The 72,089-nt window shown below is 44.5% G+C and overlaps 1 protein-coding gene and 1 pseudogene across 2 annotated transcripts; one reads left to right on the top strand and one right to left on the bottom strand.

Annotated features, from left to right (window-relative positions):
• Positions 1–5,800: 5,800 nt before the first annotated feature.
• Positions 5,801–28,601, top strand: LOC309552350 (migration and invasion enhancer 1-like; annotated as a pseudogene). The gene is made up of 4 exons (XR_014226108.1): positions 5,801–5,957; positions 15,844–15,941; positions 25,464–25,540; positions 28,343–28,601. The product of XR_014226108.1 is annotated as a migration and invasion enhancer 1-like (transcript).
• Positions 28,602–37,964: 9,363 nt separating this feature from the next.
• On the bottom strand, positions 37,965–68,059 carry LOC309552006 (UPF0235 protein C15orf40 homolog; the record flags this gene model as incomplete). The annotated part of the gene is made up of 4 exons (XM_082252750.1): positions 37,965–38,253; positions 51,283–51,410; positions 58,439–58,565; positions 67,970–68,059. The coding sequence occupies 4 exons, from the start codon at positions 68,057–68,059 to the stop codon at positions 38,158–38,160; spliced, it is 441 nt and encodes a 146-aa protein (XP_082108876.1). The 3' UTR covers positions 37,965–38,157.
• Positions 68,060–72,089: the final 4,030 nt, after the last annotated feature.

The following is a 72,089-nucleotide window of genomic DNA, read 5'->3' as shown; positions in this document are numbered from 1 at the left end:
GAGTCTGCAAAAGACTTGAGACTGAGGCGGAGGTTTACCTTCCAGCAGGACAACGACTCTAAACATACAGCCAGAGCTACAATGGAATGGTTTAGATCAAACCAAATTCATGTGTTAGAATGGCCTAGTCAAAGTCCAGACCTAAATCCATATGAAAATCTGTGGCAAGACTTGGAAATTGCTGTTCACAGATGCTTTCCATCCAATTTGACAGAGCTTGAGCTATTTTGCAAAGAAGAATGGGCAAGAATGTCCCTCTCTAGATGTGCAAAGCTGGTAGAGAGATTCCCAAAAAGACTTGCAGCTGTAATTGCAGCGAAAGGCGGTTCTACAAAGTATTGACTCAGGGGGGTGAATACAAATGCACGCCACACTTTTCATATATTTATTTGTAAAAAATTTTGAAAACCATTTATCATTTTCCTTCCACTTTACTCCTTCCCCGCAGCCTTTTGGGACACATACAGGTCCTAGAAGACTGCAGGACCATTCACAAAGGGTAGTGTGGCTTGCACACGCTCAGTAGAAAATCGACTGTGAAGCGGGAAGACTTTACTGCCAGTTTCCCTTACCTAAGGTGCCGACTCCTGCACCCAAAGCTGATTGAAGAATTGCCTTGGGTGCGTACATGGCTGGATCTCTGGACAGGTAAGTGTCCTTATATTAACCTTCCTAGCGGTATTCCCGAGTGTGACTCGGGGTAAGATTTTTGAGCCAAAAGCGGTAACCCCGAGTCACACTCGGGGTAGCGCTAGGAAGCTCGCTGGATCCTGGTGGAGGTTTCACTTACCTTTTCTCCGGGATCCAGCGATATATGAGAGCGGTGTCCAGCGGCGGATGTTCCTCTCGATCATCTGTCAGCCCCGGCTTCCGTCTCCGGCGACGTGACGTCCGCCGGGGGGTGGAACCGGCGGCAAATTCAAAAAGTATAAACACCAAACACACTGATACACTGTAATCCTATTGGATTACATTCCCAAAATATAATAAAGTGACTTTTATTTGCCCCCCAGTGCTTTCTCCATTGCACTTCCGGCATTATTCCCATACTTTGTATCTGGATCATTGCAGAGCGACCATGGCCTCAAATAAGCGCGCCGCAACATCAAAAGCGGTGTATGACCTGCTGGGCGATAGCGACAGCGGTCCCGAATCGCACGGAGAGTGGAGTGACAGCGATTCATGGGGAAGCTCATCATCCGACGCTGAAAGTGAGTTTAGTGACGATGATGTGCCGAGCGATGTGCGTACTTGGTGCATGATCGACTGCGGTACGGAGCACGTAGCGCCCCCAAGGTTCCCGTATACCGGAACGCCTGGTCTCAAAGTTGATGTTGAGGAGGATAACCCCTTGGCGTATCTTCAAATTTTTTTGACTGATGAGGTCATCGAAAAAATTGTTGTGGAGACCAACCGGTACCAGGAACAACAAGCCGCAGCACATCAGCGGTTTTCCAGGAGCAGGATGTGGGAACCCGTTCCCAGTGCGGATATCTGGAGATTCCTGGGCCTTATTATTCTGCAGGGAGTGGTGGGGAAACCCCTGCAGAAGTGGTATTGGACCACAAACAAATTATTGGCCACACCTTTTTTTGGAACCATTATGTCGGAGTACAAATTTTCCCTTATTATGCGATATTTGCACTTTGCCAACAATGAGGATTTTGATGAAACATCTCATCCGGCTCCGAAGCTGAAAAAGATCTGGGACATTTATCAATTAATTTTGAAAAACTTCCAGCGGTCCTATGTCCCAGAAAGAGACATTTGCATTGACGAAAGTCTTATGGCATATAAAGGGAGACTTAGCTGGATCCAATATATTGCGTCCAAGCGAGCACGCTTTGGAATCAAATCTTTTATGCTGTGTGAATCCAGCTCTGGCTATATTTGGAACTCAGTCCTATATACCGGAAGAGGAACCAAGTTTAACCCAAGGTTCAGCAGCTATGGGATGGCAACTGCTTCTGTTCTGACGTTTATTGAGCCTCTGCTGGATCAGGGGTATTGTGTCACTACAGACAATTTTTATACCTCCCCAGAACTGTTTGAGTTCCTCCTACAGCATAAGACGGATGCTTATGGGACCGTCAGAGCAAACCGGCGTGACATGCCCCCCAGCTTTGCCAACAAAAAACTCAAGCCCGGAGAGTTAGTTGCCTGGCAGAAAGGCAAAATGTTGGCACTTAGATGGCGCGACAAAAAAGATGTCTGCCTGATGAGCACCATCCATAACACCGCCACGGTCATGGTCCATACAAAAGGGGGAAAAGATGTGCTGAAACCGCAACTGGTCCTGGACTATAACAACACCATGGGAGGTGTGGACAGAGCTGACCAGGCCATGACTTTCTATCCAGCAATGCGGAAACAGCAGAAAAAATACTATAAAAACATTTTCAGACACCTCCTGGAGCAGTGTTTATGGAATGCCTTCATTCTGCTAAAAAAGAAAAGTGACCGGCCTGTGATACATGCGGACTTTGTGTGGAAAATTGCGGAGCTGATTTTTCTCAGGCACCAGACACCAACTGTAAGTCGATCCGGACGCCGTGCTGCTGGTGTCGTGAACCCCGAATGACTGACCGGTCGTCATTTTATGGACCTCATTCTGCCGACGGAGAAGAAGACTGCACCCACAAGAATGTGTGTGGTATGCTGTTCCAAGCACGACGACACCGGGCGGAAAATAAGAAAGGAAATGCGGTACTACTGTCCAGACTGTGATGTTGGACTTTGCGCTGTACCCTGTTTCAAAATTTTCCACACCCGGGACGTTTATTGAAGCAGTATGACAAGTAATATTGCATCCTTTTTGGGAAAAAAAAAATATATTGCATCCTTGTTTGACAAAAAAAAATGTCAGTGTTTTTTTGATTACATGATTTACTATAATTTATTGAATAAAAAGTGTTATTTTTTGAAAAAAAAAAAGTGTTGTTATAATATTATTTTATAGTTATTTATTATATTATAATTTAGGATTTTGTGTTTCAAACTTTATCATACTTGGGATGTTATAAAGAAGAACACACGGTAAAAAGAAATCATATATAAATAGTTGGTTTGGGCTGCTCATTCTCCAGAATTGCAAGCAAAATAATGGTACCGCTTTCAGCACCTAAAATCCGAAAGAATCATACCGCCAGGGAGGTTAAAAGTCAACAACTACAGTATTTGTAGCTGCTGACTTTTAATTTTTGGGGTAGACTGGAGCTCCTCTTTAATAACATAACAAATGAATATATATTAATTCGGATTCATTCATATTACTCGGATGAGTGCGGCACAATAGTCTCTGACTCAAAATCATCCAATTCTTTTTGCATTGACATTTTTCACTATTATAAAAAATATTGCAATAAATACAGTAAGGTATAAAAGTAAAATAAGATGATTCCTACCTATTGTGTTTGTGTTGAATGGAGGTGGATCCATCAGAATCTCGGAATCATAACATAATGAATGAATCCATAATGAATTTAGTTCCATTAGTTACTTTCGGATGCATGTGACTCCAGTCGATATCGTCCAAACACTTTAAAACAAATATAGTCAATCTTCCGAATAACAATAGAATAACAGAACTTCCGAAAATACGAATCATTTCTGAACCTTGAATGTATACTCTCCCACAATAACAAAACGTTCCAAAAATGAATCATTCTAACATAACGATTATGACAAAACAAAATGATTTACTTAACGAACGAAGCCGAAACAAAACATCGCTAGTAAATATCCATGTTTAATATGTGGAGGGCCACTGGGGCTGCAGAAAATCACTGCGGTAATCCACACTGCCTACAATGATAACTGCCCTGTCCTGGATGCTGCTCTGATGGCTTCCATTCTGCACACTGAACAGTCGCTCACTCAGCACTGTCACTGTTCTGGCGAAAACTTCAACTTGTCGAATTCTCCAATGACGTTACTTTCGGCGAGTGTACACCAGGAATAATTAGAGATTTCAAACCACTTGGTGTTGTCACACAACACCAGCAGCCTATACACTCTGGTAGATGCTATAATTAGTGCAGATTGTTAATTCGCCGTCTACAAGGCGGCGACAACATTGCCGTCTCCAAGGCGGCGACAACTAGCGGGTGGACTAACAATCTACACTAATTATTGCATCTACCGGAGCGTATAGGCTGCTGGTGTTGTGTGGAAACACCAAGTGGTCAAAATCTCCAATTATTCCTGGTGTACTCTTGTCTAAAGTAACTTCGTTGGAGAATTCGGCAAGTTGGAATTTTCGGCAGAACATACCATGTATTTTTTCAATGAATTCAAGGCATTCTCTGATTGGACGAGGTGGAGATTGTTACGTCATCCACCCCTCCTCTCCACCTTATCCAATCAGAGAATTTCTTTTATTTACTGAAAAGAGGTATTCTCTGAATGGCAGTGGTACAGAGTGAGCGTCCAGCTGGAATAGCACCCAGTAGAGCGCAGCTATCACTGTATGTAGTAAGTACTAGTACAATGATTTACAGCAGGAGTTCCCAAACTGTGGGTCGCGAGCTGCATTTGAGTGGGTCACCGGCGGATTTAGAAAAGTCAGAGGTGCCCAGGCATCGGCAGCGCACTGTGTTACGAGCAGGCAGGCGAGCACTTGAGCTCAACTGAGGCACCGACCCCGCCCCTTGCCATGCGTGCTGTTCTGTATGGGAGGCGGCGCCTCGGGATAGGAGTCGGATTGGAGCCCTTATCAGAGTGCAGTGCAGTGGATTGCATCGGAGCTGAGCGCCAGGACCAGTCACCAAGTAGGCCAGACACTGCTTGATGGCTTATTTTAGGCCTGGTTGGCGACCCACATTTGCACAGGCATAGAAGCCCATTGATTCGAATGGGCTGCTATGCCTGCGTTTTCTGCTTAAAAAAGGTGCATGCAGAGTTTAAAAAAATGCAGTGGCCGTGAAATCCATCCTGCTTTTGCACCATGCGACTTACCTGCAGTTCCTGCACACGCAAACTTTGTTTTTAAAAGGTTGGGCCCACGTATATAAAAACGCAGAAAGCTTGCCAGAACAGGAACTGCAGGTAAGTCGCATGGTGCAAAAGCAGGATGGATTTCAAGGCCACTGCATTTTTTTAAATGCCGCATGCACCTTTTTTCTGCGGAAAACGAGGGCATAGCAGCCCATTCAAATCAATGGGCTGCTATGCCTGTGCAAATGTGGGTCGCCAACCCGAATACATGTGAACCAGGCCTAAAGCAATAGTAAAGTAATTTACAAATAAAAACTGCGACGGGCGGTCGGGAACCAGTTAAGTAATGCCACACTAGTATAACACTGATGTGTAAAGGGGCACTATGACGTGAAAATGGCTACAGTGTAATGGGACGCTGCGATGTGTAAAGGAGCACTATGACATGAAAACGGCCGCAATTGGGTTCCGAAAAATAACTGTATTCACAAGTGGGTCTTGGCCCAAAAAAGTTTGGGAAGCTCTGATTTTACACATCCTAAGTGGCCCTCCAGATATCGAGAAATGGGAACTTACATCAGGTCAAGCTGGACCAAAAAAAAAGATAATAGCTTGCATTTCGCTTTTACTGCTTTAAGCGTAGATCATGAGCTGAACAGCCGCACAAGATGAGCTCATCATTTAGCAGAATCTGGACCAGCAGATTTCAGCTGGACTGGCTGGGGATGTGTCTGGAATCTGTGCATGTGGCAGGCCATCACCGAGATATCACTGGCTGCTCTATGGATACACTCCCAGTCTGCATTGGGCTCTATTGTGTTGCTGGTTTCATCTGACATCTGGTTTCATCTGTCACATGACCACAGAGAACACGCTCACAATGACTAGGCAGCTTTTCTGGTTCTTCCTGTATCTGTGATCTCTTTGCTGCTTTAAATAGAGGCACCCCAGTCCTAGAGAGCACAACAAAGCAGCAAGATGACGAGCCAGAGCCAAGCTGTGAGGATCCATGTAGAGTACTGGTAAGTCTATCATCGGGTATCTGATGATCAAATGGTCATCTTCCATTATTGCGGACCTATAATCGCAGGACTTGTATTCAATGGTATTACATGACGTGACGTGAGTTAAGCTGGATACACACAATACAACTTTTGTTTGATTTCCTTTAGATTTACCTCCTTCAACTATGTAGCGCATGGCTCTGTCTGATTGCATACACATTGAAAGTGTTTAGGTTTGACCTCATATTATATGGTTTTTGGTAAATCGAAAGAAAAAAAATCTATAGAAAATTGTATAGTGTCTATTCAGCTTAAGAGCACAGTGGGGAATATTTACTAAAACTGGAGAGTGCAAAATCTGGTGCAGCTCTGCATAGAAACCAATCAGCTTCCAGGTTTTTTGTCAAAGTTTAATTGAACAATCTGAAGTTAGAAGCTGATTGGCTACCATACAGAGCTGCACCAGATTGGCTACCATACAGAGCTGCACCAGATTGGCTACCATACACAGATGATTGGCTAACATACACAGATTATTGGCTACCATACACAGCTGCACCAAATTGGCTACCATACACAGATGATTGGCTACAATACACAGCTGCACCAGATTGGCTACCATACACAGATGATTTGCTACTAAACACAGATGATTTGCTACTAAACACAGATGATTAGCTACCATTCACAGCTGCACCAGATTGGCTACCATACACAGATGATTGGCTACCATGCAAAGCTGCACCAGATTGGCTACCATACACAGATGATTTGCTACCATACACAGATGATTGGCTACCATACGCAGATGATTGGCTACCATACACAGTTGCACCAGATTGGCTACCATACACAGATGATTTGCTACCATACACAGATGATTGGCTACCATACATAGATGATTGGCTACCATACACAGATGATTGGCTACCATACATAGATGATTGGCTACCATACACAGATGATTGGCTACCATACATAGATGATTGGCTACCATACACAGATGATTGGCTACCATACACAGATGATTGGCTACCATACACAGATGATTGGCTACCATACATAGATGATTGGCTACCATACACCAGATTCTGAGTGCTCCAGTCTTAGTAAATTTTTCCCAATGTTTTTTCTTAAAGGAAATCTTTCCTTTGAGTAGCATGAAATCCGCTATCGCTGAGTAAATGATAGTTGCCAGCCTGTTATCCTGATTTTCATGCTAGTAAATGTAGAATAACTGAAACAAATATCCCCAGTCTGCCTTTTCTTTTGCTAACATTACACGGCTTGATTTTCTCTCATGTAACCCAGAGTGAGAGAAACTCCCCCCCGTCCCCCGTCTATGTTATACAATGTAGATTGTGTTGAAGAGTTGGGGCACCCACAGCTGTCTGAATACATTGGTTCTGCCAAACAGTGATTGTATCTGATAACATTGTTCTGCCGTGATGCTTGCAGAGCCACCTAAAGTGGGGTACACACTAGTAGAAAATCTGCTGAAAATTCCCATCCGAGGTAAAATCGTACGATTTTCGGCTAGTGTGTACACAACTTTCAGCAGCCGATGCCGACATTTTCAACGAAAAAAAACGGAGGGACAAACACCAAAATTTTTATCATCCGTCCCCAGATGACCAATTTTAGTTTAATGTGTATGCAGTACGTCCGCGAAAAAACGGATAGGAAAGACCGCGCATGATCTAAAGTTGCTGACTACCCGGAAGTCTAGGAACAAATGTCCCAAAAAAAAATTGGAAAAATTGGAGAAATTTCCTGAACATTATGCACCGTCAACTAAAAATGGTAATGAACGCTGAGCAAGAGAGAGAAAAATCGGAGGATATTTCGTCCGATTTTCGTCGTGTGTACGGGCCTTAAGAGCCCTTTCACACTGAGACAATTCTAAACTGCCCATAAAACGCTGAGCGTATTTGCAGCACTTTTGCGGGACTTTTCAGACGCTTTTGAGGCATTTGCGGTGCGCTTTTAAAAGGATACGTGACTCAAAAATTTCTCCAAAAACCATTTTGAGGCGCTTTTGAAGCAAATTTCAGATGCTTTTTGGGCGCTTTTCAGGCTCTTCCCATTCATTTCAATGGAGAGGGGCTTTTTTGAGGCGCTTTTTTTTTTTAGTTTTCCAAACATGCTCCAAAGATGCTGCATGCCGGATTTTTTTCACCGCACTGCCAGCGCACCGCCCCAGTGCGAAAGCATTCATAGATTTTAGCATTTTTCATGAGCTTTTCAGGTGTTTTTTTATAACGCCAAAGCGCTTGAAAAACTCCTCAGTGTGAAAGGGCTTTAATGCCTTGTACACACAATCAGATAATTGGACGGCTTATTGTTCATATTTTGTTGCATGATACCAATATCGAATTCAACAATGTGTACTAAACGTATGATTTTTTTTTTTGTACGATTCTGGAAAAGCTTCCTTGTTTCCTAACTACGTTTTAGGTAGTGCAAAACAAAAACAATGGCAGCCAGGCTTTTTCCCGGGTTATTTTCATGTTTCTGATCATGTGTGGTCTTTGTCTATCGATTTTTACCAGACGCATACTGTACTGATTAAATGATTGTCATTCACTAGGCTATCGTACGACAAAAGTTTTCGTGTTTGTCCCTTCAGATTTTGTAGACGAAATGTCGTGATCGGCTGTTGAAAGCTGTGTACTAACGATCAGATTATCGTGCGATCAATTCAAAAGCAATTTTTTTCGTACGATTATCAGATCGTGTGTTCAAGGCATTCGGCTCAAACTTTGAATGATTTAGCAAAAATTCAAGGTGTCTATGGTCAGCCATTTGTTGAGCCAGGTAATGTTTGCAGGACCACGCTTGGCTCCAATTTGGAGCTGTCTTTGGCCACCCCTTTCTAGCCAGTGACTTAAGCTGGCAGTTAGATTTTTTCCTTCTGCATTTTGAACAAAAAAAAAAATTGTCAGACTCCCCTATCGTGCTGTACAATGCAGATGGAGGAATCTCCTGCTACGGCTATGGTATTCTGACAGCTGGCACCAGAAGCCCTGAACAGCAGCTGCGTCTAAATGAATACAGCTGCTGCTTGACCAACAATTTTCCACTCGGCACCTTCAATTTTTCAATTTGAAGATGTCAGGGGGAGAGTAGTAATATAAACAAATTTTGGTCAGTTCATTAGGCTCCATTCACACTGACGCGACTTGTCAGCCTGACAATTCGCGGCCCCTCGCGGTCCATTGACTGCTACAGGACCCGTTCTAATAGGAGAGACACAAGTAGCTCCGACTTAGAAAAAGGGTCCTGTACTACTTCGGGGCGACCTGGAGGCGACTTGCATACACTTCCATTATGTGAAGTCCATGCAAGTCGCGCCGAAGTCGCGGTGCACGGGACTTCACAGGTCGCCCCCGAAGTCGTGCAGAAGTCGTGCCGCTTCATTGTGAATGCGGTCTTAGGAACCACCCACAATTTCAATACTGTATTGCCAGCTTTAGAAAGTATTAAAACCAGAGGGTCAGCTAACTGCCAGGCAACTAGCATTTCCAGAAAGAGGTCAGTACTAGAAGGGTTTCCTTTGAAATGTCTAAATGCAAGGGGCTTAGTAAAATAAAATCATCTACTGGGGTACAAATATAGCACAGTTGTTTCTTGGGTTGTAGGCTTTTGAAATCACATTGCTGGAACAACATTCTCATACACATTGCACACCGCCCTTAGGCTCGGTTCACATTAGTGCGATGGCAGACATCGCATGTGATTCGGAGTGCACTGCTCTGAAAATCACATGCGATGTCTGTGCGATGTGAATTCAGCCATACAGATAGTATGGCTGTATTCGCATCTGATTCGGCACAAACACGCACAGGACCCTTTTTTGGTTATGCAGCAGAATCGGATCGCATGCTGGTTCACACCTATGCGATCCGATTCATGGCCGAATGTCAGATCACAACTGCGATATGTGAACTGATCTGGGGGTGTCGTTAACTTTGAATTGACACCCCCAGCGATTCGCATATGGCAGTGTGAACTGCCTGTCCTGGGAATGCGATGCGGGAACCCACAGTAGATTGGCAGGGTTCCTGCATTGCATAAGTCTGAACTGGGATTTACACATAGTTAATATGTTCTTGGGTAACCATTATGTAACACATACATACCCTGGCCATTGCGCACAATTTTAATATGTATTACATACTGTATGGCACAGAGCAATGCCAAATTAAAGTTGAATAGACTAAAAAAATGAACGCTACATAAATTATATTTTTACTATAGTCCTAATAAACCTTCTATAATCGCTGAGGATTACCCCTGACCTAAAGCATTTCTGTGACACTGTAGGCAGGTATAGGTCACTATGCAATTAAACATGTAAAGATAGCACTTTTTTACTGCACATTTTACAGTGACAAAAAGCATTACATCTACTGGGGTATTCTGACTGCTGACCAAAATCTTAGGCCAATTTAGTGTTACACACTGAGCACTTAGCACCCTAAAGCAGCAGAACCACATTTCAAAATTGTAGAAGAATTCAGCCTACCTTTCAAAAGAAATTCCAAGTCAAATGAGCTAGCAAACTCTGCAGCAGTGCTGAAGTCAGAAGGTTCAATTATTATTATTATTGTTATTATTATTATATAGTAGGGCTGCAACTAACGATTAATTTGACTGTCGACTAATCTATCGATTATTTTTATTTTATTTTTTTTTGCTTAATTGTTTTTTTTATTAGCTAATTAATCCTGTAATTAATACAGACCCCTCAGTAAGCCCCCCTCCCAGTACAGACCCCACAGAAAGCCCTCCCACCTAGTACAGACCACTTAGTAAGCCCCCCCCCCTCCCAGTGCAGACCCCTCAGTAAGCCCTCCCACCTAGTACAGCTGGCAGACCCCATGAACCCCAATAACAGATCCTATACACCCCCAGCTGGCAGACCCCATGAACCCCAATGACAGATCCCATGCACCCCAATGACAGATCCCATGTACCACCAGCTAGCAGACCCCATGAACCCCAATGACAGACCCCATGAACCCCAATGACAGATCCTATACACCCCCAGCTGGCAGACCCCATGAACCCCAATGACAGATCCCATGCACCCCAATGACAGACCCCATGTACCACCAGCTAGCAGACCCCAAGAACCCCAATGACAGGCCCCATGTACCACCAGCTAGCAGACCCCATGAACCCCAATGACAGATCCTATACACCCCCAGCTGGCAGACCCTATGAACCCCAATGCCAGATCCCATGCACCCCAATGACAGATCCCATGTACCACCAGCTAGCAGACCCCAAGAACCCCAATAACAGACCCCATGTACCCCAATGACAGATCCCATGTACCACCAGCTAGCAGACCCCATGAACCCCAATGACAGACCCCATGTACCCCAATGACAGATCCCATGTACCACCAGCTAGTAGACCCCATGAACCCCAATGACAGATCCCATGCACCCCAATGACAGATCCCATGCACCCCAATGACAGATCCCATGTACCACCAGCTAGCAGACCCCATGAACCCCAATGACAGACCCCATGTACCCCAATGACAGATCCCATGTACCACCAGCTAGAAGACCCCATGAACCCCAATGACAGACGCCATGTACCACCAGCTAGCAGACCCCAAGAACCCCAATGACAGACCCCATGTACCCCAATGACAGATCCCATGTACCACCAGCTAGAAGACCCCATGAACCCCAATGACAGACCCCATGTACCCCAATGACAGATCCCATGTACCACCAGCTAGCAGACCCCATGAACCCCAATGACAGACCCCATGAACCCCAATGACAGATCCTATACACCCCAAGCAGGCAGACTCCATGAATCCCCAACAACAGATCCCACACACCCCCCAGCTGGCAGACCCCCATGTACCCCCCACTGACAGGTCCAATAGACTCTAATGACAGGTCCCATGTCCCCCCAGTATTAGATCCCATGTCTCCCATGCACCCCAATTCCAATCCCAGCATATGACTCCAGACATTCACTTAGTAAATGCCCCTCCCAGGTCTATGACCACCGCGGTCTTCTCTCCCCCCGTCCCCAGCCCCTCGTACGGCGGCATCTCCTCCTCCCCGGGCCCGGTGTTCTGCTGCTGCGCACTGATTTCTCCCGGCCGGCAATACCTCAAGCGGCGCTGCTGCCGGCCAGGGGGCGTGTGACGTCACACGTTGACGCCTTTCACGCACGTCGACGATTTTTTGTAGTCGACGCGTCGTGGCAGCCCTATTATATAGGCTTTATATAGCGCCGACAGTTTACGCAGCGCTTTACAACTTGAGGGTAGAGGGTACAACTGCAATACACTTTAACCACTTTAGCCTCGGAGGATTTGGCTGCTCAATGACCAGGCCCTATTTTGCGTTAATTTAATGGACAATTGCGCGGTCGTGCTGCGCTGTACCCGAAATTGATGTCCTTTTTTTACCCACAAATAGAGCTTTCTTTTGGTGTTACTTGATCACCTGTGCGATTTTTATTTTTTGCGCTATAAACAAAAAAACAGTGACAATTTTGAAAAAATTACAATATTTTTCACATTCTGCTATATGAAATTAAAAAAAAAATGTAAAAATCAAAATTTTTTAACATTTTAGGCCAATTTGTTTTCTGCTACATATTTTTGGTAAAAAAAAAATCGCAATAAGTGTATTTTGATTAGTTTGTGCAAAAGTTATTGCTTTTACTATATATGGAAAAGATTTTTGTCATTTTTATTGTTTTCTTTTTTTTACTAGTAATGGCAGCGATCTTTTTTTTTTTTTTTTTGCGGGACTGCGACATTGCGGCGGACAGATCGGACCCTTGACTGACATTTTTGACACTTTTGGGGGTACCAGTGACATTACTACAGTAATCAGTGCTATAAATATGCACTGTTACTGTAAAAATGACACTGGCAGGGAAGGGGTTAACATTACTGGTGATCAGTGGGTTAAATGTGTCCCTAGGGGCATGAATCTAACTGTTAGGGGGCGTGGCTTGTATAGTAATCACAGAGACATATGATCCTATATAGTAGGATCACATAGCCTCTGTGATCACTTCAGGGAGAATGACAGACGGCTGTGTTTACATCATCTGTCTGTCCTTCTCTCTCAGCTGCGGGAGATCGTGAGTGGCTGGCGGCCATCGGAGCCACCGGTCAGACGCACTGGCTCCCCAGCTAACGAGCGGGGGGCAAGAACGCGCCGCCGTCAACGCGTGCTCGCCCCCTAGAGTCTCCTGAGAGCGAGCAATGTAGTATAACGTCGCTTTGCCCAGGAGTGGAAGCCTGCCGCAGTAAAACTGCGGTGGGCGGTCGTTATTTGGTTAATACAGTAGGAATCAGATGGCCCTGCTCATTAGAGCTTACAAATAGGACTTATTCTAACGTGTGGCTATTATTGTCACCCCTCTAAAAAGCGATCCAAAGTGAAATGTTTTTCAGAGGGCATTTGACAGGCAGTGAGGCTACATGTGGCCTCCTCACTGCCTGTTTTAACCCTTAAAATGCCAACTCACCACACAACGTAACTGTGTCTGTTGTGGCACAGCCCCATTCATTGCAATGGGTTCAACTGTGATACCACCCACCGAATGCAACATTCCACTTCTTTTTATAGCCATGGCCATAAAGATAGGCGTAGTGGTTGTGGCATGTATACAGCCATAAGAAGTTGCACTCCTGTGTTTAGGTGGACGTTCATGGGACATCCACAGCTCAGCTGCTTGCTTTCCCTGCTGGCTGCCTGTGTGAATGAGCCCCTGGTTTATCTTTAGTTTAGTTCTCTGAAATTCCTGCAGTAAGAATCCAGAGAATTCCATGACTGTGGGTTGGGGGTGTCTCCTCTATGTTACTTGCCTGTCTGTGTCACCCATCCTATTTGGATTTGCAAGGCAGCTTTAAATGTGATTTAATCTTTGTGTGAAATGTCTGAAAGGTCAGGCTTTATGTACATTATCTCACAAAAGTATGTACACCCCTCACATTTTTGTAAATATTTTATTATATCTTTTCATGTGACAACACTGAAGAAATGACACTTTGCTACAATGTAAAGTAGTGAGTGTACAGCTTGTATAACAGTGTAAATTTGCTGTCCCCTCAAAATAACTCAACACACAGCCATTAATGTCTAAACTGCTGGCAACAAAAGTGAGTACACCCCTAAGTCAAAAAGTCCAAATTGGGCCCAAAGTGTCAATATTTTGTGTGGCCACCATTATTTTCCTGCACTGCCTTAACTCTTTTGGGCATGGAGTTCACCAGAGCTTCACAGGTTGCCACTGGAGTTCTCTGCCACTCCTCCATGACGACATCACAGAGCTGGTCGAGGTTAGAGACCTTGCGCTCCTCCACCTTTCGTTTGAGGATGCCCCACAGATGCTCAATAGGGTTTAGGTCAAAATGGCAAGTCCATCGCCTTTACCCTTAGCTTCTTTAGCAAGGCAGTGGTTGCCTTGGAGGTGTGTTTGGGGTCGTTATCATGTTGGAATACTGCCCTGGGGTTCAGTCTCCGAAGGGAGGGGATCATGCTCTGTTTCAGTATGTCACAGTCATTCATGGTTCCCTCAACGAACTGTAGCTCCCCAGTGCCGGCAGCACTCATGCAGCCCCAGACCATGACATTCTCACCACCATGCTTGACTGTAGGTAAGACACACTTGTCTTTGTTCTCCTGGTTGCCGCCACACACGCTTGACACCATCTGAACCAAATAAGTTTATCTTGGTCTCATCAGACCACAGGACATGGTTCCAGTAATCCATGTCCTTAGTCTGCTTGTCTTTAGCAAACTGCGGCTTTCTTGTGCATCATCTTTAGTAGTGGATTCCTTCTGGGACGACAGCCATGCAGACCAATTTGATGCAGTGTGCAGCGTATGGTCTGAGCACTGACAGGCTGACACCCTACCCCTTCAATCTCTGCAGCAATGCTGGCAGCACTCCTATGTCTATTTCCCAAAGACAACCTCTGGATATGACGCTGAGCACGTGCAACTCAACTTCTTTGGTCTACCATGGTGAGGCCTGTTCTGAGTGGAACCTGTCCTGTTACTCCGCTGTATGGTCTTGGCCACCATGCTGCAGCTCAGTTTCAGGGTCTTGGCAATCTTTTTATAGCCTAGGCCATCTTTACGTAGAGCAACAATTATTTTTTTCAGATCCTCAGAGAGTTCTTTGCCATGAGGTTCCATGTTGAACTTCCAGTGACCAATATGAGAGAGTGAGAGCGATAACACCAAATTGAACACACCTGCTCCCCATTCACACCTGAGACCTTGTAACACCAACGAGTCACAAGACACCGGGGAGGGAAAATTGCAATCTGGGACCAATTTGGACTTATTCACTTAGGGGTGTACTCACTTTTATTACCAGCTGTTTTGACATTAATGGCTGTGTGAGATATTTTGAGGGGACAGCAAATTTACACTGTTATACAAGCTGTACACTCACTACTTTATATTGTAGCAAAGTGTCATTTCTTCAGTATTGTCACATGAAAAGATATAATAAAATATTTACAAAAATGTGAGGGGTGCACCCTTTTTTTGTGAGATACCGTATGTGAGATACAGCATGAAGAATGCAATAGGTCTGTTTGTAATGATGGGGGGGTGTTCCCAAACAGGTAAGTAAAGGGGTTCCCAGTTTATGGATAACTGTGTTAGCATAATGAGTCGGGACCTAAAAGTCCCATCGCTGGATGCGGGAGCCCCCTACACTCACCTGTCAGGACTAAATCTCAATAGTGATTCTTTACAAAGACAAAGTACAGATGACCGCATGGACAGAGTTCTTAGAACACTATATTGTATTTTTTAATTTTATTGAATTTATTTGATAAATTAGAATCAAAGAGCTTTGGTTAATGATTCTTTATTTTTGTATTTCCCAGTGGTAGGTGAGGATATCAGGCCCGTTATCAGGAGCTTGCATCTGAGATCAAGGAGCATGTACCTGATGCGGAGATCACTGGTGGCGTAGGAAGGACTGGTAAGTTTACTGATCTGTTTCAGATTATTTGACTTTTCCATGTAGGAAAACGGTTTACACTCACACACAGATCCAGAAGAATGCAGCATGCATGTTCTGAGCTAGTATTTTGGAAAATTCTGAAGCAAATGGATTAGCATGACAACCATGCAACTAGCATTTTCAGATGTTGTCTATGATTTCTCCAAGTATTGGTTTTACTTGTTAAAAAAAATAAAAATAGACCTTTCTGGGCTTGTATTAATATTAGATTGTATCCTATTATTATAAAGACTTATTCTATGATTTGTCCAGTTTATATTGACACATTGATAGATTGACTTCAGATGGATTGAAACTCAGCCAGTTCTATGACTGGCTTCTATTTCCACCATGACCTCCCCTAGAAGTCATTACCTAGAGCAGAACTGAGCTTCACTACATGATAGCAATTCTGCTCCAGAGAAATATTATAATTATTACATTACCTGTAGATATTGTTACCGATCAAAAAAAAAAAAAATTGTGATGTTACAGATAAAAAAAATTGCCTTGGCTAACTTACAATATGACGTTTGAATCTACAGAAATTTGCCTTTGACCTATTTTAACCTCTTCAGCTTCAGAAAGTTTACCCCTCTTCATAACCAAGCCATTTTTTTTTCAATTCGGCACTGCGTTATTTTAACTGACAATTGCGCGGTTGTGCGACGCTGTACACAAATAAAATTGATGTCCTTTTTTCCCCCACAAATAGAGCTTTCTTTTGGTGGTATTTCATCACCTCTGCTGTTTTTAAATGTTTGCGCTATAAACAAACAAAACCCGACAATTTTGAAAAATAAACAATATTTTTTTACTTTCTGCTATAAAACGTATCAAATAAAAAAATGTAAAAAGATCAAATTTCTTCTTCAATTTAGGCCAATATGTATTCTTCTACAAATTTTTGGTTAAAAAAAACCCTCAATAAGGGCATATTGTATGGTTGACGCAAAAGTTATAGCGTCTACAAACTATGTGATATTTTTATAGTAATAGTGGCGATCAGCGACTTATAGTGGGACTGTGATATTTCAGCAGACAATTCGGACACTAAGTGACTTTTGACACTTTTTTGGGTACCAGTGATACTAATACAGCGATCAGTGCTAAATAATATGCACTGTAACTGTACTAATGACACTGGCAGGGAAGGGGTTAACAGGTGCAATCAAAGGGTTAAATGTGTTCCCTGGGAGTGTTTTCTAACTGTGTGGAAGGTGCTTGTACTGTAAGAAGACAGAAATCCATGTTCCTGCTTAGCAGAAATACAAGAGCTCGTCTTCCCCTGTCACAGAATGGCGATCTGCCTTGTTTACATAGGCGAAACGCCGTTCTGTCTGCCTCGGGGAGCGATCGGCGGGTCCTGGCAGACATTGGTTCCGCCGAACCCGCTGATTCGCTCCTGCTGTGTCCAATAACAGTGGGAGCTGGTTGCTGGCAGCGCCCCAGATCCAGGAAACGAAATAACGTTACAGATACGTGATTTTGCGCTGAAGTAGTGCCGCAGTATATATGTGTGGGGCGGTCCGGAAGCTGTTATACACAATATGGCATTATGTGTACAGAAATATACAGTACATGTACACTATGGAACGCGTATACAAAGTACAAATCCATGAAACATATAAATAGTTAGACTTTGCTTTGTGCTTTATCTTATCTCGTAGGAATGCAGTGCCATTCACCCAGATTTTATGCATTTTTTTCCTTTCAGACACAAGCAGTTTTCTTTCTTCTGAAATGAATTATTGGAATTTGAGCGCTTCCCTGAGCATTGTTTATTTCTGATTACCTGGCTGTAGAGTTCAGTTTGGGCGTATTCCAAACTCGTGTCTAGCCAAACACCAAACTGGAAGTCTACTTGCCCTCTGTATTTTCTGATTTAGGCCTCATGCACACTGGGTATTGTAAACTCGGTTCCTCCTGACAGGGAAAAATCTGAGGTAAAAACTCACCTAAGCTGCGTTTTTTCCAAACCAGTTTAGACGAGTTTAGCAGCTGTTTGGCCATTTATTTATTTATTTTATTGGCCAGAATTTTAATTTATTCTGGAAATTGAAATAAATGATGAAGTGCTAAATGTGCCTAGTGTTTAGGTGCATTTAGCAGCATTTGGCGCTTTTTTTATGCCCAAAAGCTCTTCTGAACGTGATTCATCTGCATTCAGGAGAGGAGCATTTCACTGCCTCTAAACGCTGCTGCTTCTAAACTCTGGTAAAAGCCTATGGGGGAGATTTACTAAAACTAGTGCACACAGAATCTGGTCTAGCCGTGCATAGTAACCAATCAGCTTCTAACTTTAGCTTGTTCAATTAAAGAGTAACTCCACTTTTATTGAGAAAAAAAACTTTCCCTCTGGGTGATCTCTATACATTGTAAGGATTTTAATAAACTTTGTTGCAGATTCCTTCCTTTTGTTATTCTGAAGAAATCATTGATTGTTCCTCTGTGCTGAGTGAGTCTAGTTGGAGTGGTTTCATAATTATCAATCAGCTGGGGCAGCTGCTGGGCTCTAATGAAGAAAGCTGCTGGACCTGCATCCCTTTAGACGTGTTTCTATTGGGGGTATCTCACCAAAAATGAGATTTTTGTTGCAGGGGATGCCAGAAATCTGACTTGTATCTTAAGCTGGATACACACTATACAACTTTTGTGGTTGGATTTCCTTTATGTTTACCTTCAACTATGTAGTGCAAGGGCCTGCCTGATTGCATACACATTGAAAGTGTTTAGATTTGACCTCATATTATATGGTTTTGGTAAATCTAAAGGAAAAAATCTAAAGACAGTTGTATAGTGTGTATGGCCAGCCTTAGGCAGACTTCTGGGAAAATTGGTGAGCCAATCACACAAGCAGGAAATTATGTTTCAGTATACATTCTGTGTACAGAACACCTCCAGGTGCATTGCATTTTCAGAAAATTACAACAGCTGCAGATTGATTTTTAATAACATTCAATTACAATATGATTTGTGTCACAATTATATACACTATATTATTTTTTCTTTATTTGCCATTTTTTTCCCCCACGAAACTGGACTTACCCTTTAATCTTTGACAATAAAACCTGGAAGCTGATTGGTTATTATACACAACTGCACTAGATTCTGCATGCACTAGTTTTACTAAATCTCCCCCTATGTGTGCATGGACACATAGGGGTTTATTTACTAAAGGCCAATCCAAAGGCACCTGCAAGTGCACTTGGAAGTGCAATCACTGTAGATCTGAAGGGGACATGCAAGGAAAATCAAAAACAGCATTTTCCTTGCATATGATTGGATGATAGAAATCAGCAGAGCTTTCCCTCAATTCAGAGATTCCCATCAGATCTACAGCGACTGCACTTCCTAGTGCACTTGTAGTGCACAATGGTTTTGTCTTTAGTAAATCATCTTCATAGGCTTTTATTGAGTTGAGTTGGGCTTTGGAAAAAAAAAAACTCCTAAAAGTGGATTTAGGAGCACCAGTGTGCATGAGGCCTTACTAACCCACAAGAAGTAGGTAAATCAGATGTTCTGACTTCACTTTGACTTCACTTGCTCCATGCTTGTGTCAGTTCAGGAACTTGGGTATTTAAAACCAGAGAGAGCCAAGAGATGGAGATTTGGCAATGGCTGTACTCCATGAGCTCAGGTTTTCTTTGTAAACGTCAAGAATGCTTCTATTTAATGATTTTAAAAAAAAAATTCTCTATTGTGTTAGAATTTTGTCTAGAAAAACTGTGAAAAACAGTATAAGTACTGCAAACTTGGGAATCCTAAACCATCAGGGTAGGTAGACAGGTTCATTTGGTTGATAAGCAGACTGGTTGGTGAGTTGGTCTTCCATGTGCTCTTTGCTGTGAAGGCCATTTTGTTTGTTAGTGATGTAATATTGGTCAGGGGACACACTGGACACCTTGCTGCCATTGTGCTATGTGCTGGGTGTCCAGTGTAACCCTGTACCTTTTAAGGCGGATGGGGCTACTTACAGGCCCACCTGCCTCCTATCTATCCATTAGAATGTATGTGCTCCCACTGTGGAGACTCTCATAGATTTACAGGAGTTAGGACTGCAGGCAATACAGGGTGCCGTGAAGTGACCCTGCAGCTTATGCATGTGTTTGCAAATGTGTGCTAACTAACCCTCTGTTTTTAACACATACTGTTAGGTTCAGTTGGTAAGCAGACTGGTTGGTGAGTTGAGCTGGGAGTTTCTCTGGTTTTGTCTTGTTGGTATATACCATGGCTCATAGTCATGTCCCTTCATCTCTTATGCATGTGGTCTATAACAGGGCCATCCACTTGGATCACTGTGGGCTACATGACCCAGGGTGACCTTCCTTCGGGACCCACAAAACAGTGCTCAGTGCAGAATGGCAGCGAATTGCTGCAGTCCAGAATGTTTTCTGCATTACAGCACCCAGCATGACCTGTTGGCATGGTAATCTACTGATCACTCGGTCCAACAGAGATAGTGTAGTTTCAGTTCAATAGGGTGGTAGGAAGTAGTGCGGCAGAGTGCCACATCCACCAAATAAGGGGAGGGGAGTTTATTACTGCCTCTATCACCCAAGGGGGAAGGAGGGAGGATTTAGTGCTGCCACTGAATGTGGAACTAAACCCTCCTATCCTTTTCAGCTTTGAAAGCTGCCATCTTAGCTTCTGTTTGATCTGCAGTTGCCATGGTGCTGCCCATGTGATCAGTTGTGACACCAGTCATTTGATGGCTTGACAGTTCAGTTGAGAACACTAGTAACTGTGACGTCATCATTCATGGCTTCAGGGCAGGTCCGTAGACCCACACCCTACCATCTGTAAATAGAGTAAAACTGACACGTATATAAAGTAGAGTAACTAAATGTGAGAGTGAATAAATAAGAGAGGTACCAATGTTGTGCACAATAGCTAGGACTTGCAGCCTGTGAACAAAAATTTCCCAGTCTCACCCATGAGGCGATGTGCAGAAAAAAAAGGTGCCATTGTCAAGTGGTTGTTCTCACAGTGGTATCCTAAACCCATAGTGATGCTAGGAGCACCCCTGGGTCACCATTCCCCAGGGGCATTTGCACCACAGGCTCTCTGCCTCCCCAACCCCTGGCCAGGCAAGGTAGCACCATTCAAACAAGGAGGCATTGGACCCCCTCAGAATCCCCCTATTACAGTGATCTCTAGCTTCCACAGGGATCCCATGGGTTTGTGAATTGTGAAATGCGGCTCTCACTCTACATATCAGCAGCTCTCAGCATATCATAGGCCGGCCATAGACGTGTATGGGCAGGCTGATTGTACCAAGTTGACCCATCGTACAACCAGCCTGCCGGATTTTACTTGTGATTATTGTTAGCGACTGCTATAGCCACTAGCAATAATCACTGTCTTCTCCCAGCGGAGACGGCTTTCCTTGCCAGGAGATCACAATTGCTCAGTGGGAGGGATACAACTATCAGCATTGTCTGTGTTGATGGGGGAATTGTGAAAATTTGATTGGACACAGGGGATGCCATTCAGCGGGCCTGGCGGACCCAATGTTCGCCGGCCACCTGCGATCATTCCTGGGAGAGGCAGAACGGAATCTGCATATGTAAACAAGGTAGATTGCCGTTCTGACAGTGGAGAAGATGGAGATCTTGTGTTCTAGCTAAGCAGAAACGTCCATCTCTGTCTTCTCAGTCAGAGCAACCCCCGGACAGTTAAAAAGCACCCCAGAGGGACACATTTAGCCATTTGATCGCCCCTGGTGTTAACCCCTTCCCTGCAAGGGTCATTGGTACAGTAACAGTGCATATCTTTAGCATTGATCACTGTATTATTGCCACTGGTCCCCAAAAAAGTGTTAGAAGGGTCTGTTAGATGTCCGATTTGTCCGCGGCAATGTTGCAGTCCTGCTAAAAATCGCTAATCACCACTATTACTAGTAAATAAAAATAAAAATTCCATAAAAATATCCCATCTTTTGTAGACGCTATAACTTTTGCGCAAACCAACTAATATACGTTTATTGGTTGTTTTTTAACCAAAAATATGTAGCAAAATGCAAATTGGCCTAAATTGATATAGAAATCTGAATTTTTCAATTTTTTTACTGGATATGTTTTATAGCAGAAAGTAAAAAATATTGTTTTTTTTTTTTTCTTTTCAAAATTGTCTTTTTTTTGGTTATACTGCAAAAAATAAATATCCCAGAGGTGATCAAACACCACTAAAAGAAAGCTTTATTTGTGTGAAAAAAGGACATTGATTTAATGTGGGTACAGCGTCGCACGACTGCGCAATTGTCAGCTAAAGTAACACAGTGACGTATCGCAAAAAATGGCCTGGTCATTAGGGGGTAAAACCTTCCGGGGCTGAAGTGGTTAATTTAAATATAAAATATTTCAATGAAATAGCTTTGCCTGGAGTTCGGGTTTAAAGAAAAACACCTCTTATAACTTGAGGAGAAAGGCCATTGTCAAGCACAGGGGTCTCTAAATTTTCTAAACAAAGGGCCAGTTTACTATCCTTCAGACTTTGAAGGGGCCGGACTGTGGTCAGTGAGAGTAGAAAATGCCCAGAGTCTATGGGAGTAAACAATGCTCCATCATTATAAAACAGTGTAACAAAATCCGCGCTAGGTAAGTAAGACTCAAAAAGCTGCACTCTAAAAAAATTGTGATACCAATTCTGGTAATATATGTGTCAAAGCAGCGCTATATATTAAACAAGTAATGTTCAAATTAATTATTGCAATATGAAACCGCAAAATAAAGTGCAAAAAGTGCAATATTAAACAGCAAATTATAAGTGCAATATGAAACAGCAAATATTTAAACATGCATGTTCCAATAAGAAACAGTATATAAAGTGCCAAATGGAACAGCATTCAATAAATTGCGGATATACATCCAACACTTAACTGCATAAAAGTAACAACAAATGTACAAACGCGCATGGTGCATATATAGATATCCTTATGTTGTAATAAAAAGAAAATTGTGAAGTCCATAGTGAGAACAAAGACCATTAGCATGAGTTCTTCCAACCCAGGTGTAAAGCCTGGTACACACAATCAGATTATCGGACACATTTTTGTCTGTTTTTTGTTGCATGCTCGTCTCATAAGGAAAGTGAAGAGGTTACTTTCATACGGAAATTCTCCTAAGACAGAATTCAACTTCAGAAGTGATGTCATGTGCTAAATTGTTTTGTATGTACAGTATTCTTTCGTTTCCGAGCATGCCTAGTCTTGCTCTTACTATTTTTGTTCTGGAGAAAACTGTACTAATTAAACGAAAATCCGACGTTGTGTTCACATACAATATAAGTTTTATAGCCTGCACATTCAGTTTTTGTCATCCGAAAATTCGTAATCTGCTGTGGAAAGCACCATACTAATGATCCGAAAATCGGCAGATCCTTAGGGCTCTTTCACACGGGCGATCCAATCAGATCCGCCTGTCAGTTTTTTAGGCGGATCTGATCGGATCCTCCATGCAGCTCTATGGGGCAGCGGGTGTCAGCGGAGACACCTCCGCTGACACCCGCTGCCATCCGTATCCGATCCTGTCCGTGAAATCTGGACGGATGGAAACCCTATTTTTCCATCCGTTCAGTAATCGGATCGGATCGGATGAGAGCGGACAGGCGGTCCGCTCTCATCCGATCCCCCATAGAGGGCAGCGGGGGCTGAGACACCTCCCTCTCCGCTCTGCAAGACGGAGCTGTCATCCACCAGCTCAGCGGGGATCGCGGATCGATCCCCGCTGAGCAACACGGATCCGCCTACAGAGGCGGACCGTGTGAAAGAGCCCTTAGTCGGACGAAATTTTACTTTTGATTTTCTTATCATGTGTACGGGCCTTAATGGGTTCTACCACCGCATTTTACCTTTGAGCCCATCTTTTCTGGTAAGGTGCCTGGTGATTATTATTATTATAATTATGGACTTCACAATTTTCTTTTTATTACGACATAAGGATATTTATCCTTATAAACCATGCTTATGGCACAATTGTTGCAACTTTTATGCACGGTTAAGTGTTGGATGTATATCCACAATTTATTGAATGCTGTTCCATGTTGCACTCTCTGGCACTTTATATACTGTTTCTTATTGGAACATGCATGTTTAAATATTTGCTGTCTCATATTGCACTTATAGTTTGCTGCTCCATATTGCACTTTTTGCACTTTATTTTACTGTTTCATATTGCAACTATTTGAACATTATTTGTTCGATATATAGCACTACTTTGACACATATATTACGACAATTGGTATAACAATTTTTTTAACAAGCTGCTTTTTGAGTCTTACTTACCTAGCGCGGATTTGTTTACACTGTTTTATAATGATGGGGCATTGTTTACTCCCATCGACTCTGGGCATTTTCTACTCTCACTGACCACAGTCCGGCCCCCTCGAAGTCTGAAGGATAGTAAACTGACTCTTTGTTTAGAAAATATGGAAACCTCTGTGCTTGACAATGGCCTTCCATATCCCACTTTTTGCACTTTATTTTCATATTGAAATTATTTGCACATTATTTGTCTATATTTGATCTATAGCGCTGCTTTGACACATATAATGCCCCATCATTGGTGTCAGTAGGAGGAATAGTGCCCCATCGTTGGTGTCAGTGGGAGGAATAGTGCCCCATTATTGGTGTCAGTGGGAGGAATAGTGCCCCATCATTGGTGTCAGTGGGAGGAATATAGCCCCATCGTTGGTGTCAGTAGGAGGAATAGTGCCCCATCGTTGGTGTCAGTGGGAGGAATAGTGCCCCATCATTGGTGTCAGTGGGAGGAATAGTGCCCCATCATTGGTGTCAGTGGGAGGAATAGTGCCCCAGTTGGTGTCAGTGATTAGAATAGTGCCCCATCATTGGTGTCAGTGGGAGGGATAGTGCCCCATCATTGGTGTCAGTGGGAGGAATATAGCCCCATCGTTGGTGTCAGTGGGAGGAATAGCGCCCCATCGTTGGTGTCAGTGGGAGGAATAGTGCCCCATCATTGGTGTCAGTGGGAGGAATAGTGCCCCAGTTGGTGTAAGTGAGTAGAATAGTGCCCCATCATTGGTGTCAGTGGGTGCAATAGTGCCCCATCGTTGGTGTCAGTGGGAAATATTGTTTCCTTTTGTTGGTTGCAGTGGGAAAAATTGTGCCCTTTTGTTGGTGTCAGTGGAAAGAATAGTGCCCCATCATTAGTGTCAGTGGAAAGAATAGTGCCGTGCCACTGATGTCAGTGAGAGGAACAGTGCCCAAGAGCCGCATAATGGCAAGCAAAGGGCCACAGTTTGGAGACCACTGGTCAAGAACTGCTTGGAGGGATCATTTCCCCGCAACCCCTAGTAGCGGTCTTGTCACATGAGCCTTTGGGTTGAACCATACAAAGGTTGGTATTAAATACTGATTGAAACACTGACTTTAGGTTTTACTATGACTTGACCTTCTATCACTGTCTGTGATATTGAATGTATGTGAACACATTACATTCCTGCTTATGACGGTCCTCACCACTGTAATCTTTCTTTCAACAGGCAGCTTTGAAGTTAAAGTTAACGATGAGCTGATCTTCTCCAAGCTGGAATGTGGCGGCTTTCCGTTTGCAAAAGATGTAAGTTTCGGAATGATCACTGAAACAAGACAACCCTTTCCATGCGTAATAATTCGCTCTGAATGAATGTAGATTGAAAGTTGTGGAATATTTGGTTTGTTCATATAGCCAGGTTTGGTTTTATGAGAGGTCCTGGTCAGATATTGTAGAATTGCACTACAGGTTTGTATGTATGGGTTTATTATCACACCAAGGTAAGGTTTTGGAACCAAAGTAAGCAGTAATCTGACATATTTCCATTAAGTTTCCATTGAATAACTCCAGAAATAAGGGTTGCAGCAACTTCGGAACATGTTTTCCTTCACTTCCTTCCTGCAGCTAAAGCTGACCATACACTATGTGAATTTTATTTTTGGTACCTAATGAACTGGCCAAAGTTCACTACATGGGCAGCCCTGTCACCATCTTCCCACCTGACATTCTTCTGCTGAAATATCAAAGGCGCTTGATATATCTTGTCCCCAACCCCTCTCCATCCGAATCCACTTATCAACTATTTTCGGGCTCAAGGGGAAGCTGCCTTGGACTCCACAACGACTGGGCCGGTCAGCAGCAGCAGCTTGCTCTGTGGGCTATATGGCAATTGGCTACTTTAACTAGCATTGCGCGGTCAGGCAACGCTGTACCCAAATGAAATTTTTACCATTTTTTTTCCACACAAATAGAGCTTTCCTTTGGTGGTATTTGATCACCTATGGGTTTGTGATACAGATGATAAAAGACAAAGAATTAAAAAATATATATATTTTTTTACTTTCTGCTTAAACATATCGTATAAAAATAAAAAAAAAAAATAGAATTTCTTCATGAATTTAGGCCAAAATGTATTCAGATATGTGAACCAGCACAAAGCGGTCGTCCTGCGGCAGTATATCTGCGTGGGGCGGTCGGACAGTGACTAATCCAGTCTACTGTTTACATTGTATTCCAGGAATCCTGGGGTTTAGGAGCAAAGCACTGCACTTGGCATATTTACAGACTTCCAATAGCAGCTCCCTGCTAATAATGATTTAGAGAGATGGCTTCTGATAGTGGCTCACTGCTAATAACAATTTAAAGGGCCAGCTACCAATAGCAGAACACTGCTAATTACAATTTAAAGTGGTTGTCAAGGGACAAAGTTTTTTTACTTTCATGCATTCTATGCATGAAGGTAAAAACCTTCTGTGAGCAGCAGTACTCCAAACCCCCCTAAGACTTACCTGAGCCCCCCTCTCAATCCAGCAATGTCCACGAGAGGCTTGCCTCTCCGGGAACTCGCACGCCCGATTTGATTGGCTTTTGGCCGCAGTGGGAGCCATTGGCTCACACTGGCTGTCAATCACAGCCAGTGGGCCAATCAGGAGATGGATGGGGTGGGGCTGAGTCACGGCTCCATGTGTGAATGGAGCCACAGAGCCCCAGGTTAGGCTGCTCTGTGCAAAACCATTGCACAGAGCAGGTAAGTATAACATGCTTGTTATTGTTAGAAAAAAGAAAAACAAGACTTTAGTAGATGTCCGATAAGTTAAAACTGGTCCAACGAGGTCTGTCTTTGAATATGATGACATTTATGAAAATGACATTTATGGATCTTTGAAGGTCTATTGCAATGGTCCCTAAACTGTGGCCTGGGCGCCGGATATGGCCCTTTGTTTGCCTTTATCTGGCCCTTGGGGCAGTTTTCCTCCCACTGACACAAATGATGGGGCACCATTTCTCCCATTGATACCAATGATGGGGCACCATTCCTCCCATTGACACCATCAATGGGGCACTATTCCTCCCACTGACCCCAAAGATGGGGCACTATTCCCATTAAAACCAATTTTACTCTGTATTTTTACCATCATCTTGTTGCATGCTATCACATCCACATGTACCATATACTATGAAGAGTTTCCCACTTAGTCTATGCTATCATGAGACTGTTTCTACTTCTCTCTGCAAGGAGATCTCTTTTCCTTATAGGGCATTGTGTTGGATGACATATAAAACTCAATACAATTCTTTAACTACAAAACCAATAATGGGGCATTTCTTATGTCCCAGTGTTAATTTTGGCAGCAAATTTCAATTTAGTTTTAGTCTTAGGACTAAAATGGCATTTTAGTTTTACTCCTATTTTAGTCTTCTGCAAGTGTTTTAGTTTTAGTCGTATTTAGTCGACTAAAACTCCAGTATATTTTAGTCGACTAAAACGCCCTACATTTTAGTCGACTTAAACTAATTTTAGTAATCTATAATGGAATGGGCTTAGTTCAATTGTAATTTGTAATGCATTATTTTAGCATTTCTCTACAATTTACAAACTCATTATATATACTACTGCTGGTCCTGGAGTGAAAAATCTAATATGTTATTACTTATGCTTTGAGCATGCACCAGTGTTAGTTTTTGGCAGCAAATTTCAATTTAGTTTTAGTTCTAGTCTTTTGACTAAAATGCCATTTTAGTTTTAGTCGTATTTTAGTCTTAAGACTAAAATGCCATTTTAGTTTTAGTCGTATTTTAGTCATCTGAATTGTCTTAGTCGACGAAAACGTTTTAGTCGGTTTTAGTCGACGAAATTAACACTGTTATGTCCACTGATGCATTATCTACTCCTACTGACTACAGTCTGGCCCCTTGAAGCCTGAAGGACTATAAACTGTCCCTTTGCTTAGAATGTTTGGAGACCTCTGGTCTATTGGACTGTTTTTTGTCAATTGACACTGGCTCAACCTTGCAGAATATGGTTTTATGTCAGGAAGTTGGTAGTTAAAAATACTGGATGATGATGATGATGAAAATAATGACAATGAAAAACAAATGTCTTTTTAGATCATAGAGGCTGTGCAGAAGATGAAAGATGGCAAGAAAGCTGAGAAAGTCGTCAGGAACAAGAAAGCATGCACTATCCAGTAGAGTGCAGCTGGTATGGAAGACTTGAAGATGGTCTGCCTTACAGACCAGGGCAGGTTCTATTAATGACTGGTTTCGTCAAAAAGCAGAGGAAATCATGAAGATCCTTAGAGTCTGTTCCTAAAGGCTGTAAGACAACTTATTCATGTCTATATGGAATAAAATTTCTTAACAGTGATCGGTTATTCAGTTTTGTCATTTTTACCTGTAAGCATTTTCTAATTATTTAATTCCTTCCTTGAATTGAACTGATATGTTTTGGAAGAAGCACTCCCGCTGATTTTTAAACTCCACCTTTATATCATTTCATTTACAAATTTAAATTTTTGAGGGATTATTAAAGAAGTGCTTTAAATTCCAGGCACAATCCTATAATTGCAGTTCTCCCAGATTCTAGTATCAGGGTGGTGTAAACAAACTAATGGAATCCTGTGCTGAGAAATACGAAGGCTGCCATCACTGACCTCATTCTAGCTGAAAGGGTTACTAAACCTACAACAGTAAAATCAATGTGTATATGCAGTAAAGCATGCTTGTTACACTAACTGTGGAACCTAAGGGGTTAATCCTCCACATTGTGTAAAAAGGCTGTTTGATCCTGTCTTCTCTGATCCTCCACTCCTTCCACTGACTTCTAATAATTTTCTGATAACACAGAGTCATGGAGTCAGGCTGCACATGCTCAGTTTGGCGTGTATTGCTAGAGAGGTTTTTTTTTTTCCCCTGGGAGGATGCATGTGATCAGCACAGGGCCAATCAGCACTGTCGTGAGAAAGAGAGAAATGCGCCTCTAAGTGCAATATTAAAAGGTTTATTATAGAGTACAAGGGGTTAAAAAAAACAAAAACGTACAGGACTATGGTTAAAAGAAGGCATATAATAGAAAAGTCCTCATGCAAGTCGCCTGTCCTTTTTCTTATCTGCGGGGGAGAGTGGAGAGAGCTTTCCAGCAGCTGTCAGATTCCCGGAAGACTAGCAGTAGCAAGGAGGTGATGAGGCAACCCATCTTCCGGAACCACGCTGGAATGTACGCGGCTGATGTGGGGGTCAGATGAGGGCAGTGGGAGGTAACGCATTTCGGAGCATGCGCAGCTCCTTCGTCAGACCTACGTCCATATTCACTAGGTGAGCTTATAAGGGGTAAGGGGGAGGAGTAAACGCCTAGTAATTTTTCTGACTTTGGAGATTATGTTGCCGGGGACACGCTAGGAGCATTGTCCAGAGGATCAAGGGTCTTGCAGTTTCATAGGATAGTCAGAAAACTCCTCCTACAGGCTTTAACCAGTGCTTGGCTGGACAAGACTTCTATATACTGCTGATGAGAAAAGGTATTTGGCCGTTTATATTTGCTAAAATAATTACATTTCCATGTTCTGTGTACTATGGGAGACCAGATATAGTGACTGCAGGGTCCTGGGTTTAACACTTTAAAGCAGAGCTCCGTCTGGGAAAAAAAATGTAAAAGGCAGCAGCTACAAACTGTAGCTGCTGACTTTTAATGTAAGGACACTTACCTGTCCTGGGATCCTGCCATGTCGGCACTCCAAGCCGATTTGTCAGTCGGCTTTGGGTGCATGCGCTGGGATTGAAAGTAAGGGAAACCGGCAGTGAAGCCTTAAGGCTTCGCAGTCAGTTTCCTATTGTGCATGCGTGAATCACGCTGCACTTTCTAAATGGTCCCGCCGTCTTCTGGGACACACAGGTCCCATAAGGCAGCGGGGGGGGAAGGAAGAGGGGCCCGATATGTCGTAGATTGGCAGAAGTAGGAGCGGGTACCTGTCAAAACCAGGTACCTGCTCCCCCCAAAAAAGTACCAAATGTGGCAGCAGAGGAGGGAGGGTGCAAAGGCGCTGAGCTTCCTCTTTTGGATGGAGCTCCGCTTTGAAGCACAGTTATGATCTCTGATTTAAGGGACTTCTATTATGTCAATATCCGTGGCTTGGAATTATCCATACAAATGTAAGCCTATTCCAGTGATGGCGAACCTTGGCACCCCAGCTGTTTGGGAACTACATTTCCCATGATGTATAGGAAATTCAAGAGTGATAACCGCGCTAAGCTTCTAAGTAGTAAGCAGCAACTAAAAGTATGACAAACACATGAACAAAAAATATTAAAAGTAAGCTGCGCTAAGCTGTGACTGTTATATCACTGATAATCAGTGAAAAAAACATTAATTATGTGAATAATTTTGCAACAGTTGATAGTGAGTCCCAACAAAACATGAAAATGTGTTCTCAGAAAAAATTTAGGTATTTTAGTCCTTATAGGTGACAAAAATAGAAAAAAACTTCCCGGCAGTAATAGAAAGTAAATAAAAATTCCTTGTATGATCCAGGACGATAACAACTCTTAACTTGAAAAAGGCCACTAGGTGTATAGACTGCTTACCAGATTAGCATGAGATAGTGTGAGCCGCCGGCCAGTCGGCTCTTCCGCCCGCCCTCAACCCTCGTAGTAGGTGACGTCAGCACGCCGTACGTTTTGTCAAATGTGACGTTATCAAGGTACGTTGATAACGTCAGACTAAACGTACGTCGGTCACGGCATGCTGACATCACCTACTACGAGGGTTGAGGGCGGGCGGAAGAGCCGACCGGCCGGCGGCTCACACTATCTCATGCTCGTTATCCTTTTTATTTTGTAAGTTGCTTTCTTATTTACCCAAATAAATTGTAATGGTTTTGCACTATGGGGCAATTTATTCTCTCCACATAACGTTGTGATCGATTGTCTGTTGGGGATCTCTGTTGGAGTGTGTCTTATATTGGAACCCACTGGAATATGATGATTGGCTATTACACTAATTCTATCTGGTAAGCAGCTGTGGTGTCGGTGGTGGTTTCTCTTCTGAGTGCTGGTTTAGTGGGACTTGGGAGGTTGCTCCTTTCCTGACCATACCTGGGGATATCTATATCTGCATCCAATCTCTGTGCATCTGGTAAGAAGACTGGGCTTAAGGGTGATGGTCATTCCTTTATACCTTTTTGGCTTCATTTATTTTGCATCTGGTAAGCAGCTTGGATTGTTGGTGGAGGCTTCTTCCTTTAGAGCACTTTCATTTATTTCAGTGGATTGCACTCAAGGTGTATTATAGCATTGACTATTTGAGCAAATTTAGGCAGTATCATGCTATGAGACGTATTATTTTTTACATGCACATGGTTCGTGATTTCCTTATCGTTTGAGGAGCATCCTATTGAGAGGGTTGTCCTGTTCTGGATTCGGGAGATTTCTATTCTGGAATTTGGCCTCAAATTTGTGTGAATCTGGTAAGCAGTCTATACACCTAGTGGCCTTTTTTCAAGTTAAGAGTGGTTATCGTCCTGGATCATACAAGGACTTCCCGGCAGTAATAGAAAGTCAATATTTCTATTACTGCCGGGAAGTTTTTTTCTATTTTTGTCACCTATAAGGACTAAAATACCTAAATTTTTTCTGAGAACACATTTTCACGTTGTGTTGGGACTCACTATCAACTGTTGCAAAATTATTCACATAATTAATGTTTTTTTTCACTGATTGAGTATCAGTGATATAATAGTCACAGCTTACTTTTAATACATTTCCCATGATGCTCAACTATACTGCAGTGTGCATGAGCTTCATGGGAAATGTAGTTCAAAAACATTTTGGGTGCCAAGGTTCGCCATCACTGGCCTAGTCCATAGCGATAAAAATGAACACCATGTATTTTATTAGAGAGGAAGTAAACTGCTGCCTTTTTTTGTGCGTGGGGAGCTGCCAGTCACAGCACAGGGCTCTGAAGAAACTGGCCATTCCTTCAGAATGCATGCTCCGATGACATCATCAGCTGCATATACAGTAAATATCTCCTAAACGGTGCATGTTTACGAGATATTTACAGTACCTATAGGTAAGCCTTATTATAGGCTTACCCATAGGTACAATCAATCAATGGAAGTTTACTTCCTCTTTAAGTACCATAAAAATAGTGTACATAAAAATAGACTCTGAATTGGCCTAATACAGTCATGAACATGGTCAACAAAAAGGAAGGAAAGTCATTGGGCCTAGGAGGGCCCTGCTTGCCACACATGCAAGGCCTCCAAGACCTCCTTCACTGCACCATCCTTGTGCGCTTGTGCATGGAAACCTGCATGCGAACAGATGTGCCTAAGGTCTCTGCTGGGTCCAGAAACCCGGCACAGCCCTTATGCACAAATGCGTGTACAATGTCATACATGCCTAGGCAAGAAAGGAGGAAGTGCTGCAGCACAAAAAAAAATCCAGTTATGGTAGAGGGAGGGGGCAGGAGCCTGGAACACCCAAATTATCTTTCGATGTAAAGATCTGCTTTAAGCCAAATGAACACAAGATAGAGAACCCACAGGCTTTGGGAAGCCTAGTTTTAAACAGCACATTCGTGCAAAACGCATTGTCATAGCATCGCTCCGCATCAGTATTTGCATTCCATCTGCTTCTCAAAGCCTGACGGCCCTCCTTCAGCTCTTAGACAACAGCACAGCTGGAAGTTACATCATCCTTGGGCGCCGCCGCCCCAACTGATTTACCAGGTTGCCACCTCTCTGTCTCCAATTGCGTTTTTTTTTGCCATGAGCCTGCTTCCAAGTAGCCTAGGGTTGCCGCCTCATCCCTTTAAACCCGAACACATAGGAAAGACACAGGTTCTGAGGTTAGGAGAGAGGGGAGAGGTATTTAAAATGAGTATTTTCTCTTTCGTTCATCAACAGACACAGCGCTCCATAAATCATAACTACTGGGTTATATTGCCTCCTCCAGGAGTAGGACTAGGCAGAACAAAAAACACCTGGCTACGCCCATGGGCTGACCTCAGCTTGGTATATAATCCCCTCTCTGCTCTAGGTAATCAGCTTAGTAACAAGCAGTATTAGAAGTATCAGAACTCCATAAAGGGGTGGGTGCTGTGTCAGTCAATGAACTCAGAGAAATAGATTTTACGGTAAGTACAAAAATCCCATTTTCTCTTTCGTTCATCAACAGACAAAGCGCTTCATAAATCATAACTACTGGGGCATCCAAAAGCAGTGCCAAAAGGAAAATGAAGGGTGGGGAAAATACCCCAAGGCTAAACATAAGAGCCCTTACCCAGGACACAGGAGCCTTAACCGGTAACAGGAGCCCCATCTGAAAAATAAAAGGTTAAAGAAAAACACCCCTCAAGAGGGAACACCCCCTCTTAAACAGAAGCCTGCAAAATTTTACGGCCAAAAAAAGCATCCGCAGATGCCAAAGTATCTACCTTATAGAATTTTGTGAAGGTATGCATGGACGACCAAGTGGCCGCCTTGAAAACTTGCGATATTAATGCCTGATGACAGAAGGCCCAGGAAGCACTCAGCGCCTGAGTAGAATGCGCCGTGACAGGGAAAGGTGGAACCTGATCTTTAATGGAATAGGCCTGAGTCACCATCTGTCTGATCCATCTGGAGATGGAAGCTGAAGAAGTGGCCAGCCCTTTTCTTGGTCTGTCCCTGACCACAAAAAGCAAGTCTGACCTCTGAAAGGACTAGATACACCAGAATTGCATCACATCACATCACATCAAAGGTTTGCAAAGCAAATTCCATGGGATGAGCCGGCTTGGGACACAAGGAAGGCCACACAATGTCCTCATTCAAATGGAAGTCAGAAACAACTTTGGGCAGGAATGATGGACAGGGATGAAGAACCACTTTATCCCTATGGACCACTAAATAGGGACTGCGACAAGATAATTCCCCCAATTCCGATACCCTGCAAGCTGAGGTAATAGCCACCAAGAAAGAATGTTACCTTCTGGTATAATGTAGGCAAGTGAATCTCCCAAATATTCTCAAATGGAGGTTTCTGGAGAACCAAAAATACTAAATTTAAATCCCATGGTGGCAAAAGAGACCGTACAGGTGGAGCCACATGTCGAACCCCCTGAATGAAGGTACGAACTAAAGAGTGGCTAGGGGTCGCTGAAAGAAGATTACCAAGGCAGACACCTGGCCCTTGATGGTACTCAAGGCCAACTTCTGATCAACGCCCTGATCTACGGTTGTAGAAAGGTTAAGATCTGAGCCACAGAAAAGGATCGAGGATGAGCGCCAATCGACTTGATACCACCAGACTCAGAACCTGTATGCAAAATGAGAGAGAACTATCTGTGTGACAGCACCCGATGAACCACACCCTGTGGTTCTTGAAGTTTGTCCAGAGTAAGGTCAGAATTAGAATCACTGGAAAAACTTGAAACAAGAAATAGACAGAGGGCGCACCGGCCTAGTGCATTATCCTTAGTAAAAAGATTTTTAATTAAATAAAAAGGTACTCACAAACAAGTGCTTGATACAGGCATTTCAAATTAAAATGGCTGTAGTGCCCACAGTATCACATCATGGATAAAAATGTCTACAGAAACTGGCTGACGAGTTTTGAGGTCCTGCCTCTTCTTCTGAGCCTAATGTGATATGCCTGTATCAAGCAGTTGTTGAGTACCTTTTTTATTTATTTTAATAAAAATCTTTTTACTAAGGATAATGCACTAGGCCAGTACGCCCTCTGTCTTTCTTGTTTTCAGTTATTCAGACATCCCCAGGTCTTGTGAAGGCAGCATTTATCCGAAATAGCCTGGACAGAGATCCTAGAGCAAAGACCTTTTTTCTTTTATGGGCCAGCCTTTAACTGCAGGAAAATTGTGTGGGGTTTCTTTTGAAGTATCTAGGTAAATCAATTCCCTGGACAGTGATGCGGGGACCTTAGGTAGTTCAGACATCACCTGAACTTTTGCAGGAATTAAATCCGCACAAGGAGACTCAGAACCTAAAAAAAAAAAACCTGAAATGGACCCTTTCTGGGTACCCCCCAAAATAATCATTTAGTGGATCCCCTTAAGACGCTCATGAAGGAGGTCCACGAGGCTGGAAACCAGCAAAGATGTCCCCCCCCCCACCCCAATAATGAGTGAGGGCAGACCTTCATGCTGAAGGGGTCTTGTCTATGGGTCCAAAGAAGTTAACTTTAGGCTTACCAGACCAAGGATGCTTGGAACCTTCTGGGGAAGATTTGAAATATCTATTTTCTTTATTCTCAGTCCCAGAAGCACAAAATAATTTACTATGTGCTGAGGAGGGGGGGGGGGGGTCCCTGTCTGCTACGAGGCTCTTTCCCTTTCCTAGACTATGGCAGGAAGGTAAACTTCCCTCCCCCGTGATACCCTTATTGATATCATCCAGGGTAGCCACAAACAGGCAAACACCGGCTTGGTCTGCGGACCAATTCTTCAGCCATGGCACGCACCTAATCACCACCACTGAAACAGAGTTTGGACAGCACTGGAGCTGTATACAAAGCTGCATCACAAATAAACTGCAGCCCATGGACCAACTGGTCTGCTAAATCAACATAAGCAGCAGGGACCTGCTCACCCTCCAGGCCCTGGCGCAAAAGTTTGGCCCATTCAGTTAGGGTCTGAGACACCAGGGCTGAGGCAAAGACTGGCCACAATGTCAAACCAGCCATAGTAAACATGCTTACACAGTTACATAGTTAGTGAGGTTGAAAAAAGACATCAGTCCATCCAGTTCAACCTATGATGTGTGTGTGTTTGCTGTTAACCGTACATTGTATACCCCTGTATGTTATGGTCTTTAAGGTGCCCATCTAATAGTTTTTTGAAGCTATTGATGCTCCCTGCTGATACAACTGTTTGCGGAAGAGAATTCCACATCCTTACTGCTCTTACAATGAAGAACCCCCTGCATATTTTAAGGTTAAACTGCCTTTCCTCTAGTTTTAGTGAGTGACCATGTGTCTTATTGTATTCCCTTTCTATGAATAGGTTTTTCCATATGCTAGGGTTACCAGTACAGTATTTGTACATTGTTATCATATCCCCCCTCAATCGTCTCTTCTCCAGAGAGAATAAGTTCAGTGCTTGTAGTCTTTCCTCATAGGTGATGTCCTCCATTCCCCTAATTATTTTTGTTGCCCTTCTCTGGACTTTCTCCAGTTCCAGCACATCCTTCCTGTGCCACAGCCTCTGCTTTCCTGTCAGCCAGGATCTTAAAGGACGGGGATTCCTCTACTGCAGGGATCCCTAAACTACAGCCCTCCAGCTGTTGTGGAACTACACATTCCATGTGGCATTGTAAGAGTCTGACATTCACAGACATGACTAGGCTGTAGGGCCATAGTTTAAAGACCCCTGCTCTACTGGGATCATGGTAGATTTGTTAAACCTGGAAACAGGAGGGTCCACCACTGATGGACTAGTCCACTTTTTTGTGACTCCTCAAAAGGGTAATGTACAGCAAAACGTTTGGGGACCACAAAGGGTGATTTTGGTTGTTCCCATTCCTTAAAGGAAAACCTGTCAAAATAAGGCACATAAGGAAACACCTGTGGAGTGCGAGGTGAGTTATGCATACCAAGCAACATAGCCACGTCCGTGGCTACATCAGCCGCATCCCCCATTTTTAAAGTCTCACGCATTGCAGTGATAAGTGCATCTACTGGCGCTTTTTAATTCGCTGCTGCGACAATGGAGGAATCATCCTCCCTATTGCTTGGATCTGGGGGTGTGATATTAAGCCTCCCTGGACAGGCTGCTTCCACGCCAGCACCAGGCTCAGAATAGGTTTCAGACAGCTGCTGATTTTTCCAAGACGGGTTAGTTCAGCAAATTCAGCCCAAGAGCTGACTGCCTAATGCTAAAAGAAGTCCCAAAATTATGTTGCAGGATCTGTAGGTAGATGTGCATTCTTGAGCAATATGCTGTGGACTGATTAATCAAAGTGTTCTTTAACCACAGTAGCAGTAGGCATGTTTGACACATACAAAAGAAAGCATGTCAGGAGAAGAACTTCACATCAACTGTGAAGAATGCCAATTAAAATTGGGGAGATATGGCAAAGGAAAATCATGCAAGGATTTTTCACTGAGGTTTTGTAAAAAGAAAAAGTCACCAAGTTGGGGCGAGTCTGGTTATCAAAACATTCAATTTCTGCTCCAGGGGCCAATAGCAGCTTTTGATATCAAGACTGTGCTTATATTTTCCACTGTATATCTTTACATCTATTGATTATATTTGTTGAATAAATTATTGAAAATACATTTATCTTGCTTTCTTATTCAAGTATATCAATTTTATCTGTAAGCATTGTTTAAATAAAGATTTCATTTTTACCTGTTTAAATATATTTAAAAAAGTCATCCCTTTCTACACGTGTTAATAAGTCAACAAATTTCCATGGTGTGTACTTCCTTTTACACGCGTCTCTATACTTTATTCATAATACAGGCAGATTTTTACTAGGTAATATTTCCTCGATAACAAGGTGTGTCCTTTGTAGCTCATAAACCCTCATTGATTATCACATTAACTTTGCAGTAAGTTGTCTCTTACATACACTCCAAATGGAAAATTTTAATACCTAGAATAAATCTAGCTACTTATCAAATGTTTTGATGGACCATTTAAAAATGAAATGCAGAATATTCATTCTTAAATTAAAAAAAAATATTTTAGTTTTGCCAGTAACATGCGCAGTACATTCTGTTCCACATTGACCACTTTTAAAAAATTCCAATGAAATTAATGCACAATAAATGCATCCAGATAATTTTCACACCAGCACTTGTGACGTGCATATTAAAAATCTAATTCTGCCACAAAGATTTCTGATTTGTGGAGCGATATATCATGGTGTGTACAATCCATTCTTCAGTAAGCAGAAGCCAGCATTGCACAGGGACTCTTCTATTCAGCCTTTTCCTGCTTCACACTTCAGCTTCTCTAACACCGCTTCTGTGGTGGTATTGGCTGAAATCTTTACAACTTTTTCTCGACTTTTGCCACCCTGTTAGAGAGGAAGAAAAATTCAGTTATTGCTTCTAAATAAAGTACTATATAATTGCCACTGAACTACCCGCTAGAAAATAAATCAAATCATGTTCATACCAATCGTAATATTACAAAACATACATTGGAAACACTGTGTGGCATAAGCCAAATTATCAGTATGGAGCTTCAAAAGGATTTTCTTTTTTTTTTTTTTTTATTTGATAACTGTTTATTGAAAACATTTTTTAAGAAAAAGAAAAAACAAAAAAAAATATTAAGTACAAAGTACAAACCCGGCACTATGTGAACGGGTATCAATGTTCAAATAAAAACTTGAGCAACCATATCTAGGGTATACGATGTACATCAAAGTTACTAATAAGGTAAACTCAAGTATAACCATGTCACCTGAGTTTAGGAAAAGAAAAAAAAAAAAAACACACACAACACCAGAATATAGAGAAATGGGAAGAAAAAAAAAAAAAAAAGAGAAACAGGGATGAGAAAGAAAAAAGGGCAAAAGCGGGGGGGGATACCATTCAGTGAGCTCTACAATCCATAGAAAAGTAATGGTCATAGAGCAACATAACCAACATCCATAAAAAAAAAAAAATCAAGGATTTTCACCCTGTAAACAATAAAATTGAAAAGTCAGCAGCTACAAATACTGTAGTTGCTGATATAAAAAAAAAACACACACACACACACTTACCTGTCCCAGGATCCAGCATCCATGCCCTCAACCATCCGGCTCCTTGCCAGTCTTCAGGTCTAGGCTCTGGCATCTAAAAGACTCTGGCATCTAAAGGAAGAACTATATATATATATATATATATATATATATATATATATATATATATATTTTTTTTTTTTTCCATTTTGGATAGAGTAAGGTTGGGTAGTAACACCTGTCAGATTTATTTTCGCCATCTTTGCCCCATTGCAGAGATTGGCCTTTACTTCCTGTCCCATAGCCAAACAGGAAATAAGAGGAAATCCCTGCAAATTAAGGGGAATTCGTTGGGGACCCCCAGGTTGGAAGATTTCCCCTCTATTACTAGACAGCAATAAGAGTTATAATCTATCTCTACTCTAACCAAAACAAAAAAAAAAGTTTTGCCTTTAGTTATACTTTAACTGTCAGCAGCTGACTGACAACTTGTGAATTCATAGCAGGTTGCCCGCTGTGTATGCGCGAGCTGCATTTTGTGAATGATCCTGCAGCATCTTGGGACCTGTGACGTGTCCCAAGAGACTACAAGGAAAGGAGGGACGGGCCAAACTTTTGCTCGGATCGCCGATCTGACTGGAAGCGGGAGCAGGTACGTGTTAAAAATCAGGTACCCTCTACCTCCACAAAAAAAGTATTGTAAATATGGAAGAGGGTTTTTTCAGAGTTGTGTTGCAGTGGATAACACAATTCTTTAAAAAAGGTTGTATGGTATCAATGTAAAGCCATTCACACCTGAGCGATCTGAAATGCAATTGAAAACTTCACCAGATGCACTTTCCATGCTCGACCATGGTATTCAAGGGTGCCTATTAACACCAGAGCGGAGTGTTGCTTGAAAAAGTGCATGAGCTTCATTTAGGACAGTCGCACATCTTGGCTCCAATAGACTTCAATGGGAGCTCCTCAAAAATGCATGTCAAGTGTGTTTTCTTGTCCAGCAACTAGCTTTAAATAGGCTAAAAATAAACAAGCCTGAAATGTGTGGAAAAATGCCTATACAAAGTCTGAGAAAAAAAAAAAAACTACCAAAAAATGCTCAGGTGTAAATGCTGCTACATTGCTTTGGTGAAAATAAGCCAAATCATTGTACACTGCTCAAAAAAAGTTAAAGGAACACTTTTAAAACTCATCAGATCTCAATGGGGGAAAATTCTCATGCTGGATATCTATACTGATATGGACTGGGTAATGTGTTAGGAACGAAAGGATGCCACATCATCTAATGGAAATGAAAATTATCAACCAGACGCTGAATTCAAAGACACCCCAAAAATCAAAGTGAAAAAAAGATGCAGCAGGCTAGTCCATTTTGCTAAAATTTCATTGCAGAAACTCAGGGTTTATATAAATTATATATAAACAAAAATAGCTTACATCAGCATAGAAAACAAACTGGCTTTTTTCCCAGTAAAAAACAGAACTAAATATATACAAACCAAGACGTATGTTATTAATATACAGTAATACCAATAATGCACCACAACAAAGCCCTAACCTCCACCTAAAACACCCTCAGGCTAAGAAACGGTTACACATTTAACCCATGCATGCAGTCTTTTACAAAAATCAGATCTTCTAAAAATCTAGGGGGCGTGAAAGAACAGAAAGAAAAGTCACACACCCAGAGACTGACAGACAGCAGTTATGGGGACCTGATATTCCTCCACGCCTTTGTCCAGGCTCCTGCCCGCCACCCGTCCTTCTCAAGACCCTCAAATCTTCCCAGAATGTTTTGTGCCACCACCTCCACAGGAAGGACTTTTTTCCCTTGAGTGTAAACCTGACACTGTTCATTCCATGTAAAGTAACGGGCTACTAAGCTAACTAGAAAAGGTGTCTCAAAATCAAAATCCTGATGCGTCTCAAAAGACCCGTATGACCACTCCACATAACTCAAATGAGAAAGGAAAGGGATACCCAGAGCCCCACAAACCCGCTTATAAACTTCTATATTGAAAGGGCACTGAAGCAAGAAATGGTGCATCGTCTACTCCACCCCACCCCACTCTTGGACAACCACGGTTCTGCGCAGAGCTATGCTTTAGGTTGCCCTTCACATAGTGTCTGCCATGGAATGAGCACCAGGCCAAATCCTGAAACTTTAAAGTGATTCTCTCCAAATTAATCAAACGCAGACCCTCCCCTCATAACCGGGCCTGGGAAATCCCTCAAGGCCAGTGGCTTGCTAAAGGCATATTCAACAACCCTCCTCTCCAGGTCCTTTCTAGGAAGAGACTTAATTTAAATTACTCAGTTTGTATGGCCCTCAAGTGCTCATATGCATGCCTGATAACGGATGGTGTCCTGGGGTATTTCCTCCCAGATCTGGACCAGGTGCAACCTGGCGACGTCGGATGGACCAATACATAATGTCCCAAAGGTGTTCTACTTGATTTAGGTCAGGCAAGTGTGGGGGGCATTCAATGATATCAATTCCTTCATCCTCCAGAAACTGGCTGCATACTCTCGCCATGAGGCCAGGCATTGTTGTGTAACAGAAGGAACCTAGGACCCACTGCTCCAGCGTAGGGTCTGATAATGGGTCCAAGGATTTCATCCCGATATCTAATGGCAGTCAGAGTGCCATTGTCTAGCCTGTAGAGGTCTGTTCGTCCCTCCATAGATATGCATCCCCAGGCCATCACTGACCCACCACCAAACTGGTCATGCTGAACAATGTTACAGGCATCATAATATTCTCCACAGCTTCTCCAGACCCTTTAACGTCTGTCGCATGTGCTCAGGGTGAATCTGCTGTCATCTGTGAAAAGCACAGGGCAACAGAGGTGGACCTGCCAATTCTGGTGCTCAATGGCAAATGCCAATCGAGCTCCACAGTGCAGGGCAGTGAACACAAGGCCCACTAGAGGACATCGGGCCCTCAGACCACCCTCATGAAGTCTGTTTCTGATTGTTTGGTCAGAGACAGTCAGACCAGTGGCCTGCTGAGGTCATTTTGTAGGGCTCTGGCAGTGCTCATCCTGTTCCTCCTTGCACAAAGGAGCATATACTGGTCCTGATGATGGGTTAAGGACCTTATAGAGCCCTGTCCAGCTTTCCTAGAGTTAACTGCCTGTTTTCTAGAATCTCCTCCATGCTTTTGAGACTGTGCTGGGAGAAACCTTCTGGAAATGGCACGTACTGATGTGCTATCTTGCAGGAGTTGGACTGCCTGTACAACCTCTATAGGATCCAGGTATCGCCTCATGCTACCAGTAGTGACACTGACCCTAGCCAAATGCAAAACTAGTGAAAAACAGTCAGAAAAGATAAGTAGTGGAAAAAAAATGGATTTTTGTAAGAACTTACCGTAAAATCCTTTTCTCTTAAGCTCATTGACAGACGTAGTCTTCTTGATTCTCAAGAGCTGGGTTATGTTGTCTCCGCAGGAGTAGGACTAGGCAGAATGACAAAACGTTCTGGCTCCACCCTAGGGGGCAGTCCCTGAGGGTATATCCTCCCTCTCTCTGCTACAGGGAATCAGTTCTGTTTAAAGCAGTACAGAGAATTTAACCCAACCCAACTCAATGATAGAGGGGCGGGTACTACGTCTGTCAATGAGCTTAAGAGAAAAGGATTTTACGGTAAGTTCTTACAAAAATCCATTTTTCTCTATCGCTCATTGACAGACGTAGTCTTCTTGATTCTCAAGAGCTGGGACATCCAGAAGCAGTGCCACAAATGAGGGGTGGGATTGACAAAATCAAATCCAATCTAGTAGGCCCAACCGGTGCCAAACTAGAAGTTTTAAAGGCTCATTATAAACAAAGAATGAGACTAAAGAAAAATTTTCCAACGGAAAAACCCTCGAGGTAGACCACTGGTCTCCTCAAATTGCGGCCTGCAAAACCTTGCGGCCAAACGAGGCATCAGACGATGCCATTACATCAACTTTATAATGTTTAGAGAAGGTATGCACCGACGACCAGGTAGCCGCCTTGCACACCTGGACCACTGACGCCTGATGGCGAAAGGCCCATGACGCACTAAGTGCCCGAGTGGAGTGCGCCTTAACAGGGAACGGGGGCTCCCGACCCTTAATAGAATAAGCCTGCACTACCGTCTGTCTGATCCATCTGGAAATGGTCGCGGCAGATGCAGGCAACCCCTTTTTGGGTCCATCTGGGATCACAAAAAGTGAATCCGTCTTGCGAAACGAGTCTGTCGTTTTCAAGTATACCCTGATCGCCCGGACCACATCCAAGGAGTGCAAAGCAAATTCCCGAGGATGACTGGGCTTAGGACACAGGGAAGGTAATACAATTTCTTCATTCAGATGAAATTCTGAAACCACTTTTGGTAGGAAGGATGGATTCGGACGAAGAACCACCTTATCTCTATGACCCACCAGATATGGTGAACGACAAGATAATGCGGCCAGTTCTGACACCCTGCGTGCAGAAGTAATAGCCACCAAGAAGGCCACCTTCTGGGACAACGTGGGTAGAGGAATCTCCCTAATATCTTCAAAGGGAGGTTTCTGAAGAACCGACAACACTAAATTAAGATCCCAGGGGGTAACGGCGCGTGCACTGGCGGAGCCAGATGTCGCACCCCCTGGATGAAATTCCGCACCAAGGAATGAGTAGCCAAAGGCTTCTGAAAGAAGATGGCTAATGCTGAGACCTGACCCTTGATAGTACTCAAGGCCAGTTTCTGCTCAACCCCTTGTTGCAGAAAAGCCAATATTCGACTAATCGAATAAGACCGAGGACGGAACCCCAAAGGTTCACACCATGCAATGTAGGGCTTCCATGTGCGATGATAAATCTTTCTGGAAGTCGCTTTCCTTGCTTCAACTAGAGTAGGAATAACTGAAGCTGACAAACCTTTGTCCTTCAGCACCTGGGTCTCAATAGCCAGGCTGTTAAAGCCAGCGATCGTAAAGCAGGATGGAAGATCGGTCCCTGAGACAGTAGATCCTCCCTGAGAGGAAGTCTCCATGGGACGTCCGCCACCAGTCTGACCATGTCGGCGTACCAAGCTCGACGAGGCCAGTCCGGAGCTACCAGGATTACTGGGATTCCTTCCTCCTCTACCCTGCGAAGAAGTCTTGGCAGTAACGCGAGAGGAGGGAAGGCATATATTAGCTGGTATTGCCCCCACGGGGCGATCAGTGCGTCTGCGGTTTCTGCTAGAGGATCGCGGGAGCGAGCCACGAATCTCTGAACTTTCCTGTTGAATCGTGATGCCAACAGATCCACATCCGGGGTGCCCCACCGTAGGCACAACTGGTGGAAAACGTCTGGATGGAGGGACCATTACCCCTGATCCAGGGTCTGACGGCTGAGATAATCTGCCTGCCAATTCTCCACCCCCGGAATGAACACCGCAGAGATTGCTGGAACAAACCGTTCCGCCCAGCGAAGAATGCAAGCCACTTCTTTGGCCGCTCGGACACTCTTGGTGCCCCCTTGATGATTGACATAAGCCACGGCCGTGGCATTGTCCGACTGGATCCGAACCGGGCTGCCCTGGAGCTGCTCGGTCCAGTGAATCAGACAAAGTCTGATCGCTCTCAGTTCCAATACATTTATCGGTAATCTGGATTCTTCCGGGGACCAAAGTCCCTGGACAGATAACTGACCAAGAATTCCTCCCCATCCGGATAGACTGGCATCCGTGGTCACTATCGTCCAATATATTGGCAGAAATGACTTTCCCTGGCTGAGCATTGGAGACCGAAGCCACCAAACCAGAGACTCTCTGGTCTGTTTGCTCAATCGTATCTGATTGTCCAGGGATTCCGGATTCCGATTCCATCTGAGAAGAATCTCTTGCTGAAGAATTCGGGTATGGGACTGGGCAAATGGGACTGCTTCGAATGAAGCCACCATCAACCCCAGAACCCTCATACACGTCCGAAGGGAAGACCAGCTGTTGGACAGTAACAACTGGACTGCTGATTGAATCTTTCGAAGTTTCCCTACCGGAAGGAAAACTCTCGTCCTGACTGTGTCTAGAATTAGACCCAGATATTCGAGCCTCTGAGTGGGAACCAGAAATGACTTTTACTGGTTCACCAGCCACCCGAATTCCTGTAAAGAAATCATAGTAATTTCTATGTTTTGTAGCAAGGTCTGAGGAGACTCTGCATGAAGCAGAAGATCGTCTAGGTAACCTAGAATCGATATACCTCTTTGGCGCAGAAGTGCCAACATTGGGGCCAACACCTTTGTGAAGACCCGCGGAGCCGTGGCGAGACCGAAAGGTAACGCCACAAACTGATAGTGGTTCTCCTCTACGGAAAAGCGTAGAAAACGCTGATGTCCTGCGAAAATGGGAATGTGAAGATAGGCGTCCTTGATGTCTATGGACGCTAGGACATCCCCTGGATGCAGGAAGGCTGCTACCGTGCGAATGGACTCCATTCTGAATCTTCTTATGTTGACGAAAGAATTGAGTGCTCTTAAGTCCAGAATTGGACGCACTTTGCCCTCTTTCCTGGGTATTGTAAACAGGTTTGAATAAAACCCTAGAAACCGTTCTGTCCAAGGAACGTGGACTACCACTCCTTGTTGTAGTAAATCTGTGACTGCTCTCCGCAGATCTTCTAAACGATCTGCGGATAGACGGATATTGGAAGGGAAGAATCGCGCCGGTGGGAGAGATCGAAACTCGATCTTGTACCCTGACTTTATGACTTCGCAAACCCATTTGTCCGGGATTCTGGAAAGCCATGGATCTGGGAACCGGCGAAGACGTCCCCCCACCCCAGTTATGGGTGGGGGCGCACCTTCAGGCTTTGGATGGTTTATCTTCAGGTCTGGAGGGGGCGGGCTTTTGCTTGCCCGACCAACGACCCCTGACGCCTCCTGCAGTAGCTTTGGAGGACTTAGTTTTTTCACCCGCTGGACGAAAAAAACCTCTTGTGAGCAGAAAAAGAAGGCCCTCGTCTTTGACGAGTTCCTCTACCTTTAAAATTTTGCGGTAAAAAGGTGCTTTTTCCACCGGTGAGATCCTTAATGATCTCATCTAAGTTGGCTCCAAATAGACGCTCCCCTGAAAAGGGGATATTAGCCAATGCTTTTTTGGAACCTTGGTCGGCTAACCAACCTTTTAGCCACAGTGTACGCCTGAGAACCACTGCTGAGACTGATGCTCGCGCCATTAATGGAGTGGCGTCTAACGCCGCATCACATACAAACTGTAACCCCTGTATCATTTGTTCCAACAAATCTGATACCGCCTGAGGGACTTCTTCTAAGTCCCGGCATAACCACTTGGTCCATTCAGTTACAGCCTGCGAAACCAGACCAATAGCAATTATTGGCCTGAAAGCTGATCCAATCAAGGAAAACATGGTGCGAGACATAGCTTCTATCTTGCGATCCACTGGATCTTTAAAAGACGGAGCGTCTTCTAAAGGAATAACCGTGGCTTTATTCAATCTAGCAATTGGTGAATCCACCACAGGTGGTTCTGTCCATTTCTTAATAAGGGTTTCCTCAAACGGATAACGCCTGTCAATGCGTTTAGAAATATTAAAAGTGCGTTTTGGCAGACGCCATTCTTCATCGATTGGATTGCCAAAACATTTGGGCAATGGAAAAACCTTTGCCACTTTGATGCGCTTTTTAGTCCCAAAAGGGATCTCAGTTTCAGCTATTTCTGATGGAATACCCTGTAACCTTAAAGTCTCTTGAACAGATACAATGAGTGCGTTTACCAACGCTTCCTCTCGGGCTATGGCGGATGCCGAAACATCCTCCTCACTGTCTGAAGAGACAGGACCCGAGACACCAATACCAGATGAAGTACCTGCAACTGCAGAAATAGGCTCAGAGTCTGAATCCGAGGTTTCAGATAATAAGGGGTTAGGCGGGGGTCGCTTTCTTGCGCCCTGTCCCTGACAAGCCACTTCCACCCGGGACACAAAAGTTTCCATAATAGCTGACAAAGATTCAATTGTCAATGGGGTGCTGGAGGATCCCGCAGACCCCTCGAGGGGATCCGGAGGAGATACATGAGTGGCAGGGTCCATGTAAATACAGGACACCTTTGCCAGCAAAAACAAAAAAACTTTTTCTTTTTTTTTTTTGTGTGTCTCCCCCTAGCGCAATAGCGCCCCTCAGAGTATCTGCTTCTCGATCCCAGAGAGAGAGAGAGAGGGACCCCCAAGGCTCACCAACCGATGCAGTGCAGTCTCCAACAAACTGCAGCCAGCGTCTGTCTTACACAGACTGGAAGGAGCTGTTTGTTTTTTCCCCGGCAGAAGGCGTGGCTCCGCCCCCTGTGTACGCCTTCCGGCGTTCCCAGCCCTCCACGAGGAAGCTGGGCTCACAAAACATGGCCGCCCCCATAGAAGAGACATAAGACTCCAAAAACATGGCGGCCGGCGTGACCTGAGGACATACCTGTATACGGTCTACGGCAAAATGGCGGCGGACCGCCGATATCGTCTTCCCAGCACATCCACCTGCACTCTCTAAGAGGTGACATATGGATCTACAGAGATACACTGCACATAAGGTAGGATTATACCTCCCATGTCTGCTGTAATGTTACAGTCTGCTGGGTAGAGTGTTAGCTCTTGAACCAAGTCCACTTCCCACAAACACATGCTGTATTACAAGGGGGACTTGTAAGTATCAGATATATACTGACCATATATGGAGGGGCCCATAATATATACTGCCTCATAATGAGGAAAAAAGGGAACGTTTACTCACCATACCGAACCGACAGGCACCCTCTCTTTACAATACCCTCTCCACCGGGGTGGGGGTTTGTGGACGCCTCGACTCTCTGGTACCTGGCGTCCAAGCGAGACTTTTAACTCGCAAAGTCAGTCCCTTTACTGGGACTCCGTCGCGGCCGACTCAGCGCACTGGTCTGCACGCGCTTTTAGGCAGAAACCGGGGTGACCACTGGATTTCAACATCCAGCCCGTCGCCCGGCCCCGCATACTTACTTGAATATGTCGCGGCCGACCAAGCGCAATGCCATGGTCTGCACGCGCTCGTAGGCCGGCTGGGGTGACCACAAGTGTCGCCCAGTCCGGCATTTTTGCTTGAAGATCTCACAGGAAAAAAACACTGGAGAAAACTACCTAAAAAAGGTCTTTTTCTTAAAGAAAAAAAGTCTTGCCAGGACCAAAAGATCCCAGCAAGGAGCTTAGGTCCTTACTCCTGACTAGACAGAAAAAAACTGATTCCCTGTAGCAGAGAGAGGGAGGATATACCCTCAGGGACTGCCCCCTAGGGTGGAGCCAGAACGTTTTGTCATTCTGCCTAGTCCTACTCCTGCGGAGACAACATAACCCAGCTCTTGAGAATCAAGAAGACTACGTCTGTCAATGAGCGATAGAGAAATGTCAGTGGCCTTCACCTGTAAAACCATTCCTGTTTTGGAGATCGTCTCATTGTTTCCCATCTAGTGCAAATTTCATTAACACCAAAAGCAGTTGAAACCGATTGACAACTGGAGAAAAACAAAAGCGCCATCTGAGTGCAGCATAACATGTTTATTGTGGCAGAAGAAATGTAGTTACTCACACTTAGGTAAAGAGTGTGCTTCTGGTTCAAAGAGTCATTTCCTAACATAAGAGTCCCCTGGGAGGAGGGATGCTTCAGGATGGCCTCGGCGGCTGCCCGATTCTAGGATGCGGCTGATGGATGTCAGCTTCTCCTAGCTTCCACAGTTTGTAATCGCTTGTAATAGGACCCAGGAGACACCCCCTCGTCCTATTTAAGTTCACCATAAACATGGCTCAGCTAGGCCTGAAGGAGAGCATGCTCCGCAAACGCGTCGCCTTGGCAACCCCCCTGCACCCGGAAGCCGCCGGACTGTCTGCAGAGCCGCGGAGAAGCTGACATCCATTAGCCGCGTCCTAGGATCGGGCAGCCCCCGAGGCCATCCTGAAGCATCCCTCCTCCCAGGGGACTCTTATGTTAGGAAATTACTCTTTGAACCAGAAGCACACTCTTTACCCAAGTGTGAGTAACTACATTTCTTCTGCCACAATAAACATGTTATGCTGCACTCAGATAGCCGCCGGAGGCTCGCTCCCGCTGTTTTCAGTCACAGTGGGAGTCGGGCCAGGGGAGGAGCAGCGGCGATCACCGATGCTCTTCCCTGATCGTCGGGGAATCGAGTTTGGAGATCCGCCCGCTTGTGTAAACAAAGCGGGCAGATCTCCTAAGTGACAAATTGCAGGGTTCAGCATAGCTGAACATGCGATCTGTCCCTGTGTCACTCAGTCACCTCCCCCCACACACGTTAGTTAACACCAGGCATACATTAACCCCTCCCTCTCCAATAAAATTAACCCCTTCCCTGCCAGTGTCATTTTCACAGTAACAGTGCATATTCATAGCACTGATTACTGTAGAAATGTCACTGGTACCCCCAAAAGTGTCAAAAATGTCAGTCAAGGGTCCGATCTGTCCACCACAATGTCGCAGTCCCGCAGAAAAAAAAAAAAAAAAAAAAATTGCAGATCGCCGCCATTACTCGTTAAAAACAAAAAACACCAAAAATGACAGAAATCTTTCCCTTAGTTAGTAAACGCAATAACTTTTGCGCAAACCAATCAAAATACGCTTAATGTGATTTTTTTTACCAAACATAGGTAGCAGAAAACAAATAGGCCAAAAATTTTAAAAAAAATGTGATTTTTACATTTTTTTTTTTTTGGGGGGGGGGGGGGGGGGGGATTTCATATAAAAAAAAAATGTGAAAAATATTATTTTTTCAAAATGTACGCTTTTTTTATTTATAGCGCAAAAAGTAAAAATTGCACAGGTGATCAAATACCACCAAAAGAAAGCTCTGTTTGTGGGAAAAAAGGATGTAAATTTCGTTTGGGTACAGCGTCGCACGACCGCGCAATTGTCAGTTAAATGCCGAATCGCAAAAAGTACCCTGGACGTAAGACAGCAAAATCCTCCGGTGGTAAAGTGGTTAAAAAGAGAAAAACTATGGTACCCAAAAATCTCTATGGGCGATGCTTTAAAATCCTTTATTACCCATCAGGGTAGAGTTAACCGAAAGTTATGAAACTACAAATATTGCTCTAAATCTATTCACAGCGATACCTCGTGTGGTGCAATCACTGCTTACATACATGAGCACACCCTGTGCACATTTGCATTTGTGGATGTGTACAAGGCAACAGAACTTTCGATATTTTTTTTTTTTAATAATTTGCAAAGCTTCCCTCTTTTTCTCATGAGCCACTAGCTGCCGAATCACGTACCTGTACATCATTTGGCTTCAAGTGGTTGTACCAGGGTGATGCCTACCGCTGCAGCCATCACCCCAGTACTGTTATTTAGAGCAGTCTGTTGGCTTTCTTGTGACAACAACCGATGCAGCTATGTTCACTTGTGGAGAATCATGTCGAGTCAGCTTTGTTTTAATTAATAGCTATAGTTTTTCCTAGACTAAGTAGGTCTGAGAGTCAAGTTTGTCTAACCCAGTCCCCACACTATACCAGTGAGGGCTCACAGCAGCCATATTGTCAGATTCTGTGTATAAATATGTGCTATACTGTTGATTCTAGAGATGGGCTACATATCCTTTGGTAACTTGCTCTATAACACCTCATACAGATTTAAAACCAATCCCCAACTAACAGTCACTTTTACTAGTTTGTATGGGCCAAGCTGGCCAAAACAAACTATTTTCCACACTAACGGGTGCGCCAGCTGGAAGGGACGAGAACTTCCCGCAGGATGGCATTACACTCATCTGTTTTGCTTTTTTTTCTTTCCTATTTAAACAGCGGATGAGTTTATTGCCCTACATCAAATGTGTCAGATGAAGAGCATGAGGTCATGCACTTCATCTTGCAGCTTAGGTACAGGATCCCCCTAAGGGTACTAGGGACGTTGCCTTCCAGGGGGCATCTGTGCGTTTGGAGCTACATCCCTAGTGCTTTCAGGGGAACCAGGAACTGATCACAAAAAAAAGGTAAAAAAATAAATACCACGCCTTTTTTTTTTTTTAAATCATCCTTAGGTGCATGCTTATAGGTAATTTGGGGAAATGGGAAAGTCTGCTTTATAGAATTTATGCATTTTCAATATCTCTTTTTAAGTCAGGTGAAAAAGAACGTCTCCCTGCTGTACAGTATTTTTTTTTTTTTTTTTTGGGGCATTGGTACAAAACATGTCCCCCCACGCTTTTTAACAAAGGCTTACCTATTAGCCTTAAAAATGGCCTGAATCGAACAACAAGATTTGGGCCAAAAAACTTTTTTTTTAGATCTGCACAACTGAGCAGAACTCACAAAAAACAGCTTGCAAATTGAACCTGGGCCTATTGGATGGTCACCAGCACTGAGTATAGGACTGGTAAGGCACTTACCTTATCCAGGAAAACTTCACTTTTCTTTATTTCCAAAACCTTTGACAGATAACGGCACAATTCAGCATTCGCCTCTCCTTCAGTTGGAGGAGCAGCAATGGCAACACCAACAGCTTCGGAGGTCACATCTGTCGAGGAAACATATTCATATGCAGTAACTGACGAAATGATACAGATAAAGGGCAGGCAGATTTCACATTTCATATTGTAATTGCATACACTGCATGGAATGAAATGTAAAACAATGAACAATAAAGATAAAGGTTTACAAAAGGAGGAGTTAAACTGAAACACCTAACTGGAAGTGGAGCGTCAGTAGACGCTGCTGAAGACGTATTCATTACGAAACGCGCACAGCGTGTCGCGTCACTTCCGCACGATCGAGACTTGGACCGCATCGCGCTCCAGACTCGCAAATTTATGCCTGTATACTTTCCTGGGAGTAGGGGAGATACCGAGATCTCTGGTCGCTGGATACCTTTATACACCCGCCTTATACCCCTGTGTGGGGTGGGTGTTTCTGGTGAGTGAGTTTTTTTACCAGAAGGATCACCCAGCACCGCACCGCCCAGCACGGGGTCACTCCTTAAAGCCATTGGTAGAGCGTTTTCACCTTATTATTCACTTATCTTCTGTGGATATCCTTCACACTGCATTTAGTCACTGCCTATGACCTAAGAGACTTTATAACATTGGACTGTCTATGAATATATCCACTGCATAATTGTTATTTTATATTTAAATGACACTTTATAGCACCTATATACCACAGTTTATGGTATAATTGGGAGTTTTTTCACGTGCACGTTAGCACCTTATTTCATATGCACCTTTAAGCATGCACTAACACAGTTTAATATATTTGTTCTTTGATATATAATATATTTATTTGCACCAGTCACTTTATAAGGTTATCACCGTTATATACTGTATTTCATCACTGATTTTTTATATTATATTTATACTTTTTAACATTCCCGTTTTAGGCAGCGCCACCACCCTACCTTCCTATTTATTCTATATTTAGTCCTCGGACTAATATTCAGGGAGGCTGCAGCCTATATATATATATATATTATATATATATATATATATATATATATATACATATACATACATACATGAGTTCATTCTTCTTCCTCATGAATGTACACATAGCACCCCATACTGACAGAAAAACACAGAATTGTTGACATTGTTGCAGATTTATTAAAAAAGAAAAACTGAAATATCACATGGTCCTAAGTATTCAGACCCTTTGCTCAGTATTTAGTAGAAGCCCCCTTTTGATCTAATACAGCCAGGAGTCTTTTTGGGAAAGATGCAACAAGTCTTTCACACCTGGATTTGGGGATCCTCTGCCATTCCTCCTTGCAGATCCTCTCCAGTTCTGTCAGGTTGGATGGTAAACGTTGGTGGACAGCCATTTTTGGGTCTCTCCAGAGATGCTCAATTGGGTTTAAGTCAGGGCTCTGGCTGGGCCATTCAAGAACAGTCACGGAGTTGTTGTGAAGCCACTCCATTATTTTAGCTGTGTGCTAGAGCTGCACGATTAATCGTATGAAAATCGCGATCTCGATTCACCCCCCCTGACGATCTAAACCTGACATATGCTCGATTCTTTGCATAGCTGCAGAGAGAACAGCTGTGGGGAAAAAAAAAAAAAAGCCTCCTGCAAACAAACACCTATCAGCATAGTCTCCCAGTAACTATAAACAAAATGATTACATTGTATCTTTTCCTTCCCTCTGCCAGGGAGAAAGGAAGTTTAACCTCTTAAAGACTAGACCTTTTTCTGAAACTTGTTGCTTGCAAGTTAAAATCATTTTTTTTTTTTGCTAGAAAAGTACTTAGAACCCCCAAACATTTTATATATTTTTTTAGCAGAGACCCTACAGAATAAAATGGCGATTGTTGTAATATTTTATGTCACACTGTATTTGCGCAGCAGTCTTTCAAACGCAATTAATAGACTTTAATGAATAAAAAAAAAAACATAACAGTAAAGTTATCCCAATTTTTTTTTGTTACACAGAGAATCGTGAGAGAATCGTGATCTTTATTCCAAGCTAAAAAATCGTGATTCTCATTTTGGCCAGAATCGTGCAGCTCTACTGTGTGCTTAGGGTCATGGTCTTGTTGGAAGGTAAACCTTCGGCCCAGTCTGAGGTCCAGAGCACTCTGGAGAAGGTTTTTGTCCAGGATATCCCTGTACTTGGCCGCATTCATCTTTCCCTCGATTGCAACCAGTCGTCCTGTCCCTGCAGCTGAAAAACACCCCCACAGCATGATGCTGCCACCACCATGCTTCACTGTTGGGACTGTATTGGACAGGTAATGAGCAGTGCCTGGTTTTCTCCACACATACCGCTTAGAATTAAGGCCAAAAAGTTCTATTTTGGTCTCATCAGACCAGAGAATCTTATTTCTCACCATCTTGGAGTCCTTCAGGTGTTTTTTAGCAAACTCCATGAGGGCTTTCATGTGTCTTACACTGAGGAGAGGCTTCCTTCGGGCCACTCTGCCATAAAGCCCCGACTGGTGGAGGGCTGCAGTGATGGTTGACTTTCTACAACTTTCTCCCATCTCCTGACTGCATCTCTGGAGCTCAGCCACAGTGATCTTTGGGTTCTTCTTTACCTCTCTCACCAAGGCTCTTCTCCCCCGATAGCTCAGTTTGGCCGGACGGCCAGCTCTAGGAAGGGTTCTGGTCGTCCCAAACATCTTCCATTTGAGGATTATGGAGGCCACTGTGCTCTTAGGAACCTTAAGTGCAGCAGAAATCTTTTTGTAACCTTGGCCAGATCTGTGCCTTGCCACAATTCTGTCTCTGAGCTCTTCAGGCAGTTCCTTTGACCTCATGATTCTCATTTGCTCTGACATGCATTGTGAATGGAAGGTCTTATATAGACAGGTGTGTGGCTTTCCTAATCAAGTCCAATCAGTATAATCAAACACAGCTGGACTCAAATGAAGGTGTAGAACCATCTCAAGGATGATCAGAAGAAATGGAAAGCACCTGAGTTAAATATATGAGTGTGACAGCAAAGGGTCTGAATACTTAGGACCATGTGATATTTCAGTTTTTCTTTTTTAATAAATCTGCAACAATGTCAACAATTCTGTGTTTTTCCGTCAATATGGGGAGCTGTGTGTACATTCATGAGGAAGAAGAATGAACTTAAATGATTTTAGCAAAATGGCTGCAATATAACAAAGAGTGAAAAATTTAAGGGGGTCTGAATACTTTCCGTACCCACTGTATAATTTCTATTCCTACACTTATACCTTTGCACATATTTTCATTTCCACATCCAAACAGACCGTTAGCGTGGAGTTTATACCTTCTACTAAGACACATAAGACATTACATCTCCCACCAGTTACATTGCTAAAAAGATACATCAAAGAAGCACAAATTCTGGCCATGGAATAGGAGAATTCACAGCAGTCCTCCGTCATGACCTCTTGATTCTTGCCAAATACTTCTTTTATAAGTGCATACTACTTTTGTTTTTATTTTTTTAAATAAAAGTAAAATCTGGGCTTTGGTTTTTTTTTTTTACCTTAGTTTGGTCTTTCCAATAAGTAAACCCACATGTGCAGTGCCAAGGCAGGTGGGCCTTAATGCCCACACATACCATGGTGGCTGCAAGCGCTCCCAGCACAATGACTGAGCCATCACTAAAAACTCCTGGTCCTTTTATGATCAGAAGCTGTCGGACCAGAACAGACTCCCAATTATATGACAACTGCGACAGCCAAACTGAGAAGTCATGTGATCAGTATGAGGAGAAAAGATTGTTAAAAAAAAAAAAAAAAAAGTGAAAATAAAAAATAAATGGCTACATCAAGGTTTAAACTAGGCCACGGGCCAAAAAAAAAAAAAAGTATTTTTGACCTACCGTAAAATCCATTTCTCTGATGTTTATTGATGGACACAGCTCATGATCTTCATAACCATTGGGTTATACTGCCCCCTACAGGGAGTAGTACGCTGGGCAGAAAAAGAATCTGGCTACTCCTATGGGCAGTCCCAGGGTTATACTCCTTCTCTCTGCTATAGGTACTCAGTTTTGTTACAAGTAGTGTCAGAAGAATTACAACTCCACAGAGGGGTGGGTGCTATGTCCGTCAATGAACATCAGAGAAATGGATTTTACGGTAAGTCAAATATCCCATTTTCTCTTTCGCTAATGGACACAGCTCCTAAACTTCATAACCACTGGGACGTCCTAAAGCAGTGTTAAACATGGAGGGGTGGGAACAGCATAAAAAATCCCCAAGGCTAAACAGTAGCCCCATTCCCAAGGCTAAACAGTAGCCCACCTGAAAAAAACAATACACCCCCAAAGAGGATCTCAAGGAGGTCTCTAAACAGCAGCCTGCAAAACCTTGCGGCCAAAAGAAGCATCCGCAGATGGCAACACATCCACTTTATAGAACTTTGTGAAAGTGTGCACAGACGACCAGGTGGCTGCCTTGCAAACCTGCATCACAGACGCCTGATGACGGAAGGCCTAGGAGGCACTAAGCGCCTGAGTAGAGTGCGCCTTGACAGGGAAAGGAGGAACCTGACCCCTGATGGAATAGGCCTGAATAAACGTCTGTCTGATCCATCTGGAAATGGTCGCAGAGGAAGTGGACAACCCTTTCCGAGGACCTTCCGTGAGCACAAATTTTGAGTCAGACTTCCTAAAAGACTCCTTAGCTCCCATGTACACCCTAATTGCCCGGACCACATTCAAGACATCCAAGGCAAATTCCTTTGAATGTTTAGGCCTATGACACAGGGAAGTCAACACAATGTCTTCATTCAAATGAAAAATCAGAGACAACCTTTGGGAGGAACGACGAACAGGGGCGAAAAACCACCAGGTAAGGTGAACGACAGGATAACGCCGCCAGTTCCGACACCATGCGTGCAGAGGTAATAGCCATCAAAAAGCCACCTTCTAAGACAACGTAAGCAAGGGAATCTCCCAAAGATTCTCAAAGGGGAGCTTCTAGAGGACCAAAAGCACCAAATTGGAAGTCCCAAGGCAGCAACAGAGACCGCACTGGAGGAGCCAAATGTCAGACACCCTGAAGAAAAGGTGTGTCCCCAAGGGTCGTTGGAAGAAGACCGCCAATGCCAACATCTGGCCCTTGATGGTACTCAAGGCCAATTTCTGTTCAACCCCCCATTAAAGGAAGGTCAAGATCCGAGCCACCGAGAAGGAGCGAGGATTAACTTCAAGAGACTCCCACCACGCAATGTACGTCTTCCACGTATGATGGTAGATCCTCCTAGAAGTAGATTTCCTAGCTTTTAAAAAACGTAGGAACCACCGACTTATATGAACCTCTTATCCTTCAGCAGCTGGCGTTCAACAGCCAAGCCGTCAAAGCCAGCGACTAAAGCAGGATGGAGGATTGTTCCTTGGGACGACAGATCCACCGAGAGGAAGCCTCCAAAGAACGTCGGCGACCAGCCGCACCAGATCGGCATACCAAGCCCGGCAAAGCCAGTCTTTGAGCCACTAAGATGGCCCAAATGTCTTCTGCCTCGATCCTGCGTAAAAGTCTTGGCAGAAGCTTGAGAGGAGGGAAGGCGTAAATCAGACGATACGTACCATGCGGGTACACCAGCGCGTCTGTGGCATCTTCCAGAGGATCCTATGATCGAGCCACAAACCTCTGCACCTTTCTGTTGAGCCGAGACACCAACAGATCCACCTCGGGGATGCCCCACCGGAGACACTAATGAAACACCTCTGGATGAAGGGACCACTCCCCTTGGTCCAACACCTGCGGACTGAGGTAATCCGCCTGCCAGTTTTCCACGAGGGAATGTGTACGCCAAGAGGGCTGGAACGACACGTTATGCCCACCTTAGAATGCTGGCTACCTCCAGAGCCGCAAGGACACGTCTTGTGCCCCCCTGGTGATTGGCATAAGCCACGGCTGTGGCACTGTCCAATTAAATGTGCACTGGACATCCCTGAAGACGATCCGTCCAATGGTCCAGACACAATGTGATTGCTCAGAGTTCCAATACATTGATCGGTAGTCCGGACTGTTCCAGTGTCCTGATCCCCTGAGTAGAATGTTTGCCGAGGACGCCTCCCCAGCTGGACAGGCTGGCATCCATGGTGATCGCTGTCCAATACAAGAGGAGGAAGGATTTTCCCAGACGAAGTGCCACCATATCAGGGATGACTTAGTTCCCGGCTCAGCCGATTATGATTCTCAAGAGACTGCGAAGTTGTGTTCTGTTTGCGACTCAAGCCTAGACCCGGTCGTATGCGACCTCGCGAGGAGTTTAACTCGCAGGCCAGCCTCTGTCCAGTGGGGCTATGTCATGGACGACCTAGCGCGAAGATGAGGTCTGCGTGCGCACGCTAGCATATCTTGTGGGCTTAAAGACAATCTGACTTGACTTCTGTGTTTGTCAGAACAGATTCCTGATTCCTGCTCTTCTCATGATGGGCAGCAGCACAACAAAAGAGACAGTGCAGTACTATGTAGGATGTGAGCATACCAGGTGCTGGAGGACAAGTACCTTTTAGCCACTTAAGTGACTGTAAATGCCTTTTTTTACTAACTATTAAAAATAACAAACATGTCATACTTACCGGCTCTGTGTAATGGTTTTGCACAGAGCAGCCCAATCCATCTATTCTCGGGTCCATCACTGGTGCTCTTGGATCCCCTCCCTGCCAAGTGCCCCCATAGCAGGCGCTTGATAACCGGGCACTTGTGCGTGCTTGCCCCTGACACATACAGCGTGGCGCAGCCCAGCCCCATCCCCTCCTCACTGGCTGTGATTAACAGCAGCAGGAGCCAATGGCTCCCACTGCTGTCTCTGAGCCAATGAGGAGGGCGCGAGCCAATAGAGCGTCTGCTTTCATGCACATCGCTGGATAGAAATCAGGCTCAGGTAAGAATAAGAGGGGCAGGAGAGGTGAGCTGAATGCAGGTGATTTATTTTGCCCTAATGCATAGAATGCATTATGGTGTAAAAAAAAAAAAAAAAAAAAAAAAAAACTTTCTGCTTTTAGTACCACTTTAAACATCAATGAATGCATGGAAAATGAATAGATGCACATGCCTATGAATTAGGTTTTGCTACGTTCATCACACAGGAAAGGACTATGTACTCACAAACATTTACCTGTTATAGCATTTTGTTTGGAACCTGGCTTAGCATGAATAGCAATAGAAATGGATCCACTTTTATCTCTTATAACTGGACCTGTGGTCTGTGGATCCTGGGGTGCATCCTTCTTCTGCCCCTTACCCTGCAATGAAAGACAAACACTCTAATAACTGCATAAAAATAATGATAAATATATTCGTTACAACATATTAAAGTCAACAAAAAATGAAATCAGACACAAAGAAGCATATGCCAGGAGACTGCAGTGACAGGCTATAGCTCAGGTCTTCCAGCATTGCAGTTCCCGAAATATGTTTACTGAAACCCAAACTTTATGTGTAGGAAAGGTAAGTAAAAGACAAAAAATAATCCTAACCTTCAGCTCATATGAAACACATGGCTCATCAGGCAAAATTAACAGGCTGCCTTAAAGAGGAACTCCACCTCACCCACTTTTTAATCCCATCTTTGCTCTTATGCTGGGTTGTCAGTAATAAATATAATCATGTGCCCAGAAAATCCACAAATTATCTGTCGCACTACTGGGTCCTTCCTCCTTGAAGGGTCAATTCACAAATCATGCGGTATTCATCTCAAAATTATTTTTTTTTTTATTCACTAAAACACGCGCTTTATTTAGTGTTATTTTTTTCCCACAGGCTAACACTGCATCAGAAGGAAATTGTTCTGTAAATAAAAAGGTACACTAAAGGCTCATTTACACTTGTGGTGGTGAAGTTTGGGGGGTAAAAGGACATGGTTAAGGTGTTTTTATCATCCCCTTAGGTTGCAAAGGCAGTAAATAGGGGTGGCAAAAATAATCCACCCTGTTGCATTCGCGGGGCAGTACTGCTGCTGAATGTGACTCATTCATGTGAATGGGAACCCACTGTGCATGTGATTGCAGCATGTTAGTGTGGTATCTACAAGGTTAAATGATAAGTTCACCTTTTTTTTTTTTAAAAAAGTCATATATGCACATTTTCTTGCAGGTGAACCACTTTAAGACTGGGCCTATTTTTGACACTTGGTGTTTACAAGCTAAAATCTGTTTTTTTTTTTTTCGCTAGAAAACTACTTAGAACCCCCAAACATTAGATTTTTTTTTTAGCAGAGACCCTAGAGAATAAAATGGAGATCGTTGCAATATTTTTGTATCACATTGTATTTGCGCAGCGGTCTTCCAAATGCAATTTTTTTGAAAACAATTCACTTTTTCGAATTAAAAAATAAGAAAACAGCAAAGTTAGCCAATTTTTTTTCCATAATGTGAAAGATGATATTACGCTGAGTAAATAGATACCCAACATGTCATGCTTCAAAATTGCGCACGCTCACGAAATTGCAACAAACCTTGGAATTTAAAAATCCCATAGGTGACATTTTAAAAATGTCTACAGGTTACCAGCTTAGAGTTCTAGAGGAGCTCTAGGGCTCAAATTATTGCTCTCACTCTAACGATCGCGGCGATACTTCACATGTGTGGTTTGAACACTGTTTACATATGTGGGTGGGACTCCCGTATGCGGTCACTTCTGTGCGCGAGCTTTATTTTATTATTTTTTTTTATTGTTACACCGTTTTAAAAAAAAAAAAAAATAAAATGTGATAATTTTTATTCCTAATACAAGGAATGTAAACATTCCTTGAAATAGAAATAGGCATGACAGGTCCTCTTTATTGTGAGATCTGGGGTCAAAAAGACCTCACACCTCACAACTACACTAAAAAATGAAGTGTTGAAAAAAGAAAAAAAAGAAAAAAAAAACAAAAAACGGCCCTATAAACCAATTGCTAGGCAACAACGTTTGACGTCGCTCTGGTCCTCCAAGACCATCCTGCCCTCACTTGACTTCCTGTCTCAGAGGATCCAGGAACAGATCGTTTTCCCCGCTGGCGGCGGGTCCGATAAGAGGGGAAACCGGCCGGGAAGTGGCAGGAGGTGGGGCACCTCTTCTACTGCACCATAAGGGTGATCCCGTGGCGAATCCGCCGCTGGGACCACCCTTATCTGAAAGCCGACCACCCGCTATTTAAAAAAATACCAGAGTTATGGCAGCTATCTGCTGCCATAACCCTGGTATTTAGCGTCAAACGAGCTACGTATATAGTCGTTGGGCGCACGGTAAGTGGTGAAATAAGCCTGTAAAGCAGATCATGGGTGCAATCTCAGGCTCCTGCAGACTGTCCGTATAGCTGCCTGCCCATACCTTGAACAGGCAGGTAGTTACTAGATGACAAGAAAGATTATTGAACTACCTAGAGTGCTCATCAATACCCTGGTAATGCATTGAGAACTACAAGCAGACAGCCGCAATGGATAATGGTAGCTGTAGTTCCCCCATTCACAGAACTCTGAGTGAATGAAACGGCCATGTGGGCAGAGTCCAGAACAACTCAAGTTCTTTTAAAATTGTGACAGTGGGTGCGAGGAGAAGATTCCCGTCCCACTGTCACAATGATGCAGGGGATCAGTGAGAGGCTATAAGAGTGGGAATACGTTACATGTTTCACCCTAAAAATTGGTGAAGCATGTGAAAAGTTCCCAAAGGTGAACTTATCCTTTAAATAAGCCGGTGAGGAGGCGTCACACCGACTGCTCACCACCTGTAAAACACCTCTAAAAAGTAATCTGCACGCAGATGGCTTTTAAGAGGTGCTGCAATGTAACTGCACTAAAACTAGGAGGCTGCAGTAGGCGGAAAATGTCAGTCCCACCTAGGTGAGAGGAGGCAAGGTGAACCATAAATCCAAAAAGAAAAAAATCTAGGTAAATTAAAAAAAAAAAAAAAAAAAAGTGGCTTTTTAGGATTAAGGAGAGAGGAGGAATACAATGGAGCAAAGGAAAATTTTGGATTGAAGGTCCACTTTACCCCAACACACAAAATTACCTTCTGCTGCCACAAGGAAAAGCCGGCCACAAGTCTGACTTGCTAAATGCATTCAGACAGCACCATTCCTTTTAGACCTTGCCTGGTCCCATCACAGTGAATCCAAGTAATGTTAGGGGAAGTTTTACAAAGACTGGTACACACAGAATCTGGTGCAGCTATGAATAGTAACCAATCAGCTTCTAACTTTAGCTTGTTCAATCAAGCTTTGACAATTAAACCTGGAAGCGGATTGGTTACTATGCACAGTTGCACCAGATTCTGTGTGCATCAGTTTTAGTAAACGCCCCCAATCGTTCCTGATGGTATTTTGCATCATAGGTAGGTTTTATTCAAGCGTGAGGTTTATCATACACCGGCTCCAGACAAAGATATTGATGAGTTTTGCATCTTAAGAGTAAGCAAGTACGGTATGAAAGGCATCAAAGTTTTAGTCTAATGTCAGTGTATGATTCGCCTCCTATTGCTAGCAGAACTCTATTGACCTCCACTTCAGTGATGTCGAGTCCAGGGATCTCCTTGCTGGCCAATGACATCTTCAACCACTTTTCTTCTGGGTTTAGATCTTTGGTTGTTTTGCTGACCGAGTCAGCATGATGTCACTCCTGCACATGTGCAGAAGATTATTCATCTCAGCCGGAACAGAAATTGTACACTGAGCTGCAAGTGCACAGCTCAGTGCACAGAGGAGGCAGGCAGGAAAACTTTAATGCAGGAGACCTAGTTTGCCTCTTCTGTATTAAAAAGCCAACCTGTTAAAAAAAATAAAATAAAAATGAATTAATAATTTCTGATCTCCATTGGTGTAATGCATATTTGCAGTGGTAGCGTGGGTGGTCCTTAACGCCCAGTCACTGCATGTATTTGTCAATGGAGCTCTGATGTTCCATTCTGAGACTGCACTCTGACAGCTCCTGGTCAGCGTTTGCCAGTAGGAGACCGGTGACTGCCAGGTGATCAGCCATTAACAGTCACCTAATAATCAGACCCCCACCCCAGGTTTACAAATCAGTAAACTAAAGCGGAGTTTAGATCAGTAAAAAAAATAATAAAGATCTGCATTACTGGTCATTATTTCTTATGTTTGTATGCACAGAAATCACACCTCCCACATATAATATTTCAATAGTTGGCATTCTAGAAGCTAGAAGAAATTCTTTGTTTACGTGTGCAATATGTGGGCCATGTTTGCGGATTTTATGCAGGAACTTGCGGTGTTCATACATCAGTACTGTGTACAAGGGCCCTAAGGGTGTCCATTCCATTCAGTTGAATAAGACAATTATTGGCTCATTTACGCCCCAGACCAGCTTCTTTCTGTGGTGGTACGGCCAGGTGTCGAGGTTCAGTTGTGGGCAGGAAGCGTGTATAAACCCATGACAGGCTGAGATTGTCCGCACATCATCACACGGGGAGCAATAAGGGACAGATGAGCCACCTGGTAGAACACTGTTGGTGTACAGGGCGACTCATCCATCCCTCACCGCATGTAATGGCTTCATGTGGACAGCTCTCTGCCTATCATTGGTTTGCACAGGATGAGCGCCCAGAACTAAAAGGAGAAGTTCACCTTTAAAAAAAAAAAAAAATGCACATCTTTTCGCAGGTGAAAAAAAAAAGTGCATTTATTCTTTTTTTTTGGAGCCTTAAAGGCCCCTTTCACAGGGTCCGCATTCCGTTGCGGACCGTGCTCTGCTCAGCGGGGATCGATCCGCCGATCACCGCTGAGCCGGCGGATGACAGCTCTGTCTCCGCACTGTGTGTGGAGAGGGAGGTGTCAGAGCCCCGCTGCTCTCTATGGGGAATCAGATGAGAGCAGACCGCCTGTCCGCTTTCATCCGATTCCATCCAATCCGATCCCCAGGACAGATGGAAAAATAGGGTTTCCATCCGTCCGGATTTCACGGACAGGATCGGATGCGGGTGTCAGTGGACATGTCACCGCTGACATCCGCTGCTCCATAGGGCTGAATGTCAGCATTGCCCAGCCATTCAGGCGGCCAAAGATTCTGAACCCAGAAGGAAGACCGGGTGAAGATGGAAGCGCTGGGGAACTGTGACAGCTCAGTGCTGGAAGGCTCAGTCTATCATAATGTGCTAGTATGCACTGTAAGGGGTTAATAATGAGGACAGTTAAGAAGTCAATGTTGGGCAGAAAGGGGTTAATATTTAATAAGGGGCGATTTAAGAAATCAGTGGTCCCATGTGGAAAATCATAAGTTAGGCCGTACTGCTTGATAAAACAAAACAGGAAACATGGTTTGCCTACTGCAACGCAGCAGTGAGTGGGCATGGTTTTCTTTACGCCAGTGTTGTTGCTAACCTTAAAAAAAGGCTTGGGGCACCTTTGGGCAATTGTAAGAGTGGTAATGCGATGCAGCAAATAGTAGTCATGGTCAAATTGCATTACCAGTGGGAGGGGCTCAAATGGCCATGCTAAAATAAAACAAAAACCTTTTTGCACCCACAAAATTTGCTTAGGATGACAAGAGTTCCAGGCATGTATACACCTTAACACAATAATTATTTAGAAATGAAGCACTGCCATTACATATGTTTTTGTGTACATTCTGGGCTGTGCCCACTATAATCCCACCCCCCGCCCGTTATACTGTGCCCACCCCATCCAGACACTATGTCCTCCACACATACACCCTGTACACCCCATCCGGACACTATATCCTCCATACACCCTGTACACCCCATCCGGACACTATATCCTCCATACACCCTGTACACCCCATCCGGACACTATATCCTCCATACACCCTGTACACCCCATCCGGACACTATATCCTCCATACACCCTGTACACCCCATCCGGACACTATATCCTCCATACACCCTGTACACCCCATCCGGACACTATATCCTCCATACACCCTGTACACCCCATCCGGACACTATATCCCCCCATACACCCTGTACACCCCATCCGGACACTATATCCTCCATACACCCTGTACACCCCATCCGGACACTATATCCTCCATACACCCTGTACACCCCATCCGGACACTATATCCTCCATACACCCTGTACGCCCCATCCGGGCACTATGTCCTCCATACACCCCATCCGGGCACTATGTCCTCCATACACCCCATCCGGGCACTATATCCCCCATACACCCCATCCGGGCACTATGTCCTCCATACACCCTGTACACCCCATCTGGACACTATATCCTCCATACACCCCATCCGGACACTATATCCTCCATACACCCCATCTGGACACTATATCCTCCATACACCCCATCTGGGCACTATGTCCCCCATACACCCCATCCGGGCACTATGTCCCCCATACACCCCATCCGGGCACTATGTCCCCCATACACCCCATCCGGGCACTATGTCCCCCATACACCCCATCCGGGCACTATGTCCCCCATACACCCCATCCGGGCACTATGTCCTCCATACACCCCATCTGGACACTATGTCCCCCATACACCCCATCCGGGCACTATGTCCTCCATACACCCCATCCGGACACTATGTCCCCCATACACCCCATCCGGGCACTATGTCCCCCATACACCCCATCCGGGCACTATGTCCTCCATACACCCCATCCGGGCACTATATCCTCCATACACCCTGTACACCCCATCTGGACACTATATCCTCCATACACCCCATCCGGACACTATATCCTCCATACACCCCATCCGGGGCACTATGTCCCCCATACACCCCATCCGGACACTATCTCCCCCATACACCCCATCCGGGCACTATGTCCTCCATACACTCCATCCGGGCACTATATCCTCCATACACCCCATCCGGGCACTATGTCCCCCATACACCCCATCAGGACACTATATCCTCCATACACCCCATCCGGGCACTATGTCCCCCATACACCCCATCCGGACACTATATCCTCCATACACCCCATCCGGACACTATGTCCCCCATACACCCCATCCGGGCACTATGTCCTCCATACACTCCATCCGGACACTATATCCTCCATACACCCCATCCGGGCACTATGTCCTCCATACACCCCATCCGGACACTATATCCTCCATACACCCCATCCGGACACTATGTCCCCCATACACCCCATCGGGACACTATGTCCTCCATACACCCCATCCAGGCACTATGTCCTCGATACACCCCATCCGGACACTATGTCCTCCATACACCCCATCCGGACACTATGTCCTCCATACACCCCATCCGGGCACTATGTCCCCCATACACCCCATCCGGGCACTATGTCCCCCATACACCCCATCCGGGCACTATGTCCTCCATACACCCCATCCGGACACTATGTCCTCCATACACCCCATCTGGACACTATGTCCCCCATACACCTCATCCGGGCACTATGTCCCCCATACACCCCATCCGGACACTATGTCCTCCATACACCCCATGCGGGCACTATGTCCTCTCCATACACTCCATCCGGGCACTATGTCCTCCATACACCCCATCCGGACACTATGTCCTCCATACACCCCATCCGGGCACTATGTCCCCCATACACCCCATCCGGACACTATGTCCCCCATACACCCCATCGGGACACTATGTCCTCCATACACCCCATCCGGGCACTATGTCCTCCATACACCCCATCTGGGCACTATATCCCCCATACGGGCACTATGTCCTCCATACACCCCATCCGGGCACTATGTCCCCCATACACCCCATCCGGACACTATGTACTCCATACACCCCATCCGGACACTATGTCCTCCATACACCCCATCCGGGCACTATGTCCTCCATACACCCCATCCGGGCACTATGTCCTCCATACACCCCATCCGGGCACTATGTCCTCCATACACCCCATCCGGGCACTATGTCCTCCATACACCCCATCCGGGCACTATGTCCTCCATACACCCCATCCGGGCACTATGTCCTCCATACACCCCATCCGGGCACTATGTCCTCCATACACCCCATCCGGGCACTATGTCCTCCATACACCCTGTACACCCCATCTGGACACTATATCCTCCATACACCCCATCCGGACACTATATCCTCCATACACCCCATCCGGACACTATATCCTCCATACACCCCATCCGGGGCACTATGTCCCCCATACACCCCATCCGGACACTATCTCCCCCATACACCCCATCCGGGCACTATGTCCTCCATACACTCCATCCGGACACTATATCCTCCATACACCCCATCCGGGCACTATGTCCCCCATACACCCCATCCGGACACTATATCCTCCATACACCCCATCCGAGCACTATGTCCTCCATACACTCCATCCGGACACTATATCCTCCATACACCCCATCCGGGCACTATGTCCCCCATACACCCCATCCGGACACTATATCCTCCATACACCCCATCCTGACACTATGTCCCCCATACACCCCATCGGGACACTATGTCCTCCATACACCCCATCCGGGCACTATGTCCTCCATACACCCCATGCGGACACTATGTCCTCCATACACCCCATCCGGGCACTATGTCCCCCATACACCCCATCCGGACACTATGTCCTCCATACACCCCATCTAGACACTATATCCTCCATACACCCCATCCGGGCACTATATCCTCCATACACCCCATCCGGGCACTATGTCCCCCATACACCCCATCCGGGCACTATGTCCTCCATACACCCCATCTGGGCACTATATCCCCCATACACCCCATCCGGGCACTATGTCCTCCATACACCCCATCTGGGCACTATATCCCCCATACACCCCATCCGGGCACTATGTCCTCCATACACCCCATCTGGGCACTATGTCCTCCATACACCCCATCTGGACACTATATCCCCCATACACCCCATCCGGGCACTATGTCCTCCATACACCCCATCTAGACACTATATCCTCCATACACCCCATCCTGACACTATGTCCTCCATACACCCCATCCGGGCACTATGTCCTCCATACACCCCATCTGGGCACTATATCCCCCATACACCCCATCCGGGCACTATGTCCTCCATACACCCCATCTGGGCACTATGTCCTCCATACACCCCATCTGGACACTATATCCCCCATACACCCCATCCGGGCACTATGTCCTCCATACACCCCATCTAGACACTATATCCTCCATACACCCCATCCTGACACTATGTCCTCCATACACCCCATCCGGGCACTATGTCCTCCATACACCCCATCCGGGCACTATGTCCTCCATACACCCCATCTGGACACTATATCCCCCATACACCCCATCCGGGCACTATGTCCTCCATACACCCCATCCAGACACTATATCCCCCATACACCCCATCCGGGCACTATGTCCTCCATACACCCCATCCGGGCACTATGTCCTCCATACACCCCATCTGGACACTATATCCCCCATACACCCCATCCGGGCACTATGTCCTCCATACACCCCATCCAGACACTATGTCCCCCATACACCCCATCCGGACACTATGCCCCCCATACACCCCATCCGGACACTATGTCCTCCATACACCCCATCCGGACACTATGTCCCCCATACACCCCATCCGGGCACTATGTCCCCCATACACCCCATCCGGACACTATGTCCCCCATACACCCCATCCGGACACTATGTCCCCCATACACCCCATCCGGGCACTATGTCCCCCATACACCCCATCCGGACACTATGTTCACCTCTTTGCTCTCCTTGCGCGGCATTGAGCGCACTCCCGCGGCTGTCTGGTGAGCGGAGATTACACGGGAACGGTTTAGACGGACGAGCATATAGCTCTGGGGAAAGTGTGTGCTTCAGATCTTTAATCAGAGTAAAATCTTCCCCGCATCTCCTTATACCGAGCCATGCGATAATGTATGTCCGGGATACTGTGTGTGCACGTCACATGACCGCTCCGCCCCGCCCACCTTCTGACATACGGATAGAACAGTAAGCCGACCTGTATTCTGCAGACCACAGCGACCCCTACTGGTCACACTGAAAACTCCTCTCCGTAAGATTGCAGAGCACAACATAGACTACGAGCGCCCCTATTACTGAAGAGGGTGGATATTACCGGGCACACACAGGGGGGGATGTGATATTATACACAGAGAGGGATTATATTACAGATTACACAGAGAGAGGGAGGATATTACTGGGTACACACACACACAGTGGGGGGATGATATTACATGGTATACACACAGAGGGGGGGAATGATATTACAGGGTGAACACAGGGGGGGGGGGGGGGGGGGGATTTTATTACAGGGTACACACAGAGGAGGGATGATATTACATGGCACACACAGAGGGGAATAATATTACAGACTACACATGGGGGGATGATATTACATAGTACACACAGAGGAGGGATGATATTACATGGTACACACAGAGGGTGATGATATTACAGGGTACACATGGGGGAATGATTTTACAGGGTACACACAGAGGGGGATGATATTACAGGGTACACAAAGGGAGATGATATTACCGGGTACACACAAAGGGGGATGCAGCTGGTCACCGACGTTCCTTGGAAGCTTCCTCTCAGGGAGGATCTGCTGTCCCAAGGGCCAATCTTCCATCTTGCTTAACATTGGCTGGCTTTGGTGGCTTGGCTGTTGAATGCCAGGTGCTGAAGGATAGAGGTTTGTCTGAGTCGGTGATTCCAACGCTGTTAAAAGCTAGGAAATCTACTTCCAGAAAGATCTACCATCGTACGTGGAAGACGTACATTGCATGGTGTGAGTCTCTTGGGGTTCATCCTCGCTCTTTTCCGGTGGCTCGGATCTTAACCTTCCTTCAACAGGGGGGTTGAGCAGAAACGGGCCTTGAGTACTATCAAGGGCCCTTGGCCACACACTCCCTGGTGCGTACTTTTCTTCAGGGAGTTAGGCACTTGGCCCCTCCAATGCAGTCTCCGTTGCCGCCTTGGGACCCCACTTTGGTGCTCTGTCATCCAGAATCCTCCTTTTGAGAATCTTCAGGAGATTCACCTGCTTATGCTGTCCTAGAAGGTGGCCTTTTTAGTGGCTATCACCTCTGCGTGCAGGGTGTCAGAATTGGCGGCATTATCCCTTCCTTCACTTTACTTGGTGGTTCACAGAGATATTGGCTGTCACATCGGTCACACGATCGGAAAGCTCCTGAACGCTAGTTTGTATCAGCATGGTAAGTTTTCTTAACAGGGCCACATATATGCGACTGCTCAAAATTAAGCCCCACCCGCCGTATGGTCGCATATATGCGTGAGGCCAGCGTCAAGGGGTTAAAGTACATCAGCTATTGTGGTGCTGGGAAATGTGCCAACTAAAATTGTCCACGGTGCTGAAACTGTGTTTGTTTTTAAAATGGCACCAGAATTATGAGAACATTTTTTAAATGGCAAGTTCACCTTTTGTGACATGTTACACCCATGTTCAGGGTGTAACATGTTACAAATGTACTAGCCCCTCCCCCTGATCCCCTGTTTTGAAAGCGAGCTCGCTGTCACAATCTAATAAAGACATTCATTCACAGTGTTCTGTGAATGGGAAAACTACAAATACGGACAGCCTTTGCAGCTGTCAGCTTGTAGTTCTCAATGAACTACCAGGGCTCTGTTGATCCCTCGAGGTCGTTCATTGGCGAAAATATGAAAAAAATGAATGCATACATAATTTTTTTACCAGCAAAAACGTGCATTTATTTTATTTTTTTGTAAAGTGGAACTTATCCTTTAAAAGCCCCCAGTTCTTTAGGCACAAAGGGGTTGATTTACTAAAGGCAAATTGGCTGTTCACTTTGCAAAGGAGATTTGTCCCAGAGTAAGCTGACGTTCTGCTGTCTTCCATCATCTAATCTCTGCACTGAGAAGAAGGGAAGGAGCGCAAAGGGAAGGGTAGAAGGGGGTGTAAGGGAGAGGTGATCGGAGAGTGACCCCTGTCCTGTTCAGAGACCCCAGCCAAGGCTGCTTTAAAAGTTAGAGTTCAAGGAGGCATTTGTTAAAGTCCTGTGGATAAAAAAATGAGAAACCCAAGGGTCCCAAATTCAGTGGAAATTTGTCATGGTCCCTTGTAATTTAGCTGTAAGCTTTCGTTGACTGGGACTCATTGTATACAAGAGTTAACTTCGGTTATCGATCACATATCAGACAACCAAGCCTCTGCTATCATCTGTTTTGCGGCCATCAAGACATGGGTCATCAAGGTGTGTTTCTGCCAGGTGATTTCTGCTAGGCGTAGGTTAACCACTTGCCGACCAGCCGCTTATACAGTGGCAGGTTGGTACTTGCCGACCAGTACTTATACAGTGGCAGGTTGGCTCTGTACGTCGCTTCATGAGACAGTTAGCGGGGGGCGTGTGCACGGGCCGCCTGGCTACAGGGAGAGCCAATCAGTGGGTCTGGCGGACGCTATCGCTCCCCATGGAGACAAAATGGCGATCTGCTGATGTAAACACGGCAGACCGCTGTTCTGTCAGTGATGAACACAGGGATCCTGTGTTCCTCCTATTTAGGAACACAGGTCTCTGTATTCTTCCAGCAAGTCCATCCCCCACATAGTTTGAAAGAATCCCCTAGGGACACATTTAATCCTTTGATCGTCCCTGGTGATAACCCCTTCCTTGTCAGTGTCGTACAGTGACCGTGCATATTTTTAGCACTGATTACTGTAGTAATGTCACTGGTCCTTCCAAAAATGTCAGGTGTCTGATCTGTCCGCTGTAATGTCGCAGTCCCGCTAAAAATCACTGATCACTGCCATTACTAGTAAAAAAAAAAAATATATATAAAAATTACAGAAATCTTTCCCCTAGTTTGTAGACACAATAACTTTTGCGCAAACCAATCAATATACATTTATTGGGATTTTTTAAAACAAAAATATGCAGCAGAAAAAATATTGGCCTAAAATAATGAAAACATTTGATTTAAATTATTTTTTTAAAAAATTGGGAATGTTTTATAGCAGAAAGTAAAAAATATTGGTTTTTTTTTTTTTTTCAGAATTGTCACTCTTTTTTTATTGATAGTGCAAAAAAAAATAAAAATTGCACAGGTGATCAAATACCACCATAATAAAGCTCTATTTGTGGGAAAAAAAGGACATCAATTTTATTTCAGTACATCATCGCATGACCACGCAATTGTTAGTTAAAATAACGCAAAAAATTGCCTGGTCATTAAAGGGGTAAAACCCAGAAGTGGTTAAAGAAAAAGTACAGCTTGTTAGTTCTGCACCCCTGTGACACGATTTCCACGAGCTAAAGCCCACTGTCGGCTGACATCACAGAGCCGGTCCAGGCTCGGGAAACATCATGACCATATGGTTGGGATCCTCCCACATGCCTGGACCGGCACCCAGCTCAACCTCTCAGTGAGCCGCTGAGAGTCTAAACCTCCCCCTCCTAACCCCAGCACTCCAGTGTGGGGGGCAGAGCAGACAACAATGACTGACAGTCTCCAGCTCTCTGCTGAGGGAGCTCTCAGAACCAAGGGATCAGCGGTGTTTGATCTCTCAGTTCTCAGCCTTAGAGCCAGCAGGGGACAGATGCAGCATCGGACCTATATTGCATCCACCTAGGTAAGTATGATTCTAAAATAAAATAAAAAAATTCATATGCTTCTCTTTTAAGCAGAGCTTCTTGTGGAAGCATAGGGATAGATTTCTACAATAATTTATGCAAGATATCATAGACAGAAGTCGAAAACATTTGCGCTATATATATGGAAATATGACTGTATTTGGACAGCCATGAAAACAGATCGGGTGATTGGTTGGAAAGCAAAAAACAAAGGGAAGATAGCCGCGCTTGATAAACAAAGAGAAGA

Source organism: Pelophylax lessonae (assembly GCF_965119305.1).
Source record: "Pelophylax lessonae genome assembly, chromosome: 4".
Classification (NCBI taxonomy): domain Eukaryota; kingdom Metazoa; phylum Chordata; class Amphibia; order Anura; family Ranidae; genus Pelophylax; species Pelophylax lessonae.
Note: the sequence above shows the minus strand (reverse complement) of the source record. Positions and strands in the feature narration are given on the sequence as shown.